Below are 54539 nucleotides of genomic sequence, written 5' to 3'. Positions count from 1 at the left end.
TGGAATGGACTCCAAGGGACATCTAGTCCAGCCCCCTGCAATGCAGGAATGTCAATTAAAGCATCCATGGCAGGTGGCCATCCAGCCTCTGCACAAGAACCTCAAATGAAGGAGAGTCCACTCATTTTTAAATAAGTGCTTAATTATCAGGAATTCAGTGCTGCTTATATTTAATAGCATGTTTGAATTGCTGTTGTGAACTGCAACAATTAAAGGTATTAAACGAGTCACTGTCTGAGAAATCTTTATGCAGGTAATTTCAGACCTATACTTAACAGCTGATATATATGCGGTGTTTGTAACTATGTTGAGGTCCTTTTTTCAAATGGTTCACTTCTCAAGATTTCCTATCAACATATGTGCTTGATCTTCTCGTGATGCCGCCGTAAGGTTTTTAAAGAAACATCGGGTTTACCAAAAGCCTGCCGATACCTTCCTGGAATGTGTGGGTAGTGCTGTTTTGGCATATAAGCCAAACATTCCACATCGGAAATAATCAGATTCCTAGCTCTGCTTCCACAGTTAGCCTGCCCAGGAAAATTAAGATGGGGAAGTGCCAGTGCTATTTCAAGCCCTATAAGAAACCCACAGATCAGTATACTCTGCTTCATTTCTCTTCCAGTCATCCACTGCATTTAAGAAAAAATCTAACTCATGGGCAGCTGGTAAGGTTAAAAAGGAATGCTACTGAAGAAAATGATTATAGAAGAGCAGCAGGGCAACTAAATAGAGCCCTAACCAATAGTTAGTAACACTGTGCAGGAAGCGCTTAGACGCGCAAATGGTTTAGACCAGAATAATCTGCTTAAACCACGACTTAACTGTAGCAACACATATCAAACACACCTTACCATGGCATTGGACTATACACCCCTTGCCAGCTACATAAGAAAGATTATAAATAATCACTGGCATATAATCGAGGATATCCCCGGCTGCAAAGATCCTCCCCTTTTGGGTTTAAGGTAGAAAGGATCCCTACACAATCAATTAGTCAGAGCTGACTGCCTCGAATTACCAACCACCACCACTAGGGGTTACTATAGGTGTGGGCATTGTAACATGTGCCCGTACAGCCCGCAAGTGAAAGAAATTAAGAGCGCACACATGCGCTTTGCATTTACAATGAATTCAACAATCACTTGTACAGTGGTACCTCTGGTTGTGAACGGGATCCATTCCGGAGGCCCGTTCGCAACATGAAAAGAGCGCAACCTGCAGTGGCGTGTCTGTACATGCACAGGTTGCGATTTGCTGCGCATGCGCATGATGTCATTTTGTGCTTCTGTGCATGCACGAGCAGCGAAACTCAGAAGTAACCCTTTCCTGAAAGAACGTAACATGAAGTGGGCGTAACATGAGGTATGACTGTAACTCCAAAAATGTCCTCTATTGTATTTGTTGCCCATGTAACAAATTATACATAGGAAATATGACACGTTCCCCTTAAATTACGCATAGGTGAGCATAGATCAAGAATCCGTAACCAGGTAGTCAAGGCTCCTTTAACGCAGCACTATCTTGAAATGAAACATAGTGATATGGACTTATTGTTCTTTGGCATCTGGCAATTCGTTCCTGGGAAATATAGTAAACGGGACATTAAAAAAACACTAAAACAACAAGAAGCACGTTTAATATTTTTATTTAAAACATTACAGCTGGTAGGATTAAATTCCAAATTTGATCTTTCAGTTTTTATTTAATTACAGCAATGGGCACTGAGATGTTTATCTGTATGGGATGTAAGTATTGATACTATCATTTCCATCCTCTCCTCCATTTCTTCTCCTCCTTGTTAATGTAAAATACCTGCTAAAAAGCCCACAATGAGAGTATAAACACACACACACATCAATAAGGTTAATTAAATATGAGAAACCACACTTTGCAATGTGGACACAGTGTGAGTACCGTAGTTTCGGTTTAGGTGGGGATATAGCCTCCTTGGTGATACACACACACACACACACACACACACACACACACACACACACAACTGGGCCAGGGTTTCTTCAAGCAGTCATTCCAGAAGGCTGTGTCCCGTATCTTCTGGTGTGGAGAATTCACACTTTGGGGGCTGGGGTGAGCAGTTGCTTTCCTGTCTAGATACTTCCAAAAACTTGACTGCATCATGTGTAACTCCTTTGAAAAGTAGACTGCTCCTCCAGAGTCACCAGCACAGGGCTCATAGACCTGTTGTTTTCAAAACCTATTCTAGGGGTAATAACATACAGGCATCCCCACACTTGGGCATGATTGACTCACACGTCACCGTGTAGACACAGAATTGTAGACCAAGATGTCATTTACTCAACAAGACCTAAGCCTGGTCTGAAACCATGACAAATTTCTATTTCATTAGTCTCAATGTTTCCCTTGTAGAATTCGGCAGGAAGAGGAGGACAAAACAACCATTAGTTTGCTCTTCCTGACCCCTATTCCTCTGGCCCCTATTGATGTTGGTTCTCCCTATCTTCTGCCCTATGAACCCTAATAAGCACCAGCTGCCACTGTATACAAACACACTTATTTTTTAAAAAAATATTTTTATTGCCAGTTTCAAACAAAAGAAAAGAAACACCAAACATATACAATACCTTCACCAGAAAGTAACAAACAAAGAAAAACATAAATAAACAAAGACAAAAACCTATAATAAAAAAACTCATAATTATTCATAACACATTTTTTCCGTGACTAACTGGACTTCCTCACATCTCCCTTCCGTGCGTTCTCAATAATAATGTTATAAACAGCAATTTATTACCTTGTTTCAATTCTTATTTTGTGCTTCTCAAATATTATGTCCCAAACTTCAAATACTTCTTATCAAATACTTATCAGCTTAATTTAAACATAATATTACTTCAAATTTCAACCTTTTCTTAGACATCACTTAGTCTCATATATCCTTCAACTAAGTTGCTGGTACCATGTTATTTTCAATCGTGCAATTTCTTAGCATTCATACAATTTATACTGTTTTTGTAAATAGTCCTTAAATTTTTTCCAATCCTCTTCTGTTGTCTCTTCTCCCAAGTCTCGAATTCTGCCAGTCATTTCGGCCAGCTCCATATAGTCTATCAGTTGCGTCTGCCATTCTTCCAGTGTGGGCAAATCTTGGGTCTTCCAGTGTTTTGCGATGAGTATTCTTGCTGCTGTTGTTGCATACATAAAGAATGTTCGGTCCTTCTTTAACACCTCCTGGCCGACAATGCCCAAAAGGAAGGCCTCTGGTTTCTTGGGAAAGGTATACCTAAATACCTTTTTTAACTCATTATAAATCATTTCCCAGAAGGCCTTCACTCTTGGACAGGTCCACCAGAGGTGAAAGAATGTCCCTTCAGTCTCCTTACATTTCCAACATTTATTATCATGTAAATGGTATATTTTTGCAAGCTTGACTGGGGTCATGTACCACCTGTATATCATTTTCATAATATTTTCTTTCAAGGCATTACATGCCGTGAACTTCACACCAGTGGTCCATAACTGTTCCCAGTCGGCAAACATAATGTTGTACCCAATGTCCTGAGCCCATTTTATCATGGCTGATTTAACTGTTTCATCTTGAGTGTTCCATTTTAACAGCAAGTTATACATTTTTGAAAGTACTTTAGTTTTTGGTTCTAACAGTTCTGTTTCTAATTTCGATTTTTCCACCTGGAAACCTATCTTTTTGTCCAAATTGAAAACCTCCTTAATCTGAGTATAGTGTAACCAATCTCACACTTTGTCCTTTATTTTCTCCAAGCTCTGCAACCTCCAAGTGTCTCCAACTTTTTCTATTATTTCCCAATACTTCGGCCTATACAAACACACTTATTATTACTGTACCTGATTTTCTATATCATGGAAAGAAATACCTTGGCAGTTCGCTAGGATATTTTAAGCACACCAGTTGTTTGATTTTATACCAATGTTATATATCTGATGTTAGCCGCCCTGAGCCCAGTTTCAGCCAGGGAGGGTGAGATACAAATAAATAATGCTGATGCTGATTAAGTGATATGACAGAGAACCAACACTTCACCTTTTCTCATGCAAGAGGAAATGCTGAGCTTGTTTGTGATACTCGAAGTGTTACCATATCTACAACATCTGAAGGATCCTCCCTACCACATTAAAAGGTGATAAACATATGTTCTCCAAATTGCCACATAGTAATGTTATTGTTGTAGAACCACAGAGCAATATATATATGGAACGAGGAAGCTTTAAGTACTTGCTGATCCAATAACCTAATACCATGTGAAAAGTATGTCATCTTCCAAGTAAGCAAACAGAAATTGAAACCCCGGCCAGTTCCCTCCCTATCTTCTTCTTCTTTGATATGTTTAAGGATGATGCTGCATATCCTCTTTCTCAACATGGTGGTGCAAAAACATGTATTCATTCTGGGATGTTCCAAGGCAGTGCAAGCATGCATAGGGCTAAGAAGAGGTGTGTGTTTTTGCCACCACTATGTTTACATTTTAAAAGGCATGGATATTAGTAGAAAGTACCTGGTGTCACGTGGGAATTATAAGAAGGCAAAAAAAAAAATACTGAGATTTGTAAATGCATAATGCAATCTGCTAGTCTCTGCTGGCAAAATAAGGCATGGCAGGCAGAAATCTATTTCTGAAGTTTGCCCAGACTGGACTGTTTGCAGAGTGTTATAATGCAATGCCTATTCCTTTAGTTATGGAATATGACAGTGTCATGCAGTGGTTAGGTGCGCAGTGGATCACACCTGGCAATAACACATGTACCTCCTACTGCAATATCCTGCCCCACTCACACCCAGAAACACTCATGCCCACACCATCCCACACTGATCTCTACTAACACAATATGGCCCAGACTGAAATCTCCCCACATCTCAGTTTAAGCAGCCAAGGTCTCACAGGGTAGAACAATAAGTATCCCGAAATGGTAGGTATTCCTAAATGAATGGATATGGGAAAATAAAGAGTATGTAATAATTCAACTTAATGCGGTTAGAGATGCAATAAGCAGGGCTTTGTTTCAGCCAGAACTCACTGGGACTCAGTTCCAGCACCTCTCAGGTGGGTACCATTGCCATTCTAAGATAACAAGGGAGGCATTCATGGTGAGCTTTACCTGGTGTAAGATCAACGCTGGTGCCTTTTTTGTTTGTTTTGGAAGGAAGTATTTCAGTCAAGGTGCACGGATGCAAAAAGGATTAATAAAGAACTGTGATCTTTTTACAACAAATGAGCATGAAGGTTTAATCCAGTTAGGAACACATCTTTTGTAATTTGATTTCTTACCTATTAAAAGTTGCCCAACAAAAATTCAAAAACGCAGTGATAAATTCAGGGCACTTCCAAAATTCCAAAATGAATTAATTAACCAATCAAAACTCCCCAAAGGGTTTGTTGAAAAGACAAAAAAATTATGCCAGCAAAAGAATATAAACAGGTGAGCTGGCACAGAGCACTGCTGCATGGTTATGGCATGGGCAGAACTACAATTATGGGGGCAGGGAGACTCACTGAAATGTTGGCATATATTTTACAGTATGTCCCATCCTAGTTGCAAAACTCAGTACAGTGGTACCTCGGGTTAAGAACTTCATTCTGGAGATCTGTTCTTAACCTGAAACTGTTCTTAACCTGAGGTACCACTTTAGCTAATGGGGCCTCCCGCTGCTGCTGTGCCACCACCGCATGGTTTCTGTTCTCATCCTGAAGCAAAGTTATTAACCTGAGGTACTATTTCTGGGTTAGCGGAGTCTGTAACCAGAAGTGTATGTAACCTGAAGCGTCTGTAACCCGAGGTACCACTGTATAACAATGCTGGGAACGCAATACTGGAAGTAATATAGGAGCCAATAGTTAGTTAGTTAGTTAGTTTAGTTAATAAAGGGCAGCAATACAGTGGTGCCTCGCAAGACGAAATTAATTCGTTCCGCGAGTTTTGTCGTCTTGCGATTTTTTTCGTCTTGCAAAGCACGGTGTCGGGAAAGTTTTGGAAAAGCTTCAAAAATCACCAAAGTCTTTAAAAACCTCAAAAAAGGCTACCACACCGCGTTCTATGAGTTGCTCCTCGAAGTCAAGTCGCAACTGTATTAACGGTGTTAAGAAAAAGGAAACAAACTTGCAAGACGTTTCCGTCTTGCGAAGCAAGCCCATAGGGAAAATCATCTTGCGAAGCAGCTCAAAAAACAAAGAACCCTTTTGTCTAGCAAGTTTTTTGTCTTGCGAGGCATTCGTCTTGCCAGGTACCACTGTAATAGTAATCAAGGGCAAAGCAATTTGTCTCTTTACTGTATATATAGGAGTTAGAATTCAGCAATTCTATTTGAGTTCGTAAACCCAAGATGACTCCACACAGTTTGAATTAAACCTTTAAAGTGGTTTAGATGCTGGTCCTCAACAGAGGCTAAAGGGAATATCTTGACGTTAGTGTAGCTGAAAATAAGCAAACGAGAACAGATGAAAGTTAGGAAATGCACTTGGTTAAGATGGTGCTGCCCAGACTGGTAGAGTCCGATTAAACACTACCAGCCTCTAACACTTGATGGCTCCTGTTTTTCTTTAAAGCTTTATATTAGTAAATGCATCACTTTTCATTACCACAGTTTAGCCACTCCTAAATTAATATAATTTTCTAATTACAATTATTTCAAAAACACTTTCCTGCATAGGGCTGCACTCATAACAGTTCACGATGAGGCAGCAACCACAAACCATAGCAGCAAAACAATATAACAGAAACCAGCAATAAAATCGTTGTTAGAAAAGCATCTCCCTCTCTCTGCCGAGTGATAGCAAAATTCCAGGGGCATTCCAGACACTCAGCCAGGGTTTGTGTCCCTTTGAAGAATTAAGACACAGCGAGACTGTCGAAGCCAGGACTGTTGGGAGTCATTCTGCAAAGAAACAGTAAAGATGTTTGTACCTTTAAGAACAGCTTTGGGCAGATTGGGTACAGCTGGTCGTGACCACAAAAGGAGGAAAAGCTGCAGTTTGAATTTGCCTGAAGGAAAAACACCCACAAGCTTTGCTGTTTGTTGTTTTGTAATAAAACCTTTATTTGATTTGGTTTTACACTGGTCTCGTGGTGTCATAGCTTCTGTCATCTGCCACCAGAGGGGGGAAAAACCCTCTAACAAGGACTGTCTTAAGCATATCAGGCACTATAGTGCAAAGAGCCCTCCGGCGCCCCCCCCCCCATTTCCCACAGTTTTCAACCTTTTTTAAGGGGGGGCAACCCCAAAGTTGTTGACCTTTTTTAGGAAAGGTTCCCCAGAGTTGTTGGCCTTTTTTTTTTTTTTTAGGGAGCTAACACCACACTTACACATTATCTCTAACAACCCCTTAGAACAAATGTAAAGAAAATGAAATAAAATGAAAAGGGCAGAAGAAAAATCTATTGAAGTCCTCAATTCCAAAGCAAGACTCATTCAAGATTCAGCAGTTCTTCTAATTCAGCCTCATGATTCAAATCACCACATATCAAAAAGTTAAAGCAACCACCAGTTTGTTGTTCTTTAAATAAATTAATAAAGACACAATGAAGTTCCAGGCCAATTTGTGTTTAAGTACAAAGCTGACTTTTTCAAATATTGGGGGGGGGGGATGTAAAGCAGTGACATCCTGAACCTAAAAAGGACCCAAAACTTGGGTCACAAAGGCTGCAGCCCTAACAGCACTTACCGGAAAGTAAGCTCTGCTGAATCTAATAGGACCTTACTTCTGAGTAGACAGTAGGACTGCAGCAAGAAACACAGTTGGGAATTAGGGCTTTCTGTTTTAAGTCTCAACCAGAGGAAAATGTAATATTGGAGAATAGATTGGGGGGAGGGGCTGACAAGAGACCAAAAACCACATCTAGCAAGACAAGGCACACTTTCTGGGGAGCAAGTCTCTCACACAGTTGCTTGGGGCGAGGACTGCAGAGGGACCATAGTTTGGTTGTGCGTGTGTGTTGTTCAGAAAAACATAGAATTGGAAGGGACCCTGCAGGTCATCTAGCCCAACCCCCTGCAATGCTTTTTAGCTTGCATTGATCTCAAAAACCTTCAGTGTCTTTTTTTTTTTTTTTTAGTTGGATAGGCAGGCTTGTTTCACAAATAAGGGAGAAGGTAGGTTGCTGGCTTGATTTGGTTTGCCTTTGTTCTAGTTTTTAGCATGTGCATAGTACCGTAGTTTCAGACTGTGAGCCGCCCTGATATCTATTTTTATATATATAAATTTTTTATTGGTTTTACAATTTTTTTACAAACAATACAAACAAATAAAAAGGCAAACAAACATGTATAATTTCATAACCTTTTTTTTCATATCCCTCACTTCTCGGACTCCCCCAAACCTCCCCTTTCTACATCCCAATTTCCAAAATTATTTCAGCAAATCCTAACCAGTTTTATCAAATATAATTCTTCTTATTCTTTTCTTTTACTTAATCTTTTGTCGCTGTAATCTCCTTTTCTTTCTCAAAACTTTGACATTTTAGCATTCATCAATTTTGTAATAGTTCTTAAGATAAATTTTGAATTTCTTCCAATCTTCTTCCGCCGTCTCCTTCCCCTGATCACGGATTCTGCCAGTCATTTCGGCCAATGTCATATAGTCCATCACCTTCATCTGCCACTCTTCCAGGGTGGGTAGGTCTTGTGTCTTCCAATACTTTGCGATAAGTATTCTTGCTGCTGTCGTAGCATACATAAAAAAAATTCTGTCTTTCTTTGACACCAATTGGCCGACAATGCCCAGGAGAAAGGCCTCTGGTTTCTTAGGGAAGGTACATTTAAGTACCTTTTTCATTTCATTATATATCATCTCCCAGAAAGCCTTAATCTTTGGGCACGTCCACCAAAGGTGATAGAAAGTACCTTCAGTTTCATTACACTTCCAACACTTATTATCGGGCAAATGATAGATTTTTGCAAGCTTGACTGGGGTCATGTACCACCTATAAATCATTTTCATAATATTTTCCTTTAAGGCATTACATGCCGTAAATTTTATCCCGGTGTTCCACAACCATTCCCAGTCAGCAAACATAATGTTATGACCAATGTCCTGTGCCCACTTAATCATAGCTGATTTAACTGTTTCATCTTGTGTGTTCCATTTCAGCAACAAGTTATACATTCTTGACAGATTCTTAGTATTGGGTTCTAACAGTTCCGTTTCTAATTTTGATTTCTCCACCTGGAAGCCAATTTTCCTGTCTTGTTTATATACCTCCATTATTTGATAATAATGGAGCCAATCTCGTACTTTGGTTTTCAATTTCTCATGACTCCGTAACTTCAATTTGTCTCCCTCTTGTTCCAAAATTTCCCAATACTTTGGCCATTCGGCTTCCATATTGAGTTTTTTCAATGCTTTAGCCTCCAAAGGTGACAACCATCTAGGGGTTTTGTTTTCCAACAGATCTTTATATCTTATCCAAACATTATATAGTGCTTTTCTAACAATATGATTTTTAAAGGCCCTATGCACCTTAACTTTGTCATACCATAAATATGCATGCCAACCAAATGCATTATTTAAACCTTCTAAGTCCAAGATATCTGTATTCTCGAGGAGCATCCACTCTTTCAACCAGCAAAACGCTGCTGATTCATAGTACAGCTTTAAGTCCGGCAGGGCAAATCCCCCTCTTTCCTTTGCATCCATTAATATTTTAAATTTTATTCTGGGCTTTTTGCCCTGCCAGACAAAGTTTGAAATGTCCTTCTGCCACCTCTTGAAACAGTCCATCTTGTCCAGAATTTGCAATGTTTGAAACAAAAATAACATTCTAGGCAATACATTCATCTTAATAACTGCAATTCGGCCTAACATTGACAGTCTCAAATTTGACCATATTTCTAGATCTTTTTTAACTTCTGACCAACATTTCTCATAATTGTCTTTATATAAATTCAAATTCTTAGATGTCAAATGAACCCCTAGGTATTTCACCTTCTTAACCACTGTCAAACCTGTTTCATTCTGGAACTTCTCCCTCTCCATGACTGTTAGATTTTTTCCAAAACCTTAGTCTTTTGTTTGTTCAGCTTAAATCCGGCCACTTGACCAAATTCTTGAATTAATTCCAACACCCTCTTTGTACTAGTGTCTGGCTCTTGTAAAGTAAGTACTAAGTCATCTGCAAAGGCCCTTTAGCTGCCCTGATATCTATGGGTGGAGGGCAGTACTAGTAGTAGTAGTAGTAATAATAATAATAATAATAATAATAATAATAATAATAATAATAATAATGGTGATATTTTTCACAGGGCTTGGAGTGAGTGGGTGATGGCCAGCTGCTGGAATGAATGGGGTAGGTACTAAATGGCCTGGATTGCTTTACAACCCCTAGGGACCTTCTTGGTGGGTTGGGGGGGGCAGAGGAGGAGAAGGAGGACAAGGGACAAGGACAACAACAACAACAACAACAACAACGAAGGGAGGAGGCGTCCCTTCCCCGGGATAGAGTTGCCCATAACATTAAACACAGGGCACAATTCCAGGGAGAGAAAGAAACCAGGGCAGCAGCTGCTGCTACTAACGGCTCAGGCTAGATGTAGCTGAACAGGATGGGCAAGGGGACCCTGCAATCAGGGCTGCAAACCCAGTGTGGTGGCTCCGAGGCAGGATACAGGAGGGGGAAACAGAGCAAGTGGGGGGGTGTCGCCTCTTCCTCTTCTTTTTGTCCTTCCTTCCTTCCTTCCTTCCTTCATCCCTCCTCCTCCTCACACTCTGCTTCCCCCTTGCCATTGCCCACCTCACTCTTCCCACAGGGCGGGCGGGCGAAAGATAGAGAGAGAGAGCGCTGCAATCCAGCCAGCCATATAGTTGGCAGGGCGCAGCTGCCACCCTAAGCTTCTGCAGGGATCGCTCTCCTCCCGCCGAGGCTTGGGAAGGAAGCTGCATGCCTGCCAGCCATATGGTTGGCAAGGTCCAGCTGGCTGGCGTGCAGGGAAACGGGAGGCCGCCAGCAAAGCCCCGCAGCTTCCCCACTTGCTGGGGCGCCCCTGAGAGGCCGGCGCCCTGGCGCAACACTCCAGTAACCCCAATGGGAAAGACGCCTCTGGTCGTAGCTTTAAGAAATAGGGTTTATTCGCCTATTTAGACCTTCAGTCTGCATGGAGGGAGTCCAGATCTTACAGCATGGTCCTTTCAAGAGCTGCTTATCCCCCACAGCAATGCAGCCAACCTGCAGTTCAAGGCATCTCTCCCAACCTGCCTTCAGCCAGCCTGCCCAAGATGGGTCCCAGTCTTTTTTCACTTTCTCCTTCTTTCTTCCCAGCACACCTTGCTAAAAGACTCCCTTTTTCTGTCACCTGATACCCAGTTACCCTAGCAAACCTTCCTGTCAACTGGCTTCTGTACTGTATCTAGCACACCTGACTCCTATCTCTGTTCAGGACTAGCACATGCTCCTGTTCCTCACTCTCCATTGTTTCCAAGCTCTTCTCTTCTTCTTCTGGGGTGTGTCTTGTTTGCCCCCCCCCCACACACACACACACACACCAAACCTGGGTCCATGCCATCTTCATCTGCCCCCACCTTGGAAGCCTCTTGGAGTGGCAGTCTTCACCACTCCGCCCCATCTGATCAGTCCCTGACAGGCTATAACTCTTGTCCTTCAAGTCTAGTTTTTTTCTGGGGAGAGGGTTTTGAGGGCTAGTTATACTAGTGGTAGTTTTGGGATAGAGGAGTATTCTTTCATATGAGCCTTACCCTGTGCCCTAGTGGTAAAGCCCAGGCAGAGGTTTCCCATTTTAGAGACGCCTACTCAGTTGGGAAGCTAATGAGTCACTTGCTGGGAGGGTCAGAGTCCTCATAATAGCTACTTACATAGGTATATTTAAGACACAAAAGCAAGAGGCAGCTTACTGTGAGCACCCATCTCGTGGGATCATGCAATAAGTGAGTATGCTGCATTCCAGTCTCTTCCTTTTAAAATTAAACTTGGTCATTCCTTAGAAATATCAACCATAATCTTTTATGGGGGAGGAAAAAGAGGAGCAAGAGGATGGCCAAACAAATATTAGAAACTCAGATCACTAGCTTGCCACTTGCTGTGCTTGAGTAGGAAGAGAAGGGAAGGAGTGTGAGGCAACTTTCTTGAGAGAGTGGTTTTGTCTTGATGCTTCACAGCGATGTTTGGAAGATGTATAGATTAGATGTATGTTGTGACATAGATATCTCCTGTGACTTTCAGAATTCCTTTGTTTCTCCATGAGCACCATGTTAGCCCTGTTTTGTTTTGTTTTTGTTTTGTTGTTTTGATGTTGTGAGCTTTGAGTGAAGAACTTTCCCTCCTCACCAGCAGAGTTACCTTCCACTGTAAGCTGAGCCCTGTGGGGAGCAGGAATATGTACTACACAGGCCTTGTAAGAGATCCAGCAGAGCTCCTATCTGATATTGCAGGTGCCTTATTTCCGTATTTACTCATTGATTGAATGTCTCCTGCACAAATAGATAATAATCATGTTTACAGTCCTGTGCATTTCTTTGGAAGTAAAATTTATTGCAATCTGAGGGACTGAAAATCCCTAGGACTGACCTGCTCAAGTGTGTCCCTTTTATTGTCAAAATCAATGCTGTTGTCATGTACAGTCCCCTCTGAGGGTGGCGACAAGGGAGAGGGGCTTTTCAGTTGTGGCTTCCTGTCCAAAACTATCCTTTTTAGCACCAGGTAAATATTTATCTTCTCCCCTTCCCTCCTCAGGCTTTCACTGGATTGAAAGTGATGTTCTTTTGTTGTTAGTGCACTGTCAAAGCTTTCTGCAGCTGTTATGGGGGGTTGTTTTTATTCTGCTTTATGGTGTAATTAATTATGCTTTTAATAGTGTTTTAAGTCGCTGGAAGACTGTGGGGTAACAAGTGGTCACGAACCCCTGTTAGGGTGGAACTAGATTGTGAACTTTAAACAACAGCTTTGCTGTGCATGCCCAGGTTAATCAGGCCTGAGACACAGAGCGCAGGATCCTTTCTTTGCAAATGGGAAATGCAAGGATATTGGGATAAACAATCTGAGCGAAAATTATTGTTCGCAGTTTTATTTGCTAAATGTTACAGCAAGGGTATTTTCTCCCTAGTGAAGAATAACCCTGGAAATGAGGAATCAAAACTGAAGTGAAGGAATTATCTGACCTCGGCAGACAAACCCTTAATTCAGACACACCAAGGGTGGGGGATATGCGCGTGAGCACACACACACACACACACACAGACACACACACACACTCAGGACCTGGGCTATGGATCCTGTAACAAGCAGAAGTGGAGGGGAAAGTGAATGGTGGTGACACATTTCTCTATATTAAGACTTCTCTGAATTGTAATCCTTTTTGTGAATTGCAATACCCGCCCCCCATTTATCTCCTCGGTCTTCTCAGTTCCATAGTCTAAGTTATAAGCCTTTCTCACCCCAAATTGGCTTCTCTGCCTCGACTTCTCTGCCAAAATTGCAATTCTTCTGCAATTTTTCTTTCTTCTGCAATCTACTGCAATCTTTCGTCCGCAGTTGCCTTCTGAGCTGGCTCTGAGATAGAAATGTCTTTGTGCACACCAGGGATGGTGAAGCCCTGTCTTACCCAATAGGATCCAGAAATCCAGTTGTGGAAACAACCTTCCTCTTTGCCAAGATCCAGGATTGAGTTGTCTCAATATTGTCCTCTTCACATGAACGGGAGCATCCTTTATTTGATTAGGGCCAAAGATTGTAACATAAAGTAGGAAAAGTTCAAATTGCTCACATTGGTCATCTGCCAGACCAAACTTGCTTCTTTGATTTCTAGGCGTCCTGTAAGCAAAAACCACTCACAAACAAACATACTGAAAAATATAACAGTTCTGTTCTGATTGCTATCCATATCTTATCAAACTTGATACATTCTGTTCTGCATAGCTCACAAGTTTTCAATCCAGTTAAAAATAGTTTTCTTATCTTTTAAAAGGATAGAATAAAATAATAGAATAAAGATGTCCAAGACATGTTTTTAAAAGCTTTGTATATGAATACAGTAGTACCTCGATTTACAAACTTAATCCGTTCCTGAAGTCCGTTCTTAAACCAAATCCATTCTTAAACCAAGGTGCTCTTTTCCTAATGAGGCCTCCCACCACCAGTGCCCTTCCACCATTAGACTTCCATTTGTAGATCGAGGTAAAGTTCGCAAACCGAAACACTACTTCTGGTTTTGTGGAGTTCGTAAACCGAATCATTCGTAAACAGGACAGTTCATAAACCGAGGTACCACTGTATATCACAAGTTTAATTGTCCCAAATAATATTAAATTACTAGGTTACCAAATCTTCTTCTTCTTTGGTGATTGCTCGTAGCCAGGTAAGATTGTCTTCCATGAACACGGTTTTAACAGTGAGTCTGTAAGTGACTGTGGAGGCCAATTCTGGATCTGCATGTGCTTCGACAGTGTGGACGCAGGTTTCCGGGTGGGAGCTGATCATGGCAAAGGTTTGCCAAACATGCCTTCCTCTTAGCACGTTTTTCCCTTTCATCCTGAGTTCTTAAATCATCTTAAAGTCCATGGCACCTTTGGTAAAGTCTATTCTCTAATTGGAACACTCGCAGGCCAGTGTTTCCCAGTTGTTGGTGTTTATACTACATTTTTTAAAGTAATTTTTTTAGTTCTATAGTATGTAATTTGTTTTTAGTATAATTTATAACTTTAACATGGATAAGTTAAAAAGGAACTTTTAAAAAACAGTAGTGGATATCACCTTTTTTCTGCTGTAATCTCCCCATTCTTATTCCATCTGCTCAATCCAACACAAAATTCTAGTTCAGAAATTATGCCCAAATTATTGTAAAATATTAGTCACAATCCAGGAAGGCTCTACTCCAATGGCATGAGTATCACAACGACCAGTAGATTTTTATCTGCTGCAGCCTTCATCTGCCTTCACAGCCATTGTAACATACTGCTTGTTATCATCTGCCTGTTCTGCCATTGAGGACTTCTTGGATCATTCATTGTCTAACTGCTCCCCTCTGACCTTACTGCCTTGGGAGACTCTGCTGGGAGTACCAGACTCCCGATGGCTTCACTCACAAGGGTCATAGGAATGTGCAAACCCACTCACCACTCCAGTGAGTGAGACTAGGTTGCAAAAAGCACAAGTTGGGCAAGGTGCTTCTGCCAATTAGGGTTTCCAAATGTTGAACGATACGAGATGCTTTTTAATCATGACAAAGTGACCAACAAGTCTAATAACAATAACAATAACAATAACAATAACAATAACAATAAAAAAAATTATACCTGCCCATGACAGCCTTATCCTCCATGAATTTCTTTCATCCCTTTGTGAAGCTATGTAAATTAGTGACCATCACTACATATATTCTAGCAGTGAATTTCACAATTTAACGATTCACTGTGTGTGTGCCACTGTATACGGAATACAGATGAAAAAGAAAATACTCTTCCTTCAACATTTCAGAAAGGCATTGATGTTGAGCTTTTGATAATATGGAAGGCGTATTAAAATGAAATTGATCAAGCAACTAAAAGACCTGTAGTTTATCAAACATTAATTACAGGGTAGAAAGTTCTGCATTTCATCTCTGTGTGTCATCAAATTACAGACAAAAAGCTGACTATGCAAGCTTTACCTCCCCCATTGCACTCTTGTGCAGTTTTACACAGGACTGAAACATTTATAAGTCATAGTGAAATGAAGTCCGAGATAAAAGTTCAGCTGGATAACTTTTATCTCTTTACAAGGTTCTGAATCACCTTCTCCTGATGATTGACTTTCTCCTCTAGATGATCTGTCTTTAACAGTGCAGATAAAGTTTACAACCTCTTGACCTGTTTCCATGCAAGATGAGACCCAAGCTGAAAAACCCTTAAAAATCAGCATTGTTTAATTTATTTATTTTTAAATCATTTTAAAGTATTATGAGATGATCTAAGGCAGTGGTTCCCAATTAGTTAAGTACTGCAGACCCTCTGTTTTTTTAAAAGCCAGGCCATGGACTCCCTACTTTTGAAAATTTTGATATCCCTATGGTTGTTTTTGTTATGCGAATGGTGCCAAGCAGTGCTATTTTTCTAGAGAAAGAGGTGCCAGAACTTGCAATGAATGCTTCATGGCAGTGGCACCCATCTGAGAGGTGCCAGAACTGAGTTCCAGTGAGGTCCAGCTGAAAAAAAAGCCCTAATGCCGCATACCTCATGGCTGAGTTATGCAGACCCACTGGGGTCCATGAACCAATAGTTGGGAACCACTGATCCAAGGGATCTGTTTTAAGCTACTTGGAGCAGCTAGATAGTGTCATATGCATTGAATATACATCTGAAAATTTCCCCAGATGATTTCCCCAGAAGCTACATGTTGCAACATACAGTTCCTTCCTGAGAAAAAATATGTACCATGTACCTCCATATGGGACGCGGGTGGCGCTGTGGGTTAAACCACAGAGCCTAGGACTTGCTGACCGAAAGGTCGGCGGTTTGAATCCCCGCAGCGGGGTGAGCTCCCGTCGTTCAGTCCCAGCTCCTGCCCACCTAGCAGTTCGAAAGCACCCCTAAGTGCAAGTAGATAAATAGGGACCGCTTTCTAGCGGGAAGGTAAACGGTGTTTCCGTGTGCGGCGCTGGTGCTGGCTCACCAGCTGCAGCTTCGTCATGCTGGCCACGTGACATGGAAGTGTCTTCAGACAGAGCCGGCTCCCGGCCTCCTGAGCGAGATGAGCACGCAACCCTAGAGTCGGTCACGACTGGCCCTGACGAGCAGGGGTACCTTTACCTTTACCTCCATATACCAATGAGGGTGGCCATCTCCCCCCCCCCCCATATAATTTGTACAGTATATTGCTACCACAAAAATTAAATGGAAAAAATATGGCTGCCCCCATCCATACACAGGAGCTGCTATCTTCCCTGCCCCAACAGAGTTCCCCAGAAAGGAACTTCACATAATGATGTATGACTGCTTCCTGGAGCATGTTCAAAGTCAATTCTAGACCCATGAGATGCTTCCTAGCTTCTCTTAACCAGTGCTTTTTGTCTGGGGGGACGCAGGGGTACGCATACCCCTAAACCTTTTGCGAATCTAAGTTTGGCCTCACTGAGGGGCAGTATTTCAATATGAGTAGGAAAATGAGAGTACCCCTAAACATTTTTTTAAAGAGAAAAAGCACTGCTCTTAACTGCAAAATGAATGAGGGCCCTTATTTGGCTTCTGAGCAACATTCCTTCTATTGCGGGCAAAGGTGAGTCTGGGCAGTGGCAAAAGTGAATGGATCACTTCTTGTGACTCTTACCTACATTCCAGTCGGGCAAAAGCCAGAGGTCTCTATATACACAATTCTATCCATCTTCTGCCTAGGTTAGCAGGACGCATTACTCCTGGGGCCAAAAAGAGAGGCCTGGGTGACTATATTTGGCCCCTGAACCTGGGGTTCCCCATCCCTGCTCTAAAAGAAGAGAAAGACAGCCCTTGAACCGCCTCATAAACTGCAAGTAGTTGGGCTGTGTGCAGACTCATGCCCACACCATGCGTTTAAAGCACATTTAAAGTTAATGACTTCCTGCAAAGAATCCCAAGAACTGTGGTTTGTTAAGGGTAGCTGGGAATGGTAGCTTTGTGGCAGTTACACACTGCAGTTCCCAGGATTCTTCGGGGGAAAGCCTTGCACTTTTAATATATGGCATGGATGTGACCAAAGATACATGGACACATATCTACTTCCAATCCGAGCACTGGTTCAGGAGCAGGGTGTATTAAATTGCCTCAAAATAAAGAGTGAATCAAGTTATCCTCATTCCTCTCACACTTTCTTTCGCTCCTTCCTCTCGGCCCAGCATGCTGTTGCTGAAGGGACCTCTAGCCAGAGGTCTTAACTGATGGTTTTCAGATGGCTTTCTGGCCTCCCCCACTCCATCCATTTCAGATCTCCCTCTTCCTCTCCCACAGGGCTCCCTCAATGCAGCTTAATTTAGGCAGAGCAACCTGGGGCAGTGTCGGATTTACATATAAGCTAAACAAGCTATAGCTTGGGGGCCCACTCTCTTGGGGGGCCCCCAAAAAATAAAAAGGGGAAAAAACTGGATGTACGTTTCCAAAATATAAAATTAAAAATAAATATAATAAAACCTACATACAGCAACAGTGTTTTGTGTTGTGTAGGCTCCTATGATGTAAGTAATGGGCCCCGCCTGCTAGCCTGCTCCCTAAAATATCACTGGTTTGCTCATTTCTATATATAGGGTGCCTACATCCTGCATGGACTGGTTGCATGACACCATGTAGTATGCAGCTGCAGACTGCAGTGCAGCACAGTTGAATGTAGGTCAAGCTGTTGTACCTGTTATATAATATTAAAGAGAGCTTGTAGACTGATGATCAGGCAGCATAGACTAAGGGTATGAGTCTTATGCCTACTGATTGATTTCATGTAATACATGATTTATTTATAATTATTTTACTATTAATATACTTCTTCTTAATTGTATTTCAGTTCAACAATTACTTTGATAAAATACATATTCTGTTATGTGCAAATGGCTTTAGATACCAATTAGGTCCATAAATTACCATATAGCATATGTTCAACACAAAAAACAGTGACAATGTGTTGTTGACAAAGGACAGCTTACCTTCAGTAGCTTAGGGCCTCATCAAACCTTCAGTAGCTTAGGGCATCATCAAACCTAAATCCGGCCCTGCCCTTGGGTCACATTTCCACTCCCCTGTCCCAAAGCAAAGCTAATGATATAAAAAGGCTTGCTGAAACGCAGCTAATAATACAAAGACAGAGCCAGTGATCAGGCTGTGACCAGTAGCATAAAGGTTATTACTGAAGTAATGCGTATAGTTGCAAAGCAGTTCAGATTAAGACCTTAATGAACAAAGTTTACCCTTAGAGATAGCAACGAGGCTGTTTAGCCTAATCTTATCTTTGCAATGATTTGTCCTTGGATCTTCTTTATAATTAACAAAGTGGCTGCTTGATGCAATATTCCGAACCTGTTTTCATTTGTGAGAAGGCTATTAGCCATATGCATATCAGTCTCCTCCCGATTCGTTCTGCCTCCATTACCTGTGAAGTCTGTGAGATCAACTCCCCTTGTGGGCTTTCTATAGTTTCCCCACTTTGGCCTGGTCATTTCTTCTTGACTTTTCTTGTCCACAACTTCCCTGCATTTCTCCCCCCAGTCACTAGCACCTGCCTTTACCCACTTCTTACATTCTCATACACTGCCTTAATGCTGCCACTTTAATCCACAACAAGGAAAAAGTTGTCTCTGGCTATTGGACATTTTAAGAAGCTGGGGCCAGGTGTAAGAAACAAAGGTAGTGAAAAATCAGTGACCTGATAAAAATCAGTGCTGTGCCTGATTTGCTTTTGAAAAGGCCAAAGAATAATCTGTATCTGTTGATCGCTGAACTTCGCAACCTAAATGCAATAAATGCCAGAAAGTTCAAGGGCTAAATGAAAGCTGATCATGTGTTAGCGATCTCTTGCTTTTAGCTAATGCACTGCACCTTATCAAGGAAACAGCACCAAATATGTCATTTTTGATAGCTGGCCATATATATAAAAATATGCGAGCATTGACATAATGTGCATGGTGGCGAGGTCCATAAGTAACTTGCACATACATTTCATACCCTTACAAAAGTCTCACAAAGTTGTCATTTTGTTTTAATATGTTTCTTTCACAGCTTGAGAAATTTTGAGGTGTCTGTAAAGGTGTGATCAGAAAAGGTGTGATCAGAAAAGAAGGTCCAAAGGCTGCACCGTTTAGCAAGGAAGATCCAAATTTCCAGAGTAATTCGTCTTTGATTTCAGTCAACTATTTACAATAAGGTAAGGATGTTTTGTTGTTGTTTTTTCAGTTTGAGAGTTAGCTGTTTCTTCAGGTTCTGTACACACAACGTAGGCAATAGTCAAAGTTGTGAAGTGATACATCATTCAGGATTTTTACTACTTCTATTTTACCAGTTTACCTCTACTTCTCTTTTTATAGGTGTTCTTTTCAGAATGAAAAAGCCTAAGACAACTCTCTCACGGCTGGCAATTGTCATCACTGTCTTTCTGGTGCTGGTGATAGCGGTTCTTGTGACACTGTTCGTTGTCCACTATTTCTTCAGTGAGAAAAATGGTAACAACAATTACTTAATGTCTTGTAATATCTACTGTATTTTTTGCTCTATAAGACTCACTTTTTCCCTCCTAAAAAGTAAGGGGAAATGTGTGTGCGTCTTATGGAGCGAATGCAGGCTGCGCAGCTATCCCAGAAGCCAGAACAGCAAGAGGGATTGCTGCTTTCACTGCGCAGCGATCCCTCTTGCTGTTCTGGCTTCTGAGAGTCAGAATATTTTTTTCTTGTTTTCCTCCTCCAAAAACTAGGCGCGTCTTGTGGTCTGGTGCGTCTTATAGAGCGAAAAATACGGTATATTGTGGTACCTAAGAGATTTGCTGGTGAATGGCAGCATTCTGAAGAAAGATTCTGAGCAACATTGTGTGTACAAAGTTGCCTTAATCCATTCCGACAATCATTAACACTCTCTTCTAGTATTTTCTGTTCCATTGCAAATTGATTTATTTTGCACAAGCTTTTCTTCTACTTTGTGGTGTGCTGGTATGGAAATAGAACTACTTTTATGTATTGTAGCACATAGCAGATGTGCAGCGGCTGATATTTATCCATCAGTTACCTTCCTTGTGTAAGGTAAAGGTAAAGGGACCCCTGACTATTAGGTCCAGTCATGGCCGAATCTGGGGTTGCGGGTCATGTGTATTCTCCCTCAAAGTTAAAGATTTTCCAGAAGTGTTGCTCTGTTAATATTTTGTAGCAAAAACAATGAAGGTCTTGTGGTCCCTTAAAGAAAAAGTTAATGAAATCTCTAATAATGTTCCAGATTGTGTGACAGCCTGTAAGCGTGAAAGTTTCCTTCAGATGCTTGGCAAATACCCCATTGTGGCAATCACACAGGGTCCCTGGACGTTTAACGGTCTATTGATCCCTGTGCCACCACTGTGATTGCTTTCCCGCTGACACCAACCCGGTTCTCTCGGGTACACACAGAGTCCAGACCGTTGTTAACATTAAATCAAATAAGCAAGTTTATTTTATAAGCCTTAACAAGTTTATGGTTTCAGATAATTTTTCTTGTCAGTTTCTTAATCTTAGTTTCTATACCAGCCTATACCTTTCCTAATAACTGCTAACTGATTATCCCAACTGTCTATCTGACTCCTCCTATCAGTTTCTCTCACTCTCTCACAACACAACCCGACCAACCCACAGACTTATCCTCCCTCTTCCTTCTCCAACTCCCAATTCTCAACTCCTCCTCTTGGGTTCCCACTGGCCAATCACTTCACACTCATTTAACCCTTTCCTTATGACCCACCTAGGAGGGCAAATGCCACACCCATTCATGTGCTCTCCTTAGCCATGAGTAGAATGCCTCAATCAGGTAATATCCTTAAGTCTGGTCACAGTCAAGGAGTTATCCCAGTGTGAACAGGGAACAATAGTAGCATTTTACAGTTGCCATTGCACCAAATAATACAGTCTGGGTTTGATCTGTTTTACCCTGGTGTTCAGTTTTAATATGTTATACAGTGGTACCTCTGGATGTGAACGGGATCCATTCTGGAGCCCCGTTCGCATCCTGAACAGAACGTAAGACATGACAGCGTGTCTGCGCGTGTGCGGGTTGCGTTTTGCTGCCTCCACGCATGCGTGTGACTTCATTTTGACCGTCTCTGTTACTTCCGGGTCGCCACAGAGCGCAACCCAAAAGCACTCAACCTGAAGCGTATTTATCCCGAGGTATGACTGTATATTGTTACTATATTTTTCTTGTGCTAATTAGGAACATTTCTATTTTAATGTTTGTGTAACTAATTTTTACACTTGAGAAGGACTTACTGTAGCTCAGACTTGGTTGTAAACTGCTGCTTTAGCATCGAGAAGTATAATAATAATAATAATAATAATAATAATAATAATAATAATAATAATAATTTTTTATTTATACCCCGCCCATCTGGCTGGGTTTCCCCAGCCACTCTGGGCGGCTTCCAAAAGAATATTAAAATACTGTGATACATCAAACATTAAAAGCTTCCCTAAACAGGGCTGCCTTCAGATGTCTTCTAAAAGTCTGGTAGTTGTTGTTCTCTTTGACATCTGGTGGGAGGGCGTTCCACAGGGAGGGCGCCACTACCGAGAAGGCCCTCTGCCTGGTTCCCTGTAACTTGGCTTCTCGCAGTGAGGGAACCACCAGAAGGCCCTCGGTGCTGGACCTCAGTGTCCGGGTAGAATGATGGAGGTGGAGACGCTCCTTCAGGTATACTGGACCAAGGCCATTTAGGGCTTTAAAGGTCAGCACCAACACTTTGAATTGTGCTCGGAAACGTACTGGGAGCCAATGTAGGTCTTTCAAGACTGGTGTTTTATGGTCTCGGCAGCCGCTCCCAGTCACCAGTCTGGCTGCTGAATTCTGGATTAGTTGTAGTTTCCGGGTCACCTTCAAAGGTAGCCCCACGTAGAGCGCATTGCAGTAGTCCAAGCGGGAGATAACCAGAGCATGCACCACTCTGGCGAGGCAGTCCGCGGGCAGATACGGTCTCAGCCTACGTACCAGATGGAGCTGGTACACAGCTGCCCTGGACACGGATTTAACCTGTGCCTCCATGGACAGCTGTGAGTCCAAAATGACTCCCAGGCTGCGCACCTGGTCCTTCAGGGGCACAGTTACCCCATTCAAGACCAGGGAATCCTCCACACCTGCCCGCCTCCTGTCCCCCAGAAACAGTACTTCTGTCTTGTCAGGATTCAATCTCAATCTGTTTGCCGCCATCCATCCTCCAACCGCCTCCAGACACTCACACAGGACCGTCACCGCCTTCACTGGTTCTGATTTGAAAGAGAGGTAGAGCTGGGTATCATCCGCATACTGATGAACACCCAGCCCAAACCCCCTGATGATCTCTCCCAGTGGCTGCATGTAGATGTTGAAAAGCATGGGGGAGAGGACAGAACCCTGAGGCACCCCACAAGTGAGAGCCCAGGGGTCTGAACACTCATCCCCCACCACCACTTTCTGAACACGGCCCAGGAGGAAGGAGCGGAACCACTGTATAACAGTGCCCCCAGCTCCCAGCCCCTCAAGACGGTCCAGAAGGATGTTATGGTCGATGGTATCAAACGCCGCTGAGAAATCCAGCAGAACTAGAAAACAGCTCTCACCTTTGTCCCTAGCCCACCGGAGATCATCAACCAGTGCGACCAATGCAGTTTCAGTCCCGTGATGAGGCCTGAATCCCGACTGGAAGGGATCCAAATGGTCCACTTCTTCCAGGCGTGCCTGGAGTTGTTCAGCAACCACTCGCTCAATCACCTTGCCCAAGAATGGAATCTTAATTAATGAATTACTGCCATATAATGAGCTGCTTTGGAAGGGCCTTTCTGCCCTGAAAGGTGGTATCAGAATACCAAAATAAATAACTCATATCAGCCTGAAGGCAATGTGCTCCCCAAATAGCTGGGGTGCCCAGATTACATTATATTCAGAAAACATTTTCACCTCATCTGGTGAGGCGAATTAAAGCAAAAGCAGCCACATACGTCTAACAGTTGACAATGGTAGTCCTTCCGACAGAAAAGTAGAACAAATATTCCTTCATATTTAGACCTTGTTTTCAACAAACTGGTAAATCCTGTCTGGACTGCACCTGTATCAGAGGTGCAAGATCACATGACAGGACATTCCACTGCACCAAACCAAACAAAAACGTCCCTCCACACAGAAAAAAAGGTGTCAGTGAGAAGGGTTCTAGCCTAGTTCAGATACAGACATACTTCTTTTTATTGTATTTCACTTCAGATACTGCTCCTTATGAGGATGCAGGTGTAGCTGCAGGCAGCCCAGCTGCTTCTGGGACAAGGAAGCCCCACCCCTCCCCACTGCTGCTGCTGGTGGTCCTCTTCTGGCAGAGGAAATGGAGCTAACTAGGGCTGGAGACAGGGCTTTCCCTCCCACCCCTGACATCAGTGGATGCTGGCTGAATCGATTGCAGTACAGTCTAAACATAACTTTTATATGCGCTGGGAACCCCCCCCCCCCCAAATTGTGTGACTCACTTTATTTCAATATTTGCTTTATTGCAGTGGTCTGGAATTGAACCTGTACTTTCTCCAAGGTGTGCCTGTATATTTTTAAGTGGCAAGTGGCATCTGTCTTGTCCTGGGCCCCTGCATTGGAAGAAGTCTCCTGTTCTTTTCTGTTTCTAATTGCAGTATTATTCTCATACCTTCTCTAGCTGGCTACATGATTGGTGTTGGTCGAGCTGACTGTACCGGCCCTGTAGCAGAGATACCTTTTGTAAGTACCCAATCTGAGTTTTCTTTCTTCTTTTCACTGAAAGCACAAGCCCATTTCCACCCCCTTTCAGCTTTTTCCTTCTTCTTTTTTTGACACTCTACAAGGCCTTTATATAATAAATCCAGAAATGCCTTCTGGAATGGTTTTCCCCAAATGAGGCTGCCCAGGACCTGAGGCCATCTTTGGAGATTCTTTTATATGTGTTCCCTCTGGCATTAGCCCAGAGGAGGACTCAGAGAAGGCAGGCCTTTTCAGTAGTAATACCCTGTCACTGGATTTTGTTTTTATTTTTTTGTAAGTTGCATCAGGACTTTTGTGGGAAGCAACTTATAATTTGAAATAACGATGACAGTAATGGGGTTTGTTTGCATCAGATTCCCATATACTTGTAGGAGTGAAATGTCTATGTTCCTCATCCAGGGGAGGGCGGGATACAAATAAAAAATAATATTATTATTATTATTAAAAGCATTATCATGATAATGATAATGATAATGATAATGATAATGATAATGATAATGATAAGAAGTATGTGTCAGGCTTCAGGGAATCGGCTTCCTCCCCCGTGGCCACAAATGAGCAGATCAAACGAAAGATAATTCTTACCAATTAGTTTCTTTAATAAACACAGTGAAGGATGGCGGTGCTCCCAATTAAGGTCTCTTCCTCCTCTGTCCCTATTAATCTACGTCACTCCTACATCTTGTAATCTGAACTTGGAGACGCTGTGTTTTCAGTTCTCACACTTTCTGAGCTTTCTGGGACTTTGGGGAAGAGGGGTGGATACTCTTCAGAGACTGTGAATCTGTTAACTCTCTCTCTCCTAGTGTTTCTTCTGTTAGCTGTTCCCCATCCAGTATTTACCATCTTCGTTCTGAACTATGCCCCTCTGCAAACCACTGTTCCAAATCTATACTGTTTTCCTGCTCCTGAGAAGATTCAGGATCAGGAAGGGGAGGAGGAGGAGGAGGAGGAGGGGGGGGTGGCTCCCACCATTCTTCCTCAGTGCAGCCCTCCTCATCATGGTCCCTGACAGTATGTTACTATATGTGTATGCACTATGAAAGAAACTGCTATGTTTCCTTTATTAACACGCTTTGCTTCAGAAGCCAGGGCAGGAGAAATGAGAAGAGCCTTCCCCAATGCGTATCAAGGCATTACAAGTACACAAAAGCATTATGCAGTCTTGCTCCAGAGTAAGCTCTGTTTAATTAAGGATGCTGGAGCAATTCATTTTTTGCAAATTCCTGAATGAAGTGACCTGAATGAAGTGACCTGAACTGCACCTCTTAGCTATGCACTGGGTTTCACGCTTCTGCAAATGTTGCAGCGCAGTTCTTAGCATGCTGAAATATATCAAAATAAACATTTAAATTATATTTTGATAGAAAAGACGATGTTGAAAAAGACTTTTTATGGGGGTGGGGAGGTGGGGTTAAAACAAACCCATAGCTCAGTGCCATAATGGAAAAGAAAGGAATTATGGGTAAATACAGTAGAAAAGCGACATGGCCTGGATACAGGGAGACTTGCTTCTGAATAAATTGAATGCAGGGAGACTTGCTTCTGAATAAATAAGTATGGGATTGCACATTGTGTGTGGCTAAGGAGATGTTGTGTCCCCCTGTAGATGGGCTATGTGAATCCAGATCAGACTGGTGCTGGCCTGATCTCACGACTGTACTGTAGAGCATTCATCATAGCAGAGCCCGATGACTGGAGCAAACGAGTGTTGTATGTTACTGCTGAGATAGGAATGATGTCTCAAAGGCTTAGGCTGGAGGTAAGTGTGGGGCAGGGGTGAGATAGAGTAGCTCTTTTCTTTTTTCCTTTTAGGTTTTTATATCATCCAAAAATCATTGGCCTCAAAGAATTGTCTCCCTCCCCTACTCCCTTATATATGGAATTGTGATGGGCATAAATATATGGGGTGTGTGTGTGCAGCACAACAATCGATTTGAACAATGTATGGTGTCTTAACCACCACAATCCCTGAGATGTCTATATATATTGTAGGTGTAAATATAACAGCTCATGCAAGCCAAGAGCTGAGAGATCTACAATGATCTTACATCCACTATAAAATATCCTAAATCAAAAGAAGTATATTTGTGAAGTAAGAAAAAAAGAGAAAATGTGGTGAGTGAGGAAGAAAATGCAACAGAAAATCATGACTTTATATAAAGAAAGGCATATATTTGGATTCACGCCTTGTCTATTGTCACAGAGTGTTTGAATGTTTGTGAAGGTATATATATTCATAACTCATAATATATAATATAATTCCAGCTCTTTTAATACAATATATTTTACTCATCTATTTCAAGATTTCCATTTTATTCCAGTGTGTTTTGCTCAGCAGAAGAAACCCAGGTAGTCTTTCCATTTCTAGCTGTGCCTTCTGTTCCTGGAGTGCTTTAATGCCTTTGACAACCTCTTGAAATGACTACTCTGAGGTTAATTTTGCTGAACAAGCTGAGGAAGTAGAATCTTGCCACAAAAAAACCCATTCCAGTGTAAATGTTTTAGCCTTTAGGATGCCACTGGATGAGGTTTGTGGAGTATTATTTTCCAACTTGCCAGGAATGGTACCTCAGTGGTAGAGCACATCCTTTGTAAGTCAAAGTTAGAAGGTTCCATACCAGGTACATCATCTTCTTCTTTTCTTTTCAACTAATCTAATAAACATACCAAATCAGAAAATGCAGTAATTGCACCATTGCTGTCCTTAGGTAATGAAACAGTTGAAGGAAAGATATGGCGATCTCTACCAGCATGACAACGTAATACTGTCTGCAGTTCATACCCATTCAGGGCCTGCAGGGTATTTGCAATACACTCTCTTCATGATAGCAGGGAAGGGGCTTATAAAGCCATCCTTGAATGCCATTGTCAATGGGATCCTAGAGGTAAGAACCACACCAGCCTCTCACTTTTAGTGCTTGACAAGTCTACTGCAGCATGCTGTAGGGAAATATTTATGGAGTTGGTGATAGTCTACGAAAAGGTTAAGATGAACTGGGAGACTTATTTTGAGAGCTAATAAAACTATCAAGCAGTTCCATAATCTTCTATATACATTCATTGGCTAATTAAAAGAGATCATCAGACCAGTACAAATCTAAAGCACAATCGTACCTTAGATCCCAAACGCCTTGTGAGTCAAACGTTTTGGCTCCCAAACGCCGCAAACCCTGAAGTGAGTGTTCCGGTTTACAAACGTTCTTTGGAACCTGAATGTCTGACAGGGCTTCAGCGGCTTCCAATTGGCTGCAGGAGCTTCCTGCAGCCAATCAGAAGCTGTGCTTTGGTTTCTGAACGTTTTGGAAGTTGAACATTTAAGCAATGCATGTGCTGCTACTTGTCTGTTTGTTGTGAAATGTGCAACTTGATTAGCATCCCTACTCATGCTCAACTGGAAGTAAGCGCTTTGAACTCAGTGAGCTTTACTTCCACTGTCCATGTAAGCATGTGCAGAACTACAGTGTAGATTCCTAGCCTAGAAACTGCTGGCATTGGATGGGAATTCATGACTGCATCTGAGCTAGTGTTGCTTAAACATGTTAAGTAGTCTGATGTGCATCATTGTCCATGTTCTTATGCTGCTGCCAGCAGTTGGCTGTGTTAGTGTCCTGGTCTACTAGTCCAAAGGTGAGCTTGTGGGAGTAAGTGGGTACAGGGAGACCAAATAAGGTTGTCAAAAACGCCCGAGTGTTAAGTTCTACTGCTTTATTAAAGAAGGGTATGGACTTACAGCAAATCAGCCTGCCGGGTGTCCCAGCCCTTTACAGACATAGGATGGACACCACAGCAAGGAGCTGGCTTGTCATAATATACATTATGCACAAAACAACATACATCAGTTTACCTAGAACCTCCCAGCACACCGGGCCGGTGAGGCCAGGGGTGTATGAAGGGGGGAAGGGGGTGGGCTGTCCCAGGCACTGCCCAGGGGGGGTGACAAGATGGCCCGCTGCCTCCCCCCAGCTGTAGAGCAGCAAAGGGCGCGCCTGCATCACCGGGCGGTTTGCCCCGCCCCTTGGCATTCCGACCCAGGTGTCAGAAAGGGTTCCTCCGCCACTGGGTGAGGCCCAGTGTCCAAAGCGTCTCCCGTCTCTGGGCCTACAGCCCAGCATCCCAAGGTCCACAGATAAGCACAGCATCAAAGTGAGCCAATGCACATAAATTAAAGCAAGTGAATACATAGATATATATGAGCTTGCTCCCATAACAACTCCCAGTTAGTTTTGGTAGTCCACTTAGTTATCTGGACTACCAATAAGGTGTTTGCGGATCTTCCAGAACCATAGGAGTCAACTTCTAGGGGCCAAGGTCCCTTTGGCCACCCCAATAAAATATTTGAGGAACGGGGCGGGGCAATGTTAATGGGCATAGCCATTCAAATGGTGTATGTGTGTGCCCCATCATGTGATTTATTGTGCGGGGCAGGACTTACCTTGGCCCACCCAATATTTCATTCAAGTTGGCACCCCTGTACAGAACAGTCTCACCTTTGGCTCGACAGTCTGTTACTGCAAAAGCAGGGATGGTACCTTTCATCGACTAGAGTCCACTTCATCAGATGCATGAAGTATTATCATCATTTGTCACATATACATAGTATATGGTTACTGACGGAAAAGGGGGAATGTAAAAAGGGGGGGCTCTGAAATATCACTATGGGCCAAACAGTTATAAAATACGAAAAGGACAGTCTGTGATAATGTGAGAAATTATCAGTGTGACTGCAGTCTGAAATTGTTGAATTAGAACTTCTCAGCATGTTTGATTCTGTTTCTTTAGGCTTCAGTTGAGACAATGGTCTCCTGCTATGCTACAAGTCTAAATTAATCCAGCAAAGCTCAGAATGGTTGTGCCATTCACATTTACTGCAACTGAGGAATGATCACTCTGTTTATCTTTAGCTTTAAATGGAATTAACATAAAACTGCTTTTTGCACCTCAAAGCTATTTGGCCCCACTGTTTACAGTTTTCCTTGCCAGCTGAATGAAGACAAACCTTCGTGTATTCAGTGAAGTGAACTCTAGTCCATATGCCACAATAAATCTGTTAGTTCTTTAAGATACCACAGGGATCTTTGTTGATTCCCCCCCCCAACCTTCTCATGTTAACATCTTGTTTGTGCTGTGATGACCAGTATCTCAATGGTTTTCCTATTTTCTAATCAACAGAGTGTTGATATGGCTCATCAAAATATGACAAAAGGACACGTTTTTATCAATAAAGGCTTGATAGAGAACTCTCAAATCAACAGAAGTCCCTTTTCTTATCTTCATAATCCCGAGTCTGAAAAGCTCAGGTAAAGTTTGGGAAGGAAACAGAATTGAGATACTAATATGTTTGTAGGGTTCTGTACTGAGCCATCACTTATTTCTTGTTTCATGAAAGAATATGAACTGAATTTTGTCATGTCTGTGATGGTTATGGCTAAAAAAACCCAGCTTAAATGTAGTGATCGTTTTCCACATTTCTCTCGCCGGTCGATTAGTCTTCCACATGTGTTTCCCTCAGCAAGTGGGTGGGGAATTAATCAGGGTCAGCTGATTAATTTCAATTGCTGCAGGGGGTGGAGATTGTAATTTTCATCTCACTTGTCTCATCAGCAGACACGACCCATTGAGTCCCTATCACTGGCTTGCCAGAGTAATCTTGTGCCCTCCTCCACCACCACTGCAACTTCCATACCTCCTTCTCTTCTCATCTCACCTGGCTTGTTAACTGTAGTTAAATGCTAGTGGCGGCAGCAATGGCACTGCCATTGCTTCCCCTGCCTTGCTGAGGAGTCCTTCTTCAGAGCAAGGCTTTCTGGGCAAGGTAGCTTTGGAGAGTGAGCATACTCCCATGGTTTGGCCAAAGCAACTGGAATTTATTCTTACAGTGGTAACTCAGGTTAAGAACTTAATTCGTTCTGGAGGTCCGTTCTTAGCCTGAAACTGTTCTTAGCCTGAGGTACCACTTTAGCTAATGGGGCCTCCCGCTGCTGCTGCGCCACCGCCACAAGATTTCTGTTCTCATCCTGAAGTTAAGTTCTTAACCCAAGGTACTATTTCTGGGTTAGCGGAGTCTGTAACCTGAAGCGTCTGTAACTTGAAGTGTCTGTAACCCAAGGTACCACTGTATTAAATTTTTTTGAAGGTTTGCATTACTAAGTAACTTAGTAATTGAAAAGAGACTCTCTAGTAACTTAGACATTTAAAAGATACTCTCTAGCCATGACAGCACATGAACTTTGGGCCACTGAGTCTAGCATGCCTCAGTCTGAGGAAGGAACTTTTATTTTTAACTCCAGAAGAACAACATCCACATACAGCATACACAGAACTAGATATTTAGCATTTTCTTCACTGCAAAAATTATATCTATTACTTGAGGTATGCAGCTCTTCTCCAAGATCTTTGCATAAGGTGTGGGAATGTTAGCCCTGGTGACATGCACAACAGGTGCGTCAAGGTGGGTGGAAGCAGGACCTTGCATAATCCTGGCACAAATTTCAGCTCCTACCCCAAACTGGGGCCAGCCACCTTCTGCTGTGACAAGATTATTCGTCTTCAATAGCTTCACTGGATTCAATAGCTTCGATATCCATTGGCCTAATGGTGCAGAGGTTTATCACATCACCGCCATAGCTGTTACCACTTTAACAGTGGCAAAGCAGAAGCTGGAGGGGCAGGACAAAGAAGACTGGGCTCGCAGCAATGAGGGAGCAAAATGGCAGAAAGGAGATGGGGTGGAAGAGCCAGAATAATGTGCCAGCTCGGTTGTCCATCAGCTGTTCTGGAAAGGACTCGATTTAGGTTTGATGAGGCCCTAAGCCACTGAAGGTAATGGAGCCCTTTATATGTCCAGCTGTCCTTTGTCAACAACACATTGTCACTGTTTTTTGTATTGAACGTATGCTATATGGTAATTTATAGACCTAATAGGTATCTAAAGCCATTTGCACATAACAAAATGTGTATTTTAGTATTAGGTAACAGGTACAACAGTTTGACATACATTCAACTGTGCTGCACTGCAGTCTGCAGCTGCATGCTACATGTTGCCATGAACCAGTCCATGCAGAATGTAGGCACCCTATATATAGAAATGACCAAACCAGTAATATATTAGGGAGCAGGCTAGCAGCGGGGCCCATTACTTACATCATAGGAGCCTACACAACACAAAACACTCTTGCTGTATGTAGGTTTTATTTTATTTGTTTTTTATCTTATATTTTGGAAATGTACATCCAGGTGTTTTTTCCTTTAAATTTTTTGGGGGCCTAAGCTATAGCTTGTTTAGCTATACGTAACTCTGGTACTGGTTCTGGAGGGAAGACAGAGGTCTGGATCCAATTATACAAACTCTCTCCTGATCTGTTTATTAGCAGCATTACCACTTTACAGGTCATGAATAAATGGTTATCATAGTTTCTAAAAAGTGGGGGCAGGGGGAAGCAATGGCCAGTTATGAAAGATGTGGTCTTAGCAAACAAGAGCAATAAGCAATATCATACTTAGATGGGAATCAAAGATAAGCTACGTAGCACTTTGGTCAGGAGACTAATGACAGTAAATAGTGCTGCGTATACAGTAGAAGATCAAGCTGGTCTGCACTTTGGACAAAGAACAAGGTGAACTTATTCTAGGATGCCAACTAAGAAGGAGGAGGTGGAGTTTGGATTTGATATCCCGCTTTATCACTACCCTAAGGAGTCTCAAAGTGGCTAACAATCTCCTTTCCCTTCCTCCCCCACAACAAACACTCTGTGAGGTGAGTGGGGCTAAGAGACTTCAGAGAAGTGTGACTGGCCCAAGCTCACCCAGCAGCTGCATGTGGAGGAGCCGGGAAGCGAACCCGGTTCCCCAGATTACGAGTCTATCGCTCTTAACCACTATACCACACTGGCTCTCCAGAACTAAGGCTCTAACCAAACAGGAAATCTTAACCTTGTGAAAATTCCTTATCTACTTTTTCAGATGAATGTCTAAAAGATGCAAGTTCACTTTTTGATATGACAGAAATGACTAGCAAAATAACAGGGGCAGCACCTGCCACCCCTGCTTATTATAGCATTGAATGTGACATGCTGTGTGTGCCAAGAAGATCCATTTTTACCCCAAGACTAGGCTTGATCTATGCTTGTAACCTGAATAAACTCAGAGTATATTCATGTACTTTATGCGTGCACTGCACCGCTTATCTCCATACTGCAAATGAAACTATGGGAATTGCTTAGAAATGAAATGGTCTCTGTTAACCATATCCTGACCTTAAAAAAAAAAAAAACGACAACAGGCATTAGCAATGTGTATCAAACCTTTGTTTGTGAATCATCACATAGACAGACTAAGTGAGATTATCGGCCTATAGTATTTTGATGTTCTTTAATATATGAAATAAGAATGATTTATCTGAAGGAGCGTCTCCACCTCCATCGTTCTACTTGGACACTGAGGTCCAGCACTGAGGGCCTTCTGGCAGTTTCCTCACTGCAAGAAGCTAAGTTACAGGGAACCAGGTGGAGGGCCTTCTCGGTAATGGCACCTCTCCTGTGGAACACCCTCCTACCAGATGTCAAAGAGAAAAATAACCACCAAACTTTTAGAAGACATCTGAAGGCAGCCCTGTTTAGGGAAGCTTTCAATGTTTAATAGGTTATTGTATTTTAGTGTTTTGTTTGAAGCCACCCAGAATGGCTGGGGAAACCCAGCCAGATGGGCAAGGTATAAATAATAAATTATTATTATTATTATAGTGATCCTGTACATGCATGCCAAGCGCTCCATTTATAACATATGCATGTGTGTATAGCAAAACACTTTTGTCATATACTGGTAAACAAGGGCTGTATTTGTGCATTCCTGGACGTAATTATAATTGTGCAAGGGGGAAGAATGAGGTTGTGCTTCTCCTCTGTCACACGCTTGTTGTCTGTGTCCGCACAGACATGAGAACCTCATCGCTTGAAGTGGACTCTTCCGCTGTGGAAATTGTCCTTAATGTGTGAGAAGCCTGTGGACAGGACAAAGAGAAAATGAGGGCAGGAAGCACTATCCTGCTCTCCATCCTTCCGCAACTGTAATCACATCAGATGGCATACATGAATAGCTCTAATCATATCCCTACTTGCTATCGTGCCAAGCAATATCATATTAATAGTTTTTAGAGAGCACATGTTTTTCATACATATATATGTATTTCAATGAAATGATCCTCAAGGAAACTTATAAGCAGATTTTCGTGATGTGAGACAGATATAACCACAACCCAGCAGCTCTTAGTTCTCTTGTCCAAAACGTCCATCCTTTAAATTCCGCCATCCCAAAACCACCAGCGCTTGGAACAGTGTGTTCTTCCTGGCAAGGAAGGAGGGATGCCAGTTACTTGAGGCTTTCCCGCCATCAAACACATAAAATTGCATTTCAGGTAGAGAGGGGTGCATACAGAATATCAAAATTAAGAGGCTACTTAACAAATCAGTTCCTTCCACACAATCTGTTATCAGCAAAAAGCAGAGGGCAAATCAGAAGAGTACTATATACAGTCAAAGCATGTAATCTTGCCCAGGATTTCTCTGGTGGATCTTCCAGCAGGAAGTTCTCCAGCACTTACTTTATACAAAGGAATGGGAACCACACAAGTAGTGCTAGTTCCAGGTTTGGTGGTGGGCTGCCCGTGTATAAGATGCTCTCAGTTTGCTGAATACGTTCATCTCTTCCTGGCGCTGTTGCCACTGTTCATTCACATGCCTCTGCCTCTGTGCCCACTGTGAACGAGCTCCCTGGGGGAAAGGCATGCAGCCTTCGACTGACAGCTCCCTTACAGATGGCAGGTGAACAGGCAACAACAGCAGGAAGGAGAAATGTCAGGGACAGCAGGCTCCAGGGGGTGGTAGTTAGCATGCTCTGGCATGGATGATGCATATTTCTGGTGCCAGCCCTGTGCACTACAGCACAGTAGTGCTCTGGACAGTGGGGTCGTCAGGGCAGAACTTTGGGGCAGAGGTCCACGGCCTCACTCAGCAGAAGGACCCTTTTAAAGCGAGACTGGTTAATCATTTCCCCCCTTAAAGATGGAGCCTCCGTAAGACTATTCAGGCCGGAGTCTAAAATTACATTACAGCACCATTGGCTCTTGCAGATTTCCCCTTAATTCAGAGAGAGAGAGAGAGAGAGAGAGAGAGAGAGAGAGAGCAGGAGAATTTCATTTCCGCAATTGTGACTTGCATCTGTTTCCAAGTCTGCATTGTGAAAAGTACAGTGGTACCTCTGGTTGCGAATGGGATCCGTTCCGGAGGCCCATTCACAACATGAAAAGAACGCCGCTTCTACGCATGCACGTGATGTCATTTTGCTCTTCTGCGCATGTGCTAGTGGCGAAACCAGGAAGTAACCCTTTCCGGGTCGCTGTGGGACGTATGCTGAAAGAATGTAACATGAAGCGGACATAACATGAGGTATGACTGTATCTCTTTTCCTCACGTTATCCAGGTATTCATCAAATACAGACCAAGAAATGGTGGTGCTGAAGATGGTTGCTGACAGCGGCGAAGACATCGGACTGTTTATGTAAGAATTATGAATGTTCTGTTTAAAAAAATCAAGGGGAGGTAAATACTATATCAGAATGATTTTTTTTTCCCAGTCACTTTAATTTTTTAAAAGATTAGGATGATCTGGCAGGTGGGTGTGGTGGAACAGAGAGAAAAGAGAGACAGCACAATGGAAATTTAAAGAAAGTTAGCAGAGAGGGGAGTTTAAAGAGACTTGTGATACTGAGTGGAATCCAGCTTGTGACCCTCAGACTCACAGGAGGGCTTTTGATCCAGTGGATGTCTCTATTAATAAAGAGAGGAGGCAATCAGTTATGAGTTGCCAGTCTCTACAACCACAGCAGGCGCTGTGATTCTCCAGTGGTTTGACTTCACCCCTGGAGGCGCGCTCCATTGTCTCTCGAGATGGATGCCAACAACAGCCCCTTAGCTTTTCCTGAGAAACAGAGCTCCAGAGCAGCACCAGAACAGGAAGGACGGGCATTGCAGGGGACATGGAGAATTGGCAAAAATCATCTTTTGATAGAAGCACCCACCTGATCAAATAGGTTCTGCGAGCACAAGGGCAACCATTGCAAATAGATAAAGAGAAAAATCAAGCTGTAGGCTTAGATGGAAAAGGGATGTTAAGAGAGACTGGGTTAAAAAGGAAATACAGATTTTGAGTCTCTTGAACTAAACATTCAGGAAAACATTCTGACAGCAAGAGCAGTTCAGCAGTGGAACAGACTCCCACGAGAGGTGGTGGACTCTCCTTCCTTGGAAGTTTTTTAACAGAAGTTGGGTGGCCACCTGTCATGGATGCTTTAGCTGAGATTCCTGCATTGCAGGGGGTTGGACTAGGTGACCCTTGGGGTCCCTTCCAACTCTAAGATTCTATGAATTAATAAAAATGTGAAGTAGCCCTTGGTGTTTACATGTGCAGAACGAGGAGACTTTTGAATGCTTCCTGCTTCGTGTAATATATATATATATAATCTTTTTATGTGATTTACACGAATTATCTAAAAAGGCTGCATTAGTGAATATTTTTCAATTTTTTAAAAAATAATTTTTATTAAGTTCCATTTAACAAACCAATCATATGACATTAATTATTCCAAATTATACCAGTACATATCATAAAGTCCAAATATTTTGCCAAATTATATTTTTTTTTGTTGGGGGTTCCCATGCTTCGAGTTCAGTAAGGGTCCAATCATCTCATATTTCTGCTGCTTTTAGTATTCACCCGTCCGATCTTTCAATCTTCTTGTTGTTATCCTTTTTCTTCTTAATAGCCTCTGAGTTATTTCCACAGGCGAGTTAAAGTAAGCAATATTATACTTCTGTGTGAACTTTGTAAGGGTCTCCCCTTTTTTAAAAAGCTGGTAAGTCTTTTGTTTGCAATAAATCTTCACATGCTGATCCAAAAGTCCTCCTCGGGCGGCAAACGCCATTTTTCTCAGTTCCGATGAAATACAATCTAGACCTTTTCTCATTAATTTTCCCAGACAGGTTGCACCATAAATTAGTCTTTCCAGAGAAGATTTGCCAAGTCGAACTTAGAATACAAACATGATAACAGAGTAATGGCTCGCCTCCCCCTTTGACTATTAATCTCACAACATAGTCTGTCTCATAATGGCGGATCCCAATTAAAAACTGTGTCACAAGGGAGCCTTTTATTTTCTTTCCAGATATTTCAAAAAACAAAGGCTTTAGTTGATATTTTTATTTTCACACAGTTTATTTTCCAATCTCACTTGCTATAGGTTGTATGACGGTTCTTCGGGGGGGGGTTGTTAGGTAATATCATAATAAAAAAAAGAAAAAGTCCCCCCCTTTCCGTTCCATTTCAACATACTGGCATAGATGTTATTCTTTAATGTTATCTACTTTCCAGTCCATTCCATCACTCTTAACTTCTCAGTGGCAGGCTTAATTAGCAGCTAACATGCCCTTTTCTTCGCTCGAAGCATGTGCAATAATTCTTATTTCCAATTTTTCATCTTAAGAAATGCAACTAGAGTCACTCTCAGAGACAGCGTCCGGGAGATCCGAACTCACTCGAGGGCTTTCCGTCCAGTGCCCTCATCCCCTCCTTCTTTTGCACTCGGGGGTGATTTATGGGCAACCACGGACGAGGCTGCATCTTCCTTCCACCGGGAAGAATTTGGGAGGCTTATTTACTCCCATCTCAGCCCCTTAATTACCTCGTGTGAGCTGGAGAGATGCTATTGTCGGCCATCTTCCAAGGCACCCCTAGCGCCCCCCCCCCCGAATATTTTTCAAATTTTTCAAATTCTTATTAATTTTTCTTAGGTGGTTTCCAATTCATCCTGTCAGTATGAACAACACCAACCGTCTTACATGTAGTGACAACGTTGGTTATGCAGTTCATCTCCTTGAAGAAGAGAAAAACGTAGGATATTTTCAAGGAAAGGTAGGAACCGTTTACTGTGCTCCCAAAATAAATTAGGATTTTACCAATGCAATACCTTATCAAGACTTTCCAATGTTCAGGCTACTGTGATCAGTCAGCATCACTGGTTTATCAGCCAGTGATATCTTCTTTCTTCTTTGGCGATCACTTATAGCTGAGTAAGATTGTCTCCCATGATCACGATCTTAACAGTGAGTCTGTAAGTGACTGTGGAGGCCAATTCTGGATCCACATGTCCTTCTACAGTGAGGACATAGGTTTCCAGGTGGGAGCTGATCGTGGTGAGGGTTTGCCAAACGTGACTTCCTCTTAGCACGTTTCTCCCTTTCATCCTGAGTTCGGTCATCTTAAAGTCCATAACACCTTTGATAGAGGCTGTTCTCCAACTGGAGCTCTCACAGACTGGTGTTTCCCAATTGTCAGTTTTCATACTACTTTTGTTTTGTTTTTTAAGTATTTTTTTAGTTCTATAATGTATAATTTATTTTTAGTATTTTATTTTTAATCTTAGCATGGAGAAGTTAAAAAGGAACTTTTAAAAAACAGTAATGGATATCACCTTTTTCCAGCTGTAATCTCCCCTTTCTAATTCCACCTGCTCAATCCAGCACAGAATTCTAGTTCAGAAATTATGCCCAAATTCTTGTAAAATATTAGTCACAATCCAGCCAGTTTTAGATACCGCTTCTCTATATGGAAGGCAGGAAATTATTCACTCTCTAGCTGAAACCAATATGATGTACCAGCACTTAATTGGATGATGCCCTTAATTTTTACCTCAGTGTTTTACAGTGGCTTTCAATAATTGTATAATTGGCAATAATTGGCAACCAGCAACAAGGTCTGGGTAACCATTGTTATCTTCTTCAGTGGGGTTGTTCCGCAACAGATCACCACACCTTTACAACAACTGCATTACCGACTCTCAAACTTTGGGATTGTTGAAATATATACAACAAAAAAGTAACCAACTGGAGTTGTGTGACTCAAATTGGGTCTACTAGAACCACAATTTTTAAGCAGTGTGGACTAAAGTCGCTTCTGGAGTCCCTCAAGGATTAGAGGCCTTGAAGCTTAAGCTTCATTAGTTTCCCAGTAGATCTCCCCCGATTGGCTTGATCCAGCAGGCTGTTGTGTTATGTTATATATTGCAAAGATACTACAGTCTCTAGTGGCCTTCCTTTGAAGGAAAGCAAACCTGAAGTACACACTGCAAACCCTGTAACTTCTCAGTGCTTGGAGATTAGGGTCTCATAAAAAAAAAGCACAATCTGCTAAAAAGGGGATCTAATGGGAAAGGCAGGTGGAGCTCCATAGCAGCTCCTCAGCACAGCGGAAAAGGACAGTCACACCACTTTCACACAACAGCATAAGAAGTCCAACTCCCCCTCCTGCCACATAGTTTCTCACCTTGTAAGGGAAATGTCTACCTATACAGGTGCTCAGTGTATAAACATTGCATCACACAAAGTTGAGGGACATGAAATGAAGGGAAACAACAAAGATAGCAGAAATGTTGGGCTCTACTGTGATAAAGGACCATTTACTTCCATTATATCATGCCATATATGACTTAACTGAAGTGGATGGGAGAATCTAGGTGATGCATGCTATCTAGTGAGCATTAACTGGTTTCACATTCTTGCATCTACAAACATTTTCTGTGAGGCACAAAAATGAATGTGTGGCAGACGTTCTGCAGCAATATTTTTGATGGCATCACCAATGAGACCATTCCTCCCCTTGCAGGGGCCGTATGTAGCAGGTTTTGCATCATCTAACCTGGGAGATGTGTCTCCAAACATAAAAGGTCCACATTGCATTAACACGGGAGAGTCGTGTGAGAACCTCAACAATTACTGTCCAAAAGGCGGGGTAGGTATCATTTTATCTTGATTTATTTAACAAGGTTTAAATATTGCCTAATCAACAAAAACCTTTGAGTGACTCACATAGCACAGGATAAAGTGCTCCTTAAAACCAACTGCTAAAATCAATCAATGTCTAGATTGGCTTTGTCGCCTCTCCAGTTTCAATTATAGGGTTCCCAGTGCTTCCCTCACACCCTAAAACCTAATCTTAATAAGCAGGTTTAGCAAAACCACAACTCATACATACTCAGCCATCTATAAATGTCTCAGTCTTTCTGTTTCAGCGTACTTTGTACATAAATCATCTCAAGAGGAGTTTCAGATACTCATTAAATACAAAATTACACTACTTCTGCCCAAGTTAAATGCCGCTGGCTAATTACATCTTTACCCACGGAAAGAGTTTAGAATTGTTTGTACTGCATTTTTGCAAATGGTGCTTCATCCAACACCATTCTAGCTGACATAATGAATTAGGCCAGTAGCAATCCTAATGGCACAACCAAATGGCTTGAGCTCAGCCTGTGAATTTGGCCAGAACCTAAGTGAAATGCAGCCAACGTTTATAGCAACCAATTTCATGAACTTGGGAAGTCATCCTGAGCATCTCTCAAACCAGGACAATGATCCACAATAACCCAGTCTTCTGTAGCTGCTGTTGAGGTTTTTGTCACTGAAGCTATTGCTTCAATTCAGTTTAAAGGCGTAGTGTGCAGCTGATGCAAATGCTATTTCCCCATTCCCATTCAGTGCCAATCCTCCTTCTGTTATTTGCATGTGCCTTTCCTCAAAACTCACAATGAGATGCCAGACTGGCAAACAAGGAAAGGGACATATGAGATCAAATAGTGGGCTTGATCTCATTTTGGGGTGGGGGGTTGCAAAGACGACAAATGAAATCCATTCCACAGTAGTGGAGAAACAGCATCCTCCCTGGCGCCCCCAGAGTGGCCTGTGGCAGTGTTAGAATTCTATTCAGGACATCTTTCTATCTTCCCTACAAGATGAGTGAAAGGGAAATATTTATTTATTTAGCATAAATAAATATGTGAGGTGCTTTACAGAGCACCAGAGGCCACGTTCCTGCCTCAGGGTGCTTACAATCCAAAAATCAACTAAGAGAAAATCAACGAGAGGAAGGGACTCTGGTTAAGATGGCGTCAGGTCAGAAAGCTGGCTCCGGAACTCTGCTGATCACAAGATTTTAATTGAGTTTTAATTGGTTTTAACTTGTGCCAAATCAATGGTTTTATCCACAAGAGGAAGGTGAGGAGAGGCAGAGAGTTACTAGAGAAGCAACTGGTGTGTTTGTCTCAGTTGTGTGCACCTAGAGTAGAGCATAGGAACTGAGCTGCAGGAGCAAAGATCACAGGGAGGGATGTACTATTGGGATAAGAGATAAGTGGGGAGACAATTCCTTCTGATCACACTGGGGAGAAAAGAGATAAGCCTCCCCTCTTCCTGATAAGGAACCCTCCCCTTCAATGCCTGAATTTAAACAAGGAAAACTAGATGCACAGGTGCCTGTTCTGTATCTAGCAAGCATTCATATATTTTCCTAGCTATGTGGGAGTCCCAAAATAGCGGAGTAATATAAATAAGTTTTCTGACAGTGCAGGTTCATGGAATTACGATGGAAATACCTATAAGAGCTGCCCTCTTTGATAAAACTGCTACAACGGTTTTTGCCTCTGTATACTATAGTATAAAACTATATACTAACAGTTTGTGCCCTTCCCCTTTTATTTTTTCTTTCCAATGGTAGCCCACGAAGTGCATAGCTTCAGGTCCTGGCAAGGATATGTTTGAGAGCACCAAAATAATTGGCAGAAACATCTACTTGAAAGCGAAGGTAAGCTTCGATGGGTTGAAATTCTAGGATGCCTTTGTGTTTTAAAAACAAGCATTCTTCTGACAATTAAGTTTTCTTCTGTAAGTCTTTGAAAATGCCTTTGACCATTTCTTCCAGCTGGAAATAGGTAGGTAAAGGTAAAGGACCCCTGGACAGTTAGGTCCAGTCAAAGGCAGCTGTGGGGTGTGGCGCTCATCTCGCTTCGGGGTTATTTTTCCAGTCCATTCCAAGGACATAGGGAGAGTCGCAATACATTCTTATCTTACTTCATATTGATAGGCACCTTATCTGACAGGTAAGGCTGATGGTATGTAACTAGTTCAAACCCAGGAAGCGCCATTGAATAGTGATGACCGAATAGTTTGCTGTGAATTTCTTCCTCTGAAATATTGTTGGTAATACCAGCCTGACTCCTATACAATAGAGTGGGAATAAATATCACTATTGTGCACAAAACTAGCTGTGCCATAAACAGTTCCTACCATTCTAGTCGGGGGTGGTGGTGTGTTGTTGTTTTTTAAAAAGGCAAATATTCATGACCTATTAAGACTCAGTTCAGATACCCAGGAAGGATATAGTTCATTCTTGTCCTCAGCAGAAGCAGTTCCATTCCATAGAGTAGTTGTTCTAGCTTTCTTCTCTTCCAGTGAAGATTAAATTGGTTGCATGAGAGAGAACAATAGAACAGAAAAGGGACCATGCCAGTAATGACAATTCACCCAAGGCTAATATGGCGTGCAGAGATGACTCTTGGGAGTGGGGCAGAGGTGATGGCATCCTTCTGTACACAATAGCACTGCACTTGTCAGGACAGTGCTGGGGTTGCAGTGAAATCAGCAAATGTCTGGGGCAGGTGCAGTGTTCCCCAAAGTGTACCCACTGCTGCCACCCCAGAGCTCACCCAACCTTGCCCCATCCCAAGTGCCCTGTCACTGCCTCTGGAAGGGCACCACTGCCTCCACTTCTCACCCCCTCAGGTACCAACTCTGTTGACATGGCTGAGACTCACTCCATCTCAGGAGCAAATAGCAAAGCAAGGAGGGGGAGGCTATGTGATAGGACCTCCAGCCTTCCTATGTGTAGGGAAAGTTGGTGGGACAGAGCCTCTGGAAATATAAGCATGCAGATTAGGGTGGGTTTTCCCATGACTGCCATTTGTATTTCAGGAACTGTCTATGAAGGCCTCTGAAGAGATAAGTGGCCCCATCAGATCGAGTCACGAGTGGGTGGACATGGCTAACTTCACTGTGCAGCTCAATGCTACTCATTCGGTAAAGTATCAGCAGCCACCTTGGAAGTCTGTTGCTGGAGAGAAAGTCTGTAAATAAACAACAATACAGAGGCACTCACAAAGCGCATCTTAACTTTTTCATTATGCTTTTCTCAAGGGAAAAACATGTAAACCTGCTATGGGGTACAGCTTTGCTGCTGGTACTGTAGATGGACCAGGCATCCTGAATTTCACTCAAGGCAAGTGGAGATAAACCTTACAGTTGACTTGCAACTTGCACACTTTTAACTTGCGCGATTACAGCTTTGCGTGCCTGGCATGTTGGGTTCCAGAGAGAGGGATGATCACACATGGTAAGTTCAGTTTATGCACTATTTTTCCCTTTGTGCACAGTCCCTGGAAACTAATACCCACGTAAGTTGTAAGTTGTCTGTATATGTTTGCTAATTATTGTTTTTGATTGTATAACATTTTGTGATCAGTATGGACCTTGAAATCAGCTAGTGTTGATTTGGAAGGGTCGGATATCTTCTAATCTGATTTCACCACTGGCCTAAAATTCACCCCTCAAGTGGCCCACCCCAAGATGGCTCCTAACTTCAGGTGTGCACACCAGCTAGGCCTTAAACTTCCTTCGTCTGATTTTACCCAAATGATTAAAAAGGTAATGGACCCCTGACAGTTAAGTCCAGTCACAGATGACTCTGGGGTTGCGGTGCTCATCTTGCTTTACAGGCCGAGGGAGCCGGAGTTTGTCCTCATACAGTTTTTCCGGGTCATGTGGCCAGCATGACTGAGCTGTTTCTGGCGAAACCAGAGCAGTGCACGGAAACACCATTTCCGCCAGAGCTGAAGCTATTTATCTACTTGCACTTTTTGGCGTGCTTTCGAAACTTCTAGGTTGGCAGGAGCTGGGACCAAGCAACAGGAGCTCACCCCATCGAACCGCAACCTTCTGATCGGCAAGGCCAAGAGGCTCAGTGGTTTAGACCACAGCACCACCCAAATGATTAATCAATATCAAAAAGTTGAATTGGCCTTCCTTAGCTTTAACTCCCTCTGTTGTGAAAAATAAGAGATTTTGTGGGAGTTCATTCCCTGTATGTTTATTGTATGTAAAGGCTGTTACCTTCTTAAAAGATAGGCTCATGAGAGTGTACAGCCAATCCTCGCACATGATTTGCATCCTCGTACCTTTAGGTAGACTACTGTGAGATAAGCCATGTTGTGGACAGCAGTTCCCACTGCTGCAGGCAATGTTTGTTAGTCAGCTTAGCTCAAAGGTTAAGTAATGAAATCGCAAGGCCTTCTGCAGTGAAAATCATGAGCACTATTAAAAGTAGGGCAGCAGCCATTAAAATGTGGTAAGGAATCTTTCTTTGATTTCTCTTTTCTACATAAATGTTTTTCTCTATATTAAAGTTCAGTTGGTTGATTAATCATCTCAAACTCTTTAAATGATGGGTAGCTGTAATTAGCAGCTTTTTATAGCTTGGGGACGCGGGTGGCACTGTGGGTTAAATCACAGAGCCTAGGACTTGCCAATCAGAAGGTTGGCGGTTCGAATCCCCGTGACAGGGTGAGCTCCTGTTGCTCGGTCCCTGCTCCTGCCAACATAGCAGTTCGAAAGCACGTCAAAGTGCAAGTAGATAAATAGGTACCGCTCTGGCGGGAAGGTAAATGGCATTTCCGTGCGCTGCTCTGGTTTGCCAGAAGCGGCTTAGTCCTGCTGGCCACATGACCCGGAAGCTGTACACTGGCTCCCTCAGCCAATAAAGCGAGATGAGCGCCGCAACCCCAGAGTCGGCCACAACTGGACCTAATGGTCAGGGGTCCCTTTACCTTTACCTTAAGTCAGTGTTTCCCAAACTTTTTTGGGCAAAGGCACACTTGTTTCATGAAAAAAATCTCGAGGCACACCACCATTACAGCCCTGTGACGTCAGCGCGCAGCGTCACGCCGGGAGGGACATGAATTGCTAGCAAATTACATAATCACCTCCTTGAGGGCTGGCTCATCTTCTCCGAAGGCAGAACCTCATTAATTAACAGCACAGACTCACATCATAGCTAAGACGAGGGGGGAAAACCTCAGTCATGCACAGTCATGCACATGTGGGGGCTAAATGAGGACGAAGACCGGGCAGAGAGCAGGGTTCAAATCACCCCACCTGGCCAGGACAATCCCTGGGTGCTCCCTTGGGCCACTTGCCTGACCCACCTCGCAGGGCTGTTGTTGCGAGGATAACACGGGGAGAACCACGCGCGCCCCCGGGAGCTCCTTGGAGGAGAAAGCGGGCGATGAATGCAATGCACGAAATATATGAGAGGCGACCAGGTTTTGCAGGTGAGGGGCCCCTGCCAGCCTCCGCTTCCAACACCCGGCGCAACGACGCCGAAGTTTCCCCCCGGGCTCGGCTCGGGGAGCAGCGATGCTCTCCCCGGTTCCCCTTCGCCCTCCCAGCTCTCTCTGCCGCCCACTGGGGACCCCCCTCACCTGCCAAGTCCGGAGCGCCGGTGGAAGTTGCATGCATGCATGCAGGGCGCCGCGTTGCCATTGCATTGCACTGCACTCCATGCAACGCCTGCACACATGCATTGCCTTGCACGCCCGCCAAGGGGTCTCCCCGCGGTCCGATGCATCCCCTCCGGCGCAGATGCAGCATTGCAAAAATAACCCCCCCCCCGACACAGCCCTACCTGGGGGGCAGCCTCCGCCTCCGCCGCTCCGCCTCCGCGGGGATCCCCGGGCTCCATCCTGCCGCCCGATCTCCGCGGGGGCGCAGGCAGGCTGCGCGGGGTCTGCGCGGAAGAGCCCCTGCCCGCCCGGCCGCCGCCACTGCGCTCATTCCATGGCCGGGAGAAGAGCGCTTCAAACAAAACGCCCGGCCCGCCAGGCCACGCTGGGAAACGTAGTTCGCGCACCCCGCGCGGGCGCGGAGCCCAAGGGCGAGGGGACTACGGATCCCGGCAGCCCCCGCGCCGGGGACGGAGGGGGAGAGGCCGGGTGCAGGGATGGAGGGACGGGTGGGCGAGCGAGTGAGTGAGTGGCAGCCGCCAAGCCTTGGCCGAGAGCCAGGAAGGGCCTCCTCGGAGGAGGAGGAGGAGGAGGGAGGCGCAGAGCGGGAGGGAGGGAGGGAACCCCAGGGGTCATCTAGTGACGGCGCCCCAGTCGAAAATTTGACTTTAAAAAAAAAATCTTTCGAATTTTTTAATTTTTCCCGCGGCACACTAGGCAACATCTCGCGGCACACTAGTGTGCCGCGGAACAGTGGTTGGGAAACACTGCCTTAAGTCATACTTGACAGCAATATGAATTAGTGATAATGTTTTTGGAGGAGCCTAAGCTATTTGTTTTATTCAAGGCAATGGAATCGAAACTACATATCCATCAGGCTTCTTTTGAAAATACTGTGTGTGTATTTTTTAAATGCACATAATAGGTTTTTATATTAGAACTAAAGCTAGCATTCATTCTCAACATATATATTATTTCAAAAATAAGTAAAATGTTAACAGGTTACCTGCTGAAGAAAAATGTGTTCAGCAGCAGCATGAGACTAACATTTAATGAGCTTTTTATAACAGAATAGCATGAGCTTCCATGAGTAACCACATGAGAACATGACAAGAACCCTCTGGCCCATCTAGTCCAAGACTGTTCTCACAGTGACCAGCCAGATGCCCATGGGAAGCCTTAGCTACCTACTTCTTGAGATGCTTGGTTGGAACCAGTGGAAAGAAAGGTGGAAATGTCAGGCAAAAACCAATCAAGAGAAAACACTCTAATGCTCTTAAAAGCAATGGAAATAGTATGGCTCATGCAGAATATAATGTTCAAAGCAACATCCTCTCTCTTTGGCTCCAGCTTTTTGCCTTCAAAAATCTAATAGACACCTCTTAAACTATCTTACATATTTGTTGACAGGCACAACAGAAGGCAATCCATTTTGGGATAAATTCATTCGTGATGCATTACTTGTTGAGCCATCCAATGAAACGAAAGAATGCCACAGTCCGAAGCCCATCCTGCTTCCTACAGGAGAGGTATGAAACATGAGAATTTGCTGCCAGGAGTGAATCCATTTCAGCTCAGACTTGAGTAATCTAATTGAAGTGGACCTAGATAGTCAACATAATGCTGTGCACACCAGTCTTCTCTGAGCAAAAGGGCACTTTCCCAGGCTGGTTTTCCTAGAAGAGGCTGATTGCCATTGTGCAATATTTGAGTTTATTTACAAATAAAACAGGTGGAGCATAGATAGAGGCGCATCTCCTCAAAGCTCCATTCACTTTTCTCTGATCAGTCAGTAGCCTCCACAATTTTGGTGAGGATGAGGATGGGCTGTTTCAGAGGACTCAGCTAGATTGGTAAAGAAAAAGCGATTGATATGCATTATATATGTGATATAACATTGTGCCACCAGATAATAATAATAATAATAATTTATTATTTATACCCCGCCCATCTGGCTGGGCCTCCCCAGCCACTCTGGGCGGCTTCCATAAAAACCAAAAATACAGTAAAATATATAGATAGCACTATGAAGCCCTGTTTTTCTCTACACATTTTCCTGTTTAAATTTAGAATGCCTTTAACTGAAACGCTTCTTTGATGTGTCTAGATTCAGCCAGAATGGCATCTTTCAGAATAAAAGCTAACATGAGGTTCTCATTTACTTCCTGAATTTCTTAAGCTTTCAAAACCTTACCCATGGCACCCACATGTGATTGATGTTCAAATAGCAACCATTGGATCTGTGGCAATAGTGGCTCTTCCAGGAGAGTTTACGTATGTATTCACATTCTACGTTGATAGTAAAGTGCATTCATTAATGTGTGTTAAGGACCTTCACAGTGCGTTCAAAAGCAGGATAAATAGTTGAAGGGAAAGAGATAGTTCTGAAAGACCTGCAGCTGTGCATTTGGAAATGGAATGAAAAACAGCTGGGAAAGTGGAAAGGTCAAACAGACAATACGAGTGCCATATTAGTTCTGTATTAAAGTACTACAAACTTAAAACGAGAAGGTCCAATGTTTTTGGTTTTTTTTTTAATAATAAAAAGGTGCCAGTATTCACCATGAAGTTGTCCATTAAGTGCCACACTTTCAACATTTGCAAAAAAAAAGGTGGGGTAAAGGTGGGGCTGGTACTAAGTAATAATAATAATTTATTATTTATACCCCGCCCATCTGGCTGGGTTTCCCCAGCCACTCTGGGCAGCTTCCAACAGAATATTTAAATACAATAGTCTATTAAACATTAAAAGCTTCCTTAAACAGGGCTGTCTTCAGATGTCTTCTAAAAGTCTGGTAGTTGTTGTTCTCTTTGACATCTGGTGGGAGGGTGTTCCACAGGGCGGGTGCCACTACCGAGAAGGCCCTCTGCCTGGTTCCCTGTAACTTGGCTTCTTGGAACGAGGGAACCGCCAGAAGGCCCTCGGCGTTGGATTTCAGTGTCCGGGTAGAACGATGGGGGTGGAGACACTCCTTCAAGTATACTGTACCGAGGCCGTTTACCCTTGAATACTCCCCAAAAAATAGCACTGGAAAAGATCCATTCCCGTTTGACTTTGTACACATTAGCATAGTAACTATGTTATATTTAATACACAGTGGACACAACTGAGCAAAAGATAAATCATGATTAAGGTTGCAATTCTGTGCCCAATTACCTGCAGTAATATAGGGCTGCAGTATCAGTTGTATTTAAAGCAATGGGACTTAATCTAGTCACTAGCTTGTTCTCTAAGTTTCAGCTTAACTTAAAGAGTAGCTCTGATCTAGATCTACAAGTCCTTTTCTATTCCCTTGTGCAATGTCAGAGATGTCAGTAATTGTTTTTGCCCTTCTCCTAAATCCCCTACAGATTTTGGAAGTACAAATCCCATCAACTCCAGTCAGCATGACCATGGAAGGGGTAGCCCATAACATCTAGAGGGCACCAAATGGGGGGATGCTTAATAGTAGTAGTAGTAGTAGTAGTAGTAGTAGTAATATCTGCGTTACATCCATAGATATCAGGGTGGTTCACAACAAAAAATATCGGTTCTGTACCAATCACCTACAAACCTTCAAGGTGCTTTGATAGTCTTGAAACCTGATTTACTTACAGCTCAGTGGAAGGGTATGGACACTAATGTATCTGTTTTCATGTTTCTCAGGACAATGGCTGGTAGAAGGGTGCGTGAAGCTGTTAAAAGTGTAAGTTCACAGCTTTAAAAGTATATGGGATTGCCCATAAGACAATTCTCCCGCTCTTGATTTATTCATTTCCCCTTTGAATCAATAAGGTAAAGGTAAAGGGACCCCTGACCATCAGGTCCAGTCGTGGCCAACTCTGGGGTTGCAGCGCTCATCTCACTTTACTGGCCGAGGGAGCCGGCGTACAGCTTCCGGGTCATGTGGCCAGCATGACTAAGCCGCTTCTGGCTGAATCAATAGACTATTATAAAAAGCTAGCTTGGGCAATAGTTTCTTTCTACTAGTCCCATCCCGTCCTGCTCACATGCCACTGCCACAGTCTTGCTAAACTGAGGAGGATTTAACACACACCCCCACTTATCAGCTGATGAGCGGAGGGTCTAATTCTGCTGCTTTGGCTATGTACCCTACAGGCCCATGCAGCTAATGCATGATTCAATCCCAAGGTCATTAGTTCTGAATAGTAATTAGTTCTTCTGCTTCATGCCGATTGACTCATTTGTGCACCTGTTTCTTAGGAATTTGAGAGTCAAGGGAAACCAGGAATGAACATTATACTTTCGGGACTGTGTAATATTTATACCCACTATATAACTACTTACGAAGAATACCAGGTAAATAAACTGGCACCACCCTCGTACAAAATTTCTTTTTCTTTCATATCTGACCATCTTTCATTACAGCTGCAAACTCATTAACACCCACACCAGCAAATGAATGACTCAAAATTACCTCCAGAAAAATTGTGGATAGATTGGAAGCCCCATGTGCATATAAAGGCACTTTTCGAAGGTGCCTGTCATCTAGTAATTTAGCAGGAGCATGAAACAACAATAAACCCCAGAGGGCCTGCTCCCTGTTTTTCTGTTGATGCCACTACACCTCATCACACTCCCACAGGGAGTGGAGGTTATTGTTCCTTGTCCTTGTGCACAGAAGCCAGATCAGAGCGGCCGGTCCTCCTTCACCACCTGAGGCAAAACAGGAAGATGCCACCGTGCCTCTGCCTAGCTTACAGGGGTCACATGACAACTTCGGCACGTCTCCAGAAGAAGCCACCACCACCACCACACAAAAGCAGCAGGGGCAGGCAGGGCACTTTGGCAAGTTCTGAGGCCCTTGATGCCAGCCCAGAACTCAGGTGTTTTCCTATGTCACTTCACAGGTTCAACGATACGAAGGAGCATCCACCATTTTTGGACCACACACCCTTTCTGCTTACATCCAGTCATTCCGTGCTCTGGCCAGGGCTATTGCTAAGGTAATTGCTGAGCTGTACAGATGGGACTCTCTATATTTAATTGAAACAGAAGTGCGGTCTTTTCTTTTGTGTTCTTCAAGGGCTATTTCGTAATGCAGCTTGGACGCTCAGTATTTAGGACCGGCTCTACCATTAGGTAGATGGTGGCAGCGCTAAGCTCTTGCCTCTTCCCTTTTCCATGCCTGTACAGTGGTACCTCAGGTTAGGAACTTAATTCATTCCGGAGGTCCGTTCTTAACCTGAAACTGTTCTTAACCTGAAGCACCACTTTAGCTAATGCAGCCTCTTGCTGCCGCTGCGCCGCCAGAGCACGATTTCTGTTCTCATCCTGGGGCAAAGTTCTTAACCCGAGGTACTATTTCTGGATTAGCGGAGTCTGTAACCTGAAGCATCTGTAACCTGAAGCGTATGTAACCCGAGGTACCACTGTATATCATTAAGACGCAACAGACCATTGCCATTTCAAAGCAAATTTAACTCATTTCAGGATACTGTTCCGGACTTGCCCAAACTCCCAGAGCCAGTCATTTTCAACATAAGCCTGAACTTTTTGCTTCCTGTTCTTGATGCAAAACCACTTGGTAGCAAATTTGGGGACGTCGTACAAGATGCACGGTCAACGTACAGGGTGGTATGTATACCATTTTTAAAAAAATAAAATACTACGGTGTTCTTTCTGCCATTTTGAACATGGAAATTATGCAGTTTCTTAACTAACATCAAATATACTAATTAAGTATATGCATTTAGGAAATAGAATTAGAAGTTAGAATGGTAGTAGCCCCATTAATATTCATATTGGATTAAATAGAGATGAACCAAAAGAACTCCAAATAAGATAACCCCAAACACTTTTTTCATTAATTATTTTCAGCCTTCTTTTTCCACACACACCCTTTCCAGATTTATTTAGCTCTACACACACACACACACACACACACACACACACACACACACTACTCCAACACACACATGATGAAAGTTGGGCAACTGAAGGGGTGTTCCCCTCCCAATGCTTTTATTTTGGAAGTGGACTTTTTTTGCCCTACTGCGCAGATCTGTGCAAAGTTAGCTTCTGAAATGCAATCTGAATTTTGAAATACAGAAGAACTAAATCTGAATTAACAAAATACAAATGAAAAACATACAAAAGAAATTATGAAAATAATGTTTAACCCTCCCAAAAAATGTAAAAATATAGCCACTACCCTCCATTCCTCTGAGTTCTTTATTGAACCAAAACAGCACCATTTGTGCAACAGAGAAATAACCCTACCCTCTTTTCAAAGCCACTGTACAATACAGCACATTCCTTTATGTCTGTTTAATGGCTGCTACTATAGTAGGAGCTGAACAAACACCACCCTAGTGCTCAGAGGGAAGTAGCGATAATCACCTGACCTCCTTGCGCAGATGCAGTGTTGTGTGGTGTGTACACACAACATAGCATTCGTTTCCTCAAGAACAATTCTCTCTCTCACACCTCAGGGCGAAGTTGTAGATGTTCATTTTGTTGGTGCAAATCCAAGGAATTCTGCGGCAAATATGGTAAGAATCTTCAGGGACAGGTTTTTTCTGGGTTTGTTGGTTTCCAGCCCCCCCCCCCATCTCCCTGCATTTATGTGCAGAGATTTGAGGTGCAAGAAATATGGGAGCATAAGGGATACCGAGAGGAAACAAAGGTGAGGAAGGAATAGCACTGGGAACTTTAAAAACACATTGTTTGAAAAAAAACATTTATGCCAACGCGCCTCTGCAGAGGCAAGTCTCATCTCATGCTTCTCGTGATAATCTCTGGGTCACTGTTCTGTAAACTTTTTTTTTCCAGACCAGTTTCACATTTCTCATAGTAGAGAAATTTGACAATGCTTCCAGAAGTTGGCAAGTAGTGCATGATGATGCCTCATGGGACACCAGGTGAGCCAATTAAATAATAATAATACAGAGAACTGGCAGGAGTTACACTTTCCTCAAACTGCTGTGGGCCAACCTTTTCACAATCCTAAAAGCATTGCTTGCAGGTTGCAGCAATCCTCTTTTTTAAAATGCAAATAGCATCTTTAAGAGGGAGACAATCAGGAAGGGGACAATTGTAGGCAGGGAGATTTAACCCTTATGCTTCTCTGCCAAAGTACTGACGAAAATTCCTTGGTACAAGATGCAAGTTCTTCTTGGTTCCAGTGAGAGCTTCTATTCCATTCCAAACAGCAATTTACAGAGCAGTGGTTTTTACTGGGACCACAACCTGGGAGGTAATTTTTCTTTCGAAGCCTCCCCATGTGTCATGTAGCTTGTTCTTGATTATGTCCTCCAAAAGCAATGACATGCACCTCTGCTTCCAGATTTGTGGAATGCACTCCCCAGGGAGGCTTGCTTGGTGCAATCTTTTATCAATTCGGGGGCCACCAGGCAACTGCATTCCTTTTTGTGCAAAATTATCACTGATGCAGCCTGTTTCATACAGTAGAAACGGGACGTATAAATGTGTAAATACAAAGTCGATATACAAAGCTTATATATAGGTATATTATGTTAACCTTCAGCAATTATGGCTTTAAATGTCTCAACATCTAATTTGAAATTTGTTGCTCGTAATATCAGGGCCCTTGCTCATCCCAGTTGGGCATAGGAAGCAGACACCATGAAATGCAAACTGTGACATTTCAAATAGCTATCTGGACATCCCATAGTCATTAGCTTGCCTACGTTCCAATAAAAAACTACTACCGGTAATTGCCTGCTTGCAATCTCATTTCCCAATCCTTTCCTGAAGACAAGTGACTGGGAAGCACACAACAGGTATCCATCTTGTCCCTTTCTCCCATAGAATCATTGAATTGTCGAGCAGGAAGGGGCCACGAGGCTCATCTTGTCCAATTCCCTGCAGTGCAGGAATATTTTGCCCAATGAAATGTACTTTTCCGGTAACTGTTGCTTGTGTATTCTCTGACTTGGCTTAATCCATCACCCTCGCTCTCCCAACCAGGTTCATCTGGCAAAAAGGCAACTGGGGACGAAGCACATCTCAATTACAGTGGCACATTCAAAACAATACTGAACCAGGAACTTACAGACTACAATACTTTGGTCACAGCAAAGAATTGCTGGGCTCAATTCGGGCATTTAATGGCTCATCTTCCACATTTGAAGTTTCAAACTGAAATCTGCAATTGTAAAATTGGTAGCTAGAAGCTGGAATGTTTATCATAAGGGTGATGTAAATAAACGGGAGGCTTTTGTGTAGGAATAGTGGCCATCTCCATCCTTAGCCTCCCAATAGGATTGACTTCTGGTATGAATTCTGTGACCGTGTTCACAGTACTCACAATTTGTTTACAGTCCTCTGCTGTGCAATAGAAAATGAGATGCCAGGTACAATAGAGACTGTAGGTTGGTTGTGCAGGGGAATACATTTAAAGGGAGTAAATTTAAAGACAGACACAGCCGGAATATTTGTACCAGCCTTCAAGCATTTCATATGAAATACTGTTGTTTCTGGTGTCTCATTCTAGTCTGTAGCTCGTTGTACTTATTCTTTAATAACTATTATTTAATAGCATTTTCATAGATCACAGAACTGTAAAGTTGGAAGGGACCCTGAGTCCAACCCCCAACATGGGGCTCAAACTCACAACCCTGAGATCAAGAGTCTCATGTTCTGCCAACTAAGCTGAAATGCAAATTTATAAGTCTATTCTGTGGAAGAGTGTTCACTGCAGGTGTTCAAAGATTTGTAACACGGGTGCTAAAACATTGCCCCAAAGTTGTGCTGAGCTAAATGGGCTACTGTGAAAACTTACTCATTCTCTCAGGACAGAGAAATATGTCTGTACTAATGCAGCCCTGGCCAACTGGATACCCTCCAATTCCCATCCACCCCAGCCAACACAAGCTGTCAAGGCCTAGTGGGAGTTGTTACCTATAACACCTGGAGGAAGCTGTGTTGGCTACCTAGGAGGGCCTTAGGAAAGCATACTGTGAAAAGTTGTAGGGAGGAAACAATGAGCTGTATCCTTGTTGCAGCACCAGATGTCTACCTGCCAGTCCTGGCAGTACAGGACTGTGTGTCATGTGAGATTTGAACATCTTTGTGAAAGGAAGAGCAGTTGATAACTTCGCTGTGGCTGGGGCATGCATACTGCATGGACTGCAGGCACTAACTCCCCTGAGTTACTCATGAACACAATTAAATTCAGTAGAATATTTAGCCAAATGTAGCTTTGGGGAAGTGTGTTTTCAGTCTTTGATCACTGGTTTGGTTTGGAAATTTTCACACTGATTAACCTTTTGAAACTGATGAAAGCAAGCTGTTAATTTAATATTAAATTGCCTAGCTATTTATGCAACAGACTCACCAGACTCTGATTTACAGTGGAAGGATTAGCTCAGAGAGTCATCACTTTTTCACAGCTAGCAGTGGAATGTCCAAGTGACAACAGACATGTTCAAAGATCAATAGTGAGTTCCTTATATAATTGGGGTGATGACTCCCAAAGTTTCTTTCGAGAATATGTTCGCTTTACATGTTTAACGGGTGAATCCCCTCTGCAAGCAGTCAGTTTAGACTGATCTGGTCCCCATCACCAGTCCCCAAAGCCTGCTGGGTAAGGAGGGAGGGAAAAGAAAGAAAGTTGGAAGAAGAAGAGGAGGAGGAGGAAGAGACAGTCCCACCCACTTAATTCTCTGGCTCTGCACACCACCAGCATGTGTCACCTCATGAATTACCCTTGAGTGACCAAAAAAGTTTCCTCATGGTTTGCTTTAAAAGGAACCTTGAAGAGGTCTAGTAGCCATTTGTAAGA

General features: G+C 43.0%; 2 protein-coding genes across 6 annotated transcripts in view; both read left to right on the top strand.

Annotated features, from left to right (window-relative positions):
- LOC308586004 (interferon-induced protein with tetratricopeptide repeats 5-like) overlaps positions 1–227 on the top strand; it is a 5647-nt gene extending 5420 nt beyond the window's left edge. Inside the window, exon 2 of the mRNA XM_081192204.1 lies at positions 1–227. This exon is cut by the window's left edge and continues 1920 nt beyond it. The gene's annotated coding sequence lies outside the window, so the exon portion shown is untranslated.
- An 11552-nt stretch (positions 228–11779) lies between these two features.
- ASAH2 (N-acylsphingosine amidohydrolase 2) lies at positions 11780–53343 on the top strand. Of its 5 annotated transcripts, none has more exons than XM_081189611.1 (23): positions 11780–11882; positions 12289–12386; positions 19659–19803; positions 19964–20098; positions 24274–24335; positions 25966–26118; positions 27068–27244; positions 29529–29656; positions 34833–34910; positions 37199–37319; positions 39069–39194; positions 40956–41042; positions 42209–42313; positions 42431–42512; positions 46201–46319; positions 46970–47064; positions 48437–48476; positions 48995–49090; positions 49642–49737; positions 50225–50368; positions 51226–51285; positions 51566–51654; positions 52724–53343. In XM_081189611.1, exons 4-23 carry the CDS (start codon positions 19978–19980, stop codon positions 52896–52898), a joined length of 2154 nt encoding a protein of 717 aa, XP_081045737.1. In that variant the 5' UTR covers positions 11780–11882; positions 12289–12386; positions 19659–19803; positions 19964–19977; the 3' UTR covers positions 52899–53343. The 5 variants fall into 5 exon arrangements, with proteins under 5 accessions (XP_081045737.1, XP_081045736.1, XP_081045735.1 ...); XM_081189610.1 differs by having other exon boundaries at positions 12289–12399; positions 19687–19803; XM_081189609.1 differs by having other exon boundaries at positions 11801–11882; positions 12286–12386.
- Positions 53344–54539: the final 1196 nt, after the last annotated feature.

The sequence above is a fragment of the Podarcis bocagei genome (genome assembly GCF_964188305.1).
Source record: "Podarcis bocagei genome assembly, chromosome: 4".
Classification (NCBI taxonomy): Eukaryota; Metazoa; Chordata; class Lepidosauria; order Squamata; family Lacertidae; genus Podarcis; species Podarcis bocagei.
The sequence above is the reverse complement of the archived record's forward strand: the minus strand, read 5'-3'. Positions and strand labels throughout refer to the sequence as shown.

What these genes read in the sequence shown, in the direction of transcription:
- ASAH2 (XM_081189611.1), top strand. Translation starts at nt 19,978, where the DNA reads ATGAAAAAGCCTAAGACAACTCTCTCACGGCTGGCAATTGTCATCACT. An exon ending in CTCAAAGGCTTAGGCTGGAG is followed by an intron (nt 26,119 to 27,067) that starts GTAAGTGTGGGG and finishes TGCTGTCCTTAG; the next exon opens with GTAATGAAACAGTTGAAGGA. An exon ending in ATTACTGTCCAAAAGGCGGG is followed by an intron (nt 39,195 to 40,955) that starts GTAGGTATCATT and finishes TTCCAATGGTAG; the next exon opens with CCCACGAAGTGCATAGCTTC.